The 60948-nt window shown below is 45.3% G+C and overlaps 2 protein-coding genes across 11 annotated transcripts in view; both read right to left on the bottom strand.

The window, feature by feature from the left end:
* Positions 1-9464: 9464 nt before the first annotated feature.
* Positions 9465-47912, bottom strand: LOC134358823 (lactosylceramide alpha-2,3-sialyltransferase-like). 9 transcript variants are annotated; one of them, XM_063071359.1, is made up of 9 exons: positions 47642-47876; positions 44058-44128; positions 42626-42687; positions 37206-37329; positions 34447-34796; positions 33210-33396; positions 29785-29943; positions 14674-14746; positions 9625-9717 (listed from the first exon to the last, which is right to left on the bottom strand). In XM_063071359.1, exons 3-8 carry the CDS (start codon positions 42661-42663, stop codon positions 14723-14725), a joined length of 882 nt encoding a protein of 293 aa, XP_062927429.1. In that variant the 5' UTR covers positions 42664-42687; positions 44058-44128; positions 47642-47876; the 3' UTR covers positions 9625-9717; positions 14674-14722. The 9 variants fall into 9 exon arrangements, with proteins under 9 accessions (XP_062927424.1, XP_062927423.1, XP_062927421.1 ...); XM_063071354.1 differs by lacking the exon at positions 14674-14746 and having other exon boundaries at positions 9465-9717; positions 47854-47880; XM_063071353.1 differs by lacking the exon at positions 14674-14746 and having other exon boundaries at positions 9465-9717; positions 47586-47876.
* A 6667-nt stretch (positions 47913-54579) lies between these two features.
* Positions 54580-60948, bottom strand: part of LOC134358822 (cytochrome c oxidase assembly protein COX15 homolog) — a 25497-nt gene continuing 19128 nt past the window's right edge. Inside the window, exons 8-9 of one of the 2 annotated variants that reach the window (XM_063071349.1) lie at positions 59506-59619; positions 54581-56876 (exon numbers count right to left, since the gene is read on the bottom strand). In XM_063071349.1, the coding sequence (XP_062927419.1) occupies positions 56745-56876; positions 59506-59619 (246 nt within the window). In that variant the 3' untranslated portion in view covers positions 54581-56744. Of the gene's footprint in view, positions 56877-59505; positions 59620-60948 lie in introns of both variants that reach the window. The other variant, XM_063071350.1, reaches the window with a different exon arrangement.

Raw genomic sequence — 60948 nt, 5'->3', positions numbered from 1 at the left:
CTTTGTGGGGCTCCCTCAATACTGTCCATCCAGTAGTATAACGCTGCCTCAATACTGCCCTTCCGATAAGGAGGTTTCCCCAAAATATGGCCTCTCTGATGCTGACGTCCAATAGACCGTGCGGGGCTCCCTTAATAATTGTTCCTCCAATAGTAGGGTGATCCCTCAGTACCAACCACCCAATGGTATATGCTGCCTCAGTAATGACCTTCCAATAGAGCAGCCTTCCCTCAATACTGTCCCTCTGGTGAGGCTCAATAATTCAACTCCGATAGTGCAAGCCTCACTTAATATTATTCTGCCTATAGTCTGTGGTGAATCACCACTGCCTCCAATAGGGCTGTGTTTCCTCAGTACTGCCTTTCCAGTAGTGTAGTGCTCTCTCAAATCTGCCCTTCTGGAGCTCCCTGAATATAGTCCCTGCTGGTGCTACCCACCCTCAGCATGGCCCCTCCCATAGGGCAGTGTTCCTTCATCTACCCCCCCACCCCCAACACTGTAACACTCCTTTAGTGCAGGGTAGTTTGGGGATGGACGAAGTGGGGTGCTTGAGTTCATTGAGATGAGCGTGAGTGAAGAATGTATTGGAGAAAGAAAAATGGGGGGGTAGTGGGTGGGGAAAGGCACACAAAATGTAGATGCTGAAATCAGCATCAATAAGACTGCTGGAAGTACTCAGAGGATCAAGCAGTATTTGTGGAGACAAAGGCTTTTTAAATTTCAAAATTAAGCTTTATTCATAAAAATGATATACAATAGATATAAAAACAGTGTATGACTCTTTGACGAGATTCTGTAGATGCTGGAATTCCAGAGCAATGGGCCAGATTGAAAAAGTTAGGATGTTGGGGCCCGGGGCAATGGACCGTCTGCCACAGCGTGCTGCTCTGTGTAGTTTACCTGGCTCTACACTGAACTGTGGACTTCAGTTCAGAGTGCCATTTGCTTGCATTTATTGTCTGCATCATTTGTTTTTTCTCTCAGCATATGGTGTTGTCGGTCCTTTATGGGTTCTATCTGGTTTCTTTGTTTTGTGGCTCAGATTAGGAGACATGTCTCTAGGTTATATAATGTATATGTACTTTAATAATAAATGTATTTTGAACACACACAAAATGCTGGAGGAATTCAGCGACTCGGGTAGCATCTATGGAGAGGAATAAATAGTTCCAGCTAAAATTAGAAAATGCTGGATATGCTCGGCAGGTCGGGCAGCATCTGTGGGAAGAGAAACAGCATCAATGTTCCAGGCTGAAAACCCCTTGTCAGAGCCGGGACAGAGACAAAAGCAGCTTGTTGAGCTGCAGGGAAGTCGATGTTCAGAATCGGGTTTATTATCACCGGCATGTGTCCGGTTTTGGATCCCATCACTGACTGATCGAGATGATCAGTGCTTGCTGGGGCTGCTATGACCTGATTCCAGGATATCCATGCAGCACACGATAGAGATTTCATGTGATTCATTGGCCTTCCAAGTTGTCGTTAGAACCTAGTCCTGATGAAGGGTCTCAACCTGAATTATTGACTATCCATTTTCCTTCATAGATGGCCATGGGAATGGAAGGGCTATGTATGAGGAGGGTTTATACTTGCTGGAGTTTAGAAGATTGAGGGGGATCTCATTGAAAATGTCTACCTCGGCCTTTCAATATTAGATATGTTACCTATAGTGAAGGAGTTTAGGGTCAGAGGATGCAGCCTCAGAGTCCCTCTAGAACAGAGATGAGCAGGGATTTCTTTAACCAGAGTATGGTGGATCTGTGGAATTCATTGCTGCAGATGGCTGTGGAGGCCAAGCCATTGGGTATATTTAAAGTGTTGGTTGATAGATTCTTGATTAGTAAGGGCATCAAAGTTTATGGGGAGAAAGCAGGCGAATGGAATTGAGAGAGATAATAAATTAGCCATGACGGAATGGTGGAGCAGACTCGATGGGCTGAATGGCCTAATTTGCTGCTATGTCTCACCACTTTATGCTGCGTGACCTGCTGAGTTCCTCTGGCCTCTTTGTGTGCAAAGATGGTGTCTTCATAACAAGTTTAATTGGGCAAGGTAACTCAATTGTAGCACATAGGTGGGTCATCAGCTGGAATTTGTCTGCAAGAGATTTGCCTTTTATAATGTAAGAAAATTGCCCCTCTGAATCTTCAGGTTGTGTAATGTTAGAGCAGCTTCATAAACTTGCAACAGCCTTGACCTGCTCCATCCATCTGTCCAGTTTAATGCCGTCCAAAAGCATCAAATGTTAAAACAGTAAGTTGAAAGGGAAGTGATATGATGGATAGATTAATCCACGGCTTGCTATGAAAGCAGTAATGCCCCTGAATGGAAACTCCTTCAAAAATAGTGGATACAGCACAGTCTATCACGGGTAAAACAAACCCCACCATTGAGCACCTTTACACGGAGCGCTGTCACAGGAAAGCACCATCCATCAAGTACAGTCTGCCATCCTGGCCATGCTTTCTTCTCACTGCTATAATGAGGAAGAACCCCAATCAGGTTTCAGGAATTATTATTATCCCTCAGCCATCAGACTCTTCACTTGCCCCAACACTGCACTGTTCCCACAACCTGTGGACTCAGTTTCGAAGACTCTTCACAAACAAGAGAAAATCTGCAGATGCTGGAAATCCGAGCAACACACACAAATGCTGGAGGAACTCAGCAGGCCAGGCAGCATCTATGGAAAAGAGTACAGTTGACGTTTCGGGCCATGACCCTTCATCAAGACTGGGAAAAAAGACAATATTATGTTTTGATATTTATTGCTTACTTATGATGAGTATGTTTGTTTCTTTATACTTTATAAGATGAGGAGAGGCATTGATCGTGTGGATAGAGGCTTTTTCCTGGGGCTGAAATGGCTGGCACGAGAGGGCACAGTTTTAAGGTGCTTGGAAGTAGGTACAGAGGAGATGTCAGGGCTAAGTTTTTTTTAACGCAGAGAGTGGTGAGTGCGTGGAATGGGCTGCCGGCAACAGTGGTGGAGGCAGAGTCTCTTTTAAGAGACTCCTGGACAGGTACGTGGAGCTCAGAAAAATAAGAGGGCTATGGGTAACCCTAGGTAATTTCTAAGGTAAGGACATGTTCGGCACAGCATTGTGGGCAGAAGGGTCTGTACTGTGCTGTAGGTTGTCTATGTTTCTATACTTACTGTGAATACAAGGAAATGAATCTCAGGGCTGTGTATGGTGACATGTGCTTTGATAATAAATTTACTTTTTACTTTTCAGCTTTGAAAGATCAGTAGGAAAATTGCATGCTGCCAGCCAGATTATCGTTCTGCAGTAATGGTCAGCCTTCCATACAAAACTATCCAAAAACAGTGAGTTCTCAAATAAAAAAAAAATCACTAAACCTGACAGAGGTGACTAAGTATTAGCTAATAAATTTGTAAAGTTAGGCTAGAGAAGGAAAAGATGTGGCATTTCAGAGCCAGCTTTCTGAGTCTAATCAAGTGTGACGTACACAAGAGATTCTGTAAATGCTAGAAAGCCAGAGTCCCTCACGCACAAAATGCTGGAGGAATTCAGCAGGCCAGACAACATCTATGGAGAGGAATGAACAGTCAATGTTTGGGCCAAGCCCATTAGAAATGAAAAGATCCTTCTACTGGTAACTTCCACTGTAAATGCTATGACTGTGTGCATCTTGGTAAACCATAGCTCTATGCACGAGTGAAACTGGCTGGTAGGATATCTAAATGAAAACGTGCCTCAGTAATTCAATGCTGTGCCCTCCACACCTTTCCTCAGTTTTGCTGTTGCTCCTTTACAAAGGGGTGACGTGATAGCATAGCAAATAGGATAACACTGCTAATTGTCCATGACCCAGGGTCAATTCTGCTGCTGTCTGTGAGGAATTTGTCCCTACTCCCCATCACTACGTGGGTCTCTGCCTGGTGCTCAGCCACATTCCAAAGCCAACAAACAGTGCAAAGCAAACAATGGGTTACAGTTAGTAAGCTGGTGCCGGCAGCATAGCAAGACTTGGAATCCAGCACCCCTTTGGACTGGTTATTGACTTAAATAAAGACAATCTAGATCTGTTGGAATGAGATTTGACAAGAAGGCAAGTGTGTTAAAATAGAATATCCTTGACATCGAGGCAGCACTTGAATCAGTGCGGAAATATTGAGTAGGTAAATAATCCACTCCTAGTTGAATGGATGTATCTAGTTATGCCATTCTGGAGCCCTTTGCTTTAAGGAATGTTTAAGACCTGGCTTTTATCAAAACTGGTAGTTAATAGAGTTGACAGGCTAATTGCAACAAGTTAGCTGAAGTTTTATTGTCATTCAACCACACACAAGAATGCAGCCAAACCAAACTGCATTCTTTCGGAGCCAACATGCAAAGTAGAACTAACAGTGACCTACAGCACAAGGCACGTGCGAGACATGTAAGACAGTAATAAAACATAAAAATAATAATATAGCCCAAGTTCTTGAGTGTCATGTAAAATGTAATATTTAATTTAGAAAAGAATTTACAAGTCCTTTCAATCCAGCATATTTTCAGTCATTGTGACTAAGCAACTGATAATAACCTGGCAACACACATCAAAGTTGCTGGTGAACGCAGCAGGCCAGGCAGCATCTGTAGGAAGAGGTGCAGTCGACGTTTCAGGCCGAGACCCTTCGTCAGGACTAACTGAAGGAAGAGTGAGTAAGGGATTTGAAAGTTGGAGGGGGAGGGGGAGATCCAAAATGATAGGAGAAGACAGGAGGGGGAGGGATAGAGCCAAGAGCTGGACAGGTGATAGGCAAAAGGGGATACGAGAGGATCATGGGACAGGAGGTCCGGGAAGAAAGACAGGGGGGGGGAACCCAGAGGATGGGCAAGGGGTATATTCAGAGGGACAGAGGGAGAAAAAGGAGAGAGAGAGAAAGAATGTGTGTATAAAAATAAGTAACAGATGGGGTACGAGGGGGAGGTGGGGCCTAGCGGAAGTTAGAGAAGTCAATGTTCATGCCATCGGGTTGGAGGCTACCCAGACGGAATATAAGGTGTTGTTCCTCCAACCTGAGTGTGGCTTCATCTTTACAGTAGAGGAGGCCGTGGATAGACATGTCAGAATGGGAATGGGATGTGGAATTAAAATGTGTGGCCACTGGGAGATCACACATTTTAATTCCACATCCCATTCCCATTCTGACATGTCTATCCACGGCCTCCTCTACTGTAAAGATGAAGCCACACTCAGGTTGGAGGAACAACACCTTATATTCCATCTGGGTAGCCTCCAACCCGATGGCATGAACATCGACTGCTCTAACTTCCGCTAATGCCCAACCTCCCCCTCGTACCCCATCTGTTACTTATTTTTATACACACATTCTTTCTCTCTCTCTCCTTTTTCTCCCTCTGTCCCTCTGAATATACCCCTTGCCCATCCTCTGGGTCCCCCCCCCTTGTCTTTCTTCCCGGACCTCCTGTCCCATGATCCTCTCATATCCCCTTTTGCCTATCACCTGTCCAGCTCTTGGCTCTATCCCTCCCCCTCCTGTCTTCTCCTATCATTTTGGATCTCCCCTCCCCCTCCAACTTTCAAATCCCTTACTCACTCTTCCTTCAGTTAGTCCTGACGAAGGGTCTCGGCCTGAAACGTCGACTGCACCTCTTCCTACAGATGCTGCCTGGCCTGCTGCGTTCACCAGCAACTTTGATGTGTGTTGCTTGAATTTCCAGCATCTGCAGAATTCCTGTTGTTTGCGTGATAATAACCTGGGCTGCCCCAAGCTGTATATTCCCATTAATGGCCCTCAATGAAAAAGTCATCTGATAAACGCTGGTGGGAGTTGTGTACAGGCCACCTAACGGTACTAGTGAGGTCGGAGATGGTATTAAACAGGAAATTAGAAATGTGTGCAATAAAGGAACAGCAGTTATAATGGGTGACTTCAATCTACATGTAGATTGGGTGAACCAAATTGGTAAAGGTGCTGAGGAAGAGGATTTCTTGGAATGTATGCGGGATGGTTTTTTGAACCAACATGTCGAGGAACCAACTAGAGAGCAGGCTATTCTAGACTGGGTTTTGAGCAATGAGGAAGGGTTCATTAGCAATCTTGTCGTGAGAGGCCCCTTGGGGTAAGAGTGACCATAATATGGTGGAATTCTTCATTAAGATGGAGAGTGACATAGTTAATTCAGAAACAAAGGTTCTGAACTTAAAGAGGGGTAACTTTGAAGGTATGAGACGTGAATTAGCTAAGATAGACTGGCAAATGACACTTAAAGGATTGACAGTGGATATGCAATGGCAAGCATTTAAGGGTTGCACGGATGAACTACAACAATTGTTCATCCCAGTTTGGCAAAAGAATAAATCAAGGAAGGTAGTGCACCCGTGGCTGACAAGAGAAATTAGGGATAGTATCAATTCCAAAGAAGAAGCATACAAATTAGCCAGAGAAAGTGGCTCACCTGAGGACTGGGAGAAATTCAGAGTTCAGCGGAGGAGGGCAAAGGGCTTAATTAGGAAGGGGAAAAAAGATTATGGGGGAAAAAAGATTATGAGAGAAAACTGGCAGGGAACATAAAAACTGACTGTAAAAGCTTTTATAGATATGTAAAAAGGAAAAGACTGGTAAAGACAAATGTAGGTCCCCTACAGACAGAAACAGGTGAATTGATTATGGGGAGCAAGGACATGGCAGACCAATTGAATAATTACTTTGGTTCTGTCTTCACTGAGGAAGACATAAATAATCTTCCAGAAATAGTAGGGGACAGAGGGTCCAGTGAGATGGAGGAACTGAGCGAAATACATGTTAGTAGGGAAGTGGTGTTGGGTAAATTGAAGGGATTAAAGGCAGATAAGTCCCCAGGGCCAGATGGTCTGCATCCCAGAGTGCTTAAGGAAGTAGCCCAAGAAATAGTGGATGCATTAGTGATAATTTTTCAAAACTCGTTAGATTCTGGACTAGTTCCTGAGGATTGGAGGGTGGCTAATGTAACCCCACTTTTTAAAAAAGGAGGGAGAGAGAAACCGGGGAATTATAGACCGGTTAGCCTAACGTCGGTGGTGGGGAAACTGCTGGAGTCAGTTATCAAAGATGTGATAACAGCGCATTTGGAAAGCAGTGAAATCATCGGACAAAGTCAGCATGGATTTGTGAAAGGAAAATTATGTCTGACGAATCTTATAGAATTTTTTGAGAACGTAACTAGTCGAGTGGATAGGGGAGAAGCAGTGGATGTGGTATATTTGGATTTTCAAAAGGCTTTTGACAAGGTCCCACACAGGAGATTAGTGTGCAAACTTAAAGCACACGGTATTGGGTGTAAGGTATTGATGTGGATAGAGAATTGGTTAGCAGACAGGAAGCAAAGAGTGGGAATAAACAGGACCTTTTCAGAATGGCAGGCAGTGACTAGTGGGGTACCGCAAGGCTCAGTGCTGGGACCCCAGTTGTTTACAATATATATTAATGACTTGGATGAGGGAATTAAATGCAGCATCTCCAAGTTTGCGGATGACACGAAGCTGGGCGGCAGTGTTAGCTGTGAGGAGGATGTTAAGAGGATGCAGGGTGACTTGGATAGGTTGGGTGAGTGGGCAAATTCATGGCAGATGCAATTTAATGTGGAAAAATGTGAAGTTATCCACTTTGGTGGCAAAAATAGGAAAACAAATTATTATCTGAATGGTGGCCGATTAGGAAAAGGGGAGGTGCAACGAGACCTGGGTGTCATTATACACCAGTCATTGAAAGTGGGCATGCAGGTACAGCAGGCGGTGAGAAAGGCGAATGGTATGCTGGCATTTATAGCGAGAGGATTCGAGTACAGGAGCAGGGAGGTACTACTGCAGTTGTACAAGGCCTTGGTGAGACCACACCTGGAGTATTGTGTGCAGTTTTGGTCCCCTAATCTGAGGAAAGACATCCTTGCCATAGAGGGAGTACAAAGAAGGTTCACCAGATTGATTCCTGGGATGGCAGGACTTTCATATGAAGAAAGACTGGATGAACTGGGCTTGTACTCGTTGGAATTTAGAAGATTGAGGGGGGATCTGATTGAAACGTATAAAATCCTAAAGGGATTGGACAGGCTAGATGCAGGAAGATTGCTCCTGATGTTGGGGAAGTCCAGAACGAGGGGTCACAGTTTGAGGATAAAGGGCAAGCCTTTTAGGACCGAGATTAGGAAAAACTTCTTCACACAGAGAGTGGTGAATCTGTGGAATTCTCTGCCACAGGAAACAGTTGAGGCCAGTTCATTGGCTATATTTAAGAGGGAGTTAGATATGGCCCTTGTGGCTACGGGGATCAGGGGGTATGGAGGGAAGGCTGGTGCAGGGTTCTGAGTTGGATGATCAGCCATGATCATAATAAATGGCGGTGCAGGCTCGAAGGGCTGAATGGCCTACTCCTGCACCTATTTTCTATGTTTCTATGTTTCTAAACTCAACTCTTAATCCTCCTAAAGTTGCATATTGACCCTATGCTTATCTGTGCACAAGGTCACATTCCTTGGATGAGCTAGCAGAATACATTTCTTCACCTCTGCAGCCATGAATTTTAAATTAACTACATATTTCTTCTGCACAATCCAAACCATACATATTAAAGTCATAATACATGGTCTCTTGCAAAGGTCAGTTCTAATTAAAGTTGCTGCTTCATTTCCGAATTGTTGTTTGATCATACTCCCTTTACTTTCAGTGTTGTTGGCCCTAATGTACTGTATAACAGCACTCACTGTTGATCAATTCAAGTTATGTAGCTGTTTTCTCCTTAAATCTGAGTTATAATCTGAAAATGTGCAAAAATGACACATCCAACTCCACTATGGATGATCCCAAGCCCAGCTGCAAAAGGAGAAGAGTTGGGTGTTAGGGGGAGCAACCCTATTTCGTAAAACCCAGAGCTATAGAAACACTAACAGAAGATTTGAGGACCTCATCCTTGAGAGAGGAAGGATCGTCACCTAGAAGACACAAAATGGGTTACACCTGGGGACAATTTGAAAGATTGGCCTAGGACGGAGGGATCTAGTGAGCTGTTTTCGGCAGCCTATGCCCCAGTAGGGGTGACGGGCTTAAGAAGAAGAACTCGCCTATTGCGATTTCTCTTCAGTTGATGCTTTGATACAATTCTGAGATGTTGATTTTGTGATGTTAAATACATTTTCAATTCTTTCCCCAACAAGCAAATATAAAACTGCAGATGCTGGAACTCTGAAATAAAAACAGTGAATAGCGGAGGTGCTCAGCAAATCAGAAAATATCTGCAGAGAGAAAAAAAACAACTATCGCTTTAGATCAATGAACTTGAGTTAAGATACTGACTTGAGTTTATAACCAGGGTAAATAGAGAGGAGAGGGGTTCAAGGTCAATCTTGCTCTCTCCTACACTCACTTCTCTTTATCTACTACACTCCCTCTCTCTCTCTCTATCTTCTGCACTGTCCTCTCACTACCCCACACTCTCCCCCTCTGTCCTCCGAATTTGAAGAGGCCTTCCTACCAGCTGATCCCACCTGTGAGATCATTGACAACATTTCCTTTCACTAAAGAGGCCAAGAAGAGCTTCTCCCTGTTCACGTTGTGCACAGCCTGGGAATTCATTGCATCCATCCCAATGGCTTCATAGTAGTGCAAGGGAAGATTGGGTTGGTGCATATCGTAGCCAAATCCAGCGAGGTTAACCTCATCACATAGAAGCAAAGCAGTAATGACAGATGTCATTCCCAGTGTTGGAATCGCCTGAGCAAAAAAGAGGAAGTCAAGAAAATTACACAGCGATGAAATAATATTAATAAACACAGAATCTGCAGATTCTCCAGGATCAGCCATGTAATATCACGTGCCAAGCTGAGAAAATCTGCAGATGCTGGAAATCCAAGCAACGCACACAAAATGCTGGAGGATCTCAGCACGTCAGGTGCCATTTATGGCGGAGAAACAAGCAGTGGATGTTTTGGGTCTAGACCCTTCAGCAGGGCTGGAAAGGAAGGGAGCGGAAGCCAGGATAAGAACGTGGAGGAGGGGTAAGAGCACAAGCTGGCAGGTGAGGGGAAACGTTTGTGGGCGGGAAGGTGGGATGGGAAGCTGGAAGCTAACAGAAGAGATAAAGGGCTGAAGGAGGAGGAGGAATCTGATAAAGAGAGGATGGTGGGCAGGTGAGGGGAAGCGAAGGGGTGAGAAGGAAAGCAGAATGGGGAATAAGTCACTGAGGAAGCGGGAGAAATTACCAGAAGTTTTAGAAATCAGTATTCCTGCCGTCAGGTTGGAGGCTATACGGATGGAATACAAGGTGTTGCTCCTCCAACCTGACTGTGACCCACTGTGGCAGTGGAGGAGGCTGTGGACCCACACGTCAGAGTTGAAGTGAGTGGCGGCTGAGCAAAGTGTGCTCCCCTCCCCATCTACATCGGGTAAATGACAATGCATACCAATTAGACGAAGGGTTATCATTCAATACAGCTCTTTTGTAACTTGAGGAAATGTCGTCTACATTGACTGGAAAGGTTGGCTGGACTAATTAAAAGGCAGGGCAGTGGAACTAATTGAATAATTCAACTGATAAAGAGGTCAACACAGGTCAGTGACTGCATAGAACATAGAACAGTGCAGCACAGTACAAGCACCTCGGCTCACAATATTGTGCTGAGCTTTTTAATGTACTACAAGATCAATCTAACCCTTCATTTTTCTGTCACCCATGTGCCTATCTAGAGTCTCTTAAATGCCTCTAATGCCTATGCCTCTTCCACCACCCCTGGCAGGGTGTTCCAAGCATCTACTACCCTCTTGGGAAAAAAAAACTGACCACTGACATCTCATCCCCATTATCCTTTTCTCCAAACACCTCAAAGTTATGCCCTTTGTATGAGGCATTTTCAGCCCTGGGGGATAAAGTCTCTGACTTGATCTATGCCACTGTCTAGTCACCTCTCATCCTCCTTTGCTCCAGAGGGAAAAGCACCAGCTTGCTCAACCTCTCCTCATAAGAAATGCCCTCTAGTTCAGGCAGCATCGTGATAAATCTGGCGGAGCATTCTCGATGGGCCAAATGGCCAATTTCTGCTCCAAATCTTCTCTGCACCCCTCTCTAAAGGCTCTACATGCTTTTTGTAATGAGGCAACCAGAACTGAGCGTTTACATTTATTTTATATGTGTATACTGTATGGGCAAGTACTCCAAGTAGCAACCCCTCTCTGCAGTGGCTAAATAAATGGGCTGCTCATCCTGAGGCTTAACTCTGCCATGGACGATCCCAAGCCTGGCTGCAAAAGGACAAGGACAAGGGCAAGGTATGCATGGGGATAGCAACCCCATCACTTAACCCGGAGTTACAGAAACACCAACTGATGCTCCGAAGACCTGATCCCTGAGGGAGGAAGGACCTTCACCTGGAGGACATATGAAGTCATGTGGTGAAGGCAGAAGCCACAGGGCTGATCAACCTGCAACCCAGGACAGAGGACTCTGAGCTGCTGTCAGCAGACAATGCTCCAACACGGGTGATGGGCTTTAAGGAGAAGATGATCTTTATGTTTGCACTAACAACATTGCCTAACTCCATGATGTGGTACAGCACGATAGTGCTGGTGAAACACAGTGACATGTTGCAGGTTGCTTACAAAACCTGTAATTATGCTTCTGAATTACTCTCACTGCGTGTCAGGACATTGGATCAGGGATCCAATTGCAGACCCAGTACTGTGCACACAGGGATATTAATTAAGTAACAAATCCCAAGGTGCAAACAAATTCGGAATCAAAGTTCAGGCAGAGATCAAAATATCCAGAGAAATCCAAAAACCAGAATCAGGAAACAGGCTGAGTCAATATTCAGACGGACAGAGTACAGATACAAATACTGGAAAGGCTCAGGAAAACTCACTGGCACAATCTGGCAACAAACAGGTGAAAACACAGGACTGAAATACACTGAGCAGTAAACAGAGAGGCAGATGATAGGTGGAGCACAATGAGACACAGGTGGCAGCAACACAGGTAATAATGAGAAGCAGGTGAGAGACGGAGTACTCAGTAATACAGGGGCCGGAGTAGAGCAGGAGCAGGGACAGGAGCACATGGCAATACAAAACCACAGACTAACAGCCAGGGGGAAACACACACAAAAAGACAGAGTTCAACTGGAGGTACTGACACTGTGATCTGCAATCTGTAATTTTTCTTTAAGTAATGTACTTTTGAACCATCTTAATGAACTAACGATTTCACAATCTTGAATAACTCGGCAGACTTAACTCTCAAGAATGCAGGTACAGTATCTTTAAATAGTCAAAGGAACATTGCCATGGCCTAAAAAGAGGGAGGAGGGGAGGACTGAAATGAAAGGGTATCAAACTTCCTCTAGCCCGCATCTTGTTAGCAGATGCACAGTCGCTGGAGAACAAGATTGAGGACCTAAGGGCAAGACTGCTGTATCAGAGGGAAATGAGGAATTGCTGCGCTCTGTATTTCACAGAGACATGGCTCACTCTAAACATGACAGATGTGTCAGCAAAACCCAAGGGCCTGTCAACACAGGATGGACTGAACTGCAGATTCAGAGAAGGCTAAAGATGGGGAGAATCTATGTTTCATGACAAACTCCTTGTGGTACTCAGACACTGCGGTATTGATGCACTCTTGTTCCCCAATTAAGTGCTGACCATTTTACTTACCAAGCGAATTCCCCTCTGTGATCCTGACTGCAGCTTACATACCACCAAAGCCCATGTTAAACAGGCACTCAAGGTACTGAGTGCCACTATCAGCAAACAAGAAACAGCCTTCTCTAACACTTTTCAAATCATTATCGGGTTCTTCAGTCAGGACCATTTGAAGAAATACCTGCCCAGTTATCTTCAACATATAACCTGCAGCACCAGGGGTCCCAACGCACTTGACCACAGCTATACTATAATTAGGAATGGCACCCTAATTCCATGCCTGGACTACACTTTGGAAAATCTGATCACCTGGTTGTCTTCCTCCTACCTGCATACAGACAGGGGCTAAAAGACAAGACCCCAGAAGTGCAGACATTAAAGAGGTGGTCACAGAAGGCAGAGGAGCAACTATGGGGTTGCTTTGAGTTGTTGGTCTGGGCCGTGTTCAAAGACTCAGAGGATCTGAACAATTTGACGGTGTCATGAACTTTATAGAAACAGTCGGACACAAGTGTACCTTCACAAAATCGTTCAGAGTTTTCCCCAACCAGAAGTCCCCCATCAACCATGAGATCCCGCAGGCTGCCGAGGGCTAGATCAATGGCATTCAGGCCTAGCAACCATGTAAAAATACAGGAGATTCAGGTACAGTCTCCGGAAAGTCATCTCACAGGTGGTGCCAACTGCAGACCAAACTTGAATCATTGAAGGATGCTCAACAGCTGCGGCAGGGCTTGAACACGATCGCCTCCTACAAAGTGAAACCAAGCCACAAGGGTGACAATGACGTTTCACTCCCAGATGAGCTCAATGCCTTCTCTGCTCACTTTCACCATTAACACATGGAAGCACCTTCATGAACTCCCACAGCCTCTGATGACCCTGTGATTTCTGTCTCAGAGACCAGCGTGCAAGCTCCTTCAAGACGGTGAACCCACGGAAAGCGTCCAGTCCAGACGGGGTATCTGGCCGAGTATAAAAGACCGATGCTGATCAAGAGGCTGGAATGTTCACCTCTCTCTGCAACCTCTCACTTTGGCAGTCTGAAGGGACCCATCTGCTCCAAGCAGGCTTCAATTATGCCGGTGCTTAAGAAGGACGTGGAAACCTGCCTCAGTAACTATCAGCCAATGATATTTACATCTGCTGTGATGAAGTGCTTTAAGAGATTGCTGATGAAACATATCAATTCCTGCCCGAGAAGTGATTTGGATCTGCTCCAGTTTGCCTACCGTCACAACAGATCAACAGATGCTACTTAATCAGCCATGGAACATCTGGACAGTGAAGATGCATAGGTCAGGATGCTCTTCATTGTCTACAATTCAGTATTCAATGCTATCAGCCCCTCAAAGCTAATCAATAGGTTTCAAGACCTAGGCCACAATATCGCCTTGTGCAACTGGATCTTCAGTTTCCTCCGTTGCCGACCCCAGTCAGTTTGGATTGGCAATATCTTCTCCACAATCAACCACAAGTGCACCACAAGGCTGACTGACTAATCTCCGTTCTACTCACTTCCCTGATGACACCACTGTTGTTGGCCAAATCGAAGGAGGAGATGAGCCAGCATGTCGGCTGAGGGATGCCAGAACAACAACTCACTCAAAGTCAGCAAGACCAGGGAGCTGATTGTTGACTTCAAGAGGAGGAACCCAGAGTTCCTTGAATCAGTCCTCACTGGGGGAAATCAGAGGTGGAGAGGTTCAGCAACTTTAAATTCCTCAGTGTTATCACTTCAGCGGATCAGTCCTGGGTCCAGCAGGTAAGTGCCATTACCATAAACCCATAAGACAAAGGAGCAGAATTAGGCCATTCAGCCCATCGAGTCTGCTCCACCATTCCATCATGGTTGATTTCTTATTCTTCTCACCCCCATTTTCCTGCTTTCTCCCTGTGACCTTTGACACCCTGAGTACTCAAGAACCCATCAACATCTGCTTTAAATATACCCAATGACTTGGCCTGTACAGCTGACTGTGGCAAAGAATTCCGCAGATTTGCCACCTTCTGCTTAAAGAACTGTTTCCTCACCTTTGTTTTAAATGGATGTCCCTCAATTCCAAGGCTGTGTACTCTGGTCCTAGATGTTTTGTAACTCCAGAAACTAATTGAAAGGAAAAGCACAGAGCTGGGATGAACTTGTCTAATTAGCTTTCCTTATGTCATGGTGGTGTAATGTCGTATGACATTCCCAATCAGCACTTCCTACATTTAACCCATAATGAATTATATAAACAGAAAAGAATGCTTAATCAAATAATATATTTACAATATTACACAAATATTACTGAAATACTAAACACATGACACTTCTTGCTTAGCTACAGACTCAATACAGAATATATCTCAACTCAAATTTGTAACATATTGCTTTATAGTCACATTTTGGCCTAAAGATTTAATCTTCTGTGGAGTTTCTGTGGAGGATTTCTTACTCTTGTGGGAGAATGTTGCATCTGACAAGGGGGTCACTTTGCTTGGTAGGTGAAGCTTGTGGCTGAAACAAACTCAGGTTCGGGGCCTCCTCTGTGGTGGTTGTGGGAGTTGACTCAGGCACTGCAAAAATGGTTCTCACAGCTCTGGACATTTTTCTTCTTTAAGAATTGATCTGCTCTTCTCAACTAATCAATGTGGCGTCTCCAGGTGCTATCTGACACAATCTGAACTGTGTAGGACAGTGGTTCGCTTCCCAAGTATCACTTAATCTTCCCAATGTGACGAAAGAGGGTTACAAAAGTACACATAGACTAAGATGTTAACTGTCCTGTGCTAGCACCAGTGGGATCAACAGTTGATCTGCCACCTGTCTTCAGGAGAGAGAGATAAGTAAGACAATGGAGCAGCATTTGGAAATGTTAATGAAGAGACGAGAGAGTTTAACGGAAGGAGACACCGGTCTGAGTATTGTCAAGACCGGCTCCTTTTGAACCCTGAACTGTTTGAAGTGTGATGGACAGGCGATACCCCAGCAGGGGGATAAAAAGGGGCAGGTTCGCTGAGACACCACACACGACACCACGAGGTAACGAGACCCTGGAAGTAGTGTGCCCCCACAAGTCTACGAGTTTTTGGAGGCCTGGTCGCGGGACTGGCCATAGACGCACAGGGTGGAAAGATACGGTCGGCAGGAACCTGGTGTGTGTGTCCACCGTTGCCTGGGTGCCGGGTTCACCGCTGAAGAACGATCGTATCTGAAACGGAGGGGTCACAGTCGGTGACCTCAGAAGACATTACAAAGGGCTCGCCCGAAAGCTAACTGCGAGGAATATCAAAAGTCTGTTGAATCCGATTTGAATATCAGCATTCGCTCTCTCTCTCCCCAATGGCACGACGGCGATTACTGCGAACTGAACTAAACTGAACTCTGTCACTTGTGATTGAACATTTTACCCCCTAGACTGCGATAGAGCTTGATTGACCCTATTATCCTAGTTCTGTGTACATGTGTGTTTATTCATTGCTAACCTGTTGCATTTATATCCTTACTATTAGAGTACTGTGTTGCTTATTTCTTTAATAAAACTTTCTTAGTTCCAGTAATCCAGACTCCAACTGAGTGGTCCATTTCTGCTGGTTTGGCAACCCAGTTACGGGGTACGTAACATAAGTGGGGTTCTCGTCCACGATTTCGAACGCTAAATTTGGGACGGGGTAAATTGATTGGGTTAAAATTCCCGAAAGAAAGAAAAGGCAAACAGCAGAAATGGAGATTGAGAAATTTCTAAAGGCGCCGACCTTGGAGGCATTAGAGGATGCCAGGAAAGCGGAATTGGCAGCTGTGGCCAAACGGTTGAATCTTGTTAAGGGGAAGTCGACAATGAGGAGAGAGGAGATACACAGAGCTATCGTAGAGCACTATGTATTAAAGGTGTGTTTCCCCAAGGGGAGCTGGAGGTGATATCTATTGGAAAACCTGGTGGAGATGCAGTACAGGTGCAGATTGAAAAACTGAGACTTGAGCACGAGTTCTGGGTACGGCAGCTAGAACATGAAGAGAAACAGTTAGAACGGCGAGAGAGAGAGAGACGGTTAGAATGGCAAGAGAGAGACAGACAGTTAGAACGGCGAGAGAGAGAGGGACAAACAGTTGGAGTGAGAAGAGAAACAGAGGGAAAGGGAATTCGAGCTGGAGAGGTTAAAGATGATGGCAGAGCAGGGGCCCATGCCGAACCAAGGTGGAGGGTTCAGGGCGACCCATGAGGTTAGGCTGGTTCCCCCATTTGACGATACCGATGTGGATCGGTACTTTCTCCATTTCGAAAAAGTTGCTGCAAGTCAGGACTGGCCGAGGGATAAGTGGGCTGTTTTGCTTCAGAGTGTACTAAAAGGGAAAGCCCAACAAGCTTACTCGGCTTTGTCCGCGGAAGATGCCCAGAGGTATGAGGTGGTGAAAGAGGCCATCCTCAGGATTTATGAGTTGGTCCCGGAGGCATACCGGCAGAGGTTCCGGAATGCGAGGAAGCAGTGGGACCACACGTATTTAGAGTTTGCCCGTGAGATGCAGACAGATTGTGAGCATTGGTGCACCTCGAAAGGGGTAGATGGGGATTATGACAGACTGCTACAGCTGATCCTGATTGAGCAGTTTAAAGGTTGTGTCCCTGATGGTATGAGACCCTACCTCGATGAGAAAGAGGCAGCCACGTTATTCGCAACTGCTAAGTTAGTGGATGAGTACGCGTTGACGCATAAAATGAAGTTTGTCCCGAGTAAAGGCTACCAGAAGGGTAGTCAGGACGGCGGGGAGAGTCCGCCAGAAAACTCAGTAAATAAGCCAGGGACTAGCGAGAAGGATAAGGTAGACCAGGAGTAGTCTGGTAGGCAGTCTCCTGGGGTCATCTGTTATAATTGTGGGAAAGTCGGACACTTTGCATCCAGGTGCTTTGCCCCAAAGAAGGAGACGGGAAAAGGAAAAACGGCGATTTTGACTGGCTGTATCGAGCTGGTAAACGAACCGCTAGGAGAGGAAAGGTCTGCCAAAGTTCAGGAAGGGCGCGAGAGGTTTATCTCGGCCGGATTGGTGTCGGTGAAGGAAGGGTTAAACCCAGTTCCAGTGCGGATCTGGAGAGACACGGGAGCGTGTCAGTCATTGATATTGAAGAGTGTGTTAGACTTTAGTTCAGAGACCGAGACTGGGAAAGTCAGGGTCATAAAAGGCATTGGAAAAGGGACTGAGGCAAAACCCTTGCACCAGATACACCTACAAAGCAACTTGGTCTCTGGACTAGTCACGGTCGGGGTGAGGCCCGAATTACCGATGAAAGGCGTGGAAGTCTTGCTCGGTAATGACCTCACCGGGGGAATTGTGTTCTCGGCAATGAGATTGACAGGGCCGCCTGTCAGCATTGAGGCCCTGCCCATGGACTCACAGGTTCATCCTGTTTGCGCAGTGACTCGCTGTATGTCCAGAGAGACTGCTGGGACGTTTCTGCCAGCCTTGTACGAGGAGGGGGTAGAAAGTGAAAAGAAGCAGCGTAATGAATCGGGTGAAAGTGGGGAAATTAAGGTAGATTTATCATTAGAAAAGAAGGAACAGGAGCGAGATGAGGAAACAGCTCTCTGTGAAACAGAATTAGGAAGGGGGCCAGTGAATTATGGTGTGAAGGGGGAGGTGCTAAGGAAGGAAGGGAGACCAAGTACCGCAGATGAGGAATGGGGGGTAGTGCAAAAGAGTTATGGGGATGAGATTTTTAACCTGGCCCACAAGGTACCCCTCGGTGGACATTTTGAGGTGCTGAAGGAAACAGTCGGCGGAGTCATGAGAGAGTTTTTCTGGCTGCACAGGAGGAAGGATGTTATTGATTATTGCAGACGCGAACTGAGACGGTCACAGGCTTTTGATATGCTAACAAACCTAGTCCGTGTTAGCGCGGAAATCAAGGAAGCTAGGGTGCCACCTGATAAGGGGAAACCCCATTTTGAAAAGATGAGTATGGTACCGACCAGATGGGAGAAGGCTGTTGTTTTGGCCAGCTCTGCTGATAAGGTCTCTCCCTTAATCCCCGAACAAAGCGACCCTTTAGGAGAGCTAATTAAACGGCTCGCACACGTGTGTTTGATTGTCCCGAGGCAATGCAAAGAACTGGGACGTTGGGTGGTGTTTGTCACACTAGGTCAGCCTAGTGAACAACATCCCTATAGAATGAGTAATTCAGTGACGAAAGGGCTAAAGAACACAGAAGTGTATATTGGTGATGTAATACGGCTGTCTGAAGCCAGCTTGATAGTGAACCTTGAAAAAAATGAGTTCGGCCACACGAAGGTCACTTATCTGGGAATTGTGGTAACACAGGGGCAGCTGGCAGCGATGCAAGCTAAGGTGTGGGCTATCTCTGACATCCCAACCACGACAGACAAGAGGGCCCTCAGAAGGCTCTTGGAGATGGTGGGGTACTGTAGGAAGTTTTGCAATAACTTTGCGGGTACTACCCCTCCCCCTCCTACTAAGCCCTTGCGAAAGAAAACTAAATTGGTATGGGACGACCCTTGTTATCTGTGTCTGGGGCGAAGACCACTGAGAAATGACACTGATCACAATTCATTAGTGTTTACGGCCACTATGAAGTCTGCTAAGTTGGAGCCTGGTCTTAGAGGATTATTAAAATAATACATATAAAAGGAACAGAAAATGTGATTGCTGACTGTCTGTCAAGGTGTTGACAACTGAAAATTCTCTGTATTAGCCAAATAGCTGATGAAGATGTATATTTGTGTGTATCTAATAATGTATTCATGCTTATAATTTTTACCCCGGTAAAAATCCTTAAAGGGGAGGGGTGTGACGAACGAGGGTTACAAAAGTACACATAGACTAAGATGTTAACTGTCCTGTGCTAGCACCAGTGGGATCATCAGTTGATCTGCCACCTGTCTTCAGGAGAGAGAGATAAGTAAGACAATGGAGCAGCATTTGGAAATGTTAATGAAGAGACGGGAGAGTTTAACGGAAGGAGACACCGGTCTGAGTATTGTCAAGACCGGCTCCTTTTGAACCCTGAATTGTTTGAAGTGTGATGGACAGGCGATACCCCAGCAGGGGGATAAAAAGGGGCAGGTTTGCTGAGACACCACACACGACACCACGAGGTAACGAGACCCTGGAAGCGGTGTGCCCCCACAAGTGGGTGGGAGTTTTTGGAGGACTGATTGCGGGACCAGCCATAGACGCACAGGGTGGAAAGATATGGTTGGCGGGAACCTGGTGTGTGTGTCCACCCTTGCCTGGGTGCCGGGTTCACCGCTGAAGAACGATCGTATCTGAAACGGAGGGGTCACAGTCGGTGACCTCAGAAGACATTACAAAGGGCTCGCCCGAAAGCTAACTGCGAGGAATATCAAAGGTCTGTTGAATCCGATTTGAATATCAGCATTCGCCCTCTCTCTCCCCAACGGCACGACGGCGATTATTGCGAACTGAACTAAACTGAACTCTGTCACTTGTGATTGAACATCTTACGCCCTAGACTGCGATAGAGCTTGATTGACCCTATTATCCTAGTTCTGTGTACATGTGTGTTTATTCATTGCTAACCTGTTGCATTTATATCCTTACTATTAGAGTACTATGTTGCTTATTTCTTTAATAAAACTTTCTTAGTTCCAGTAATCCAGACTCCAACTGAGTGGTCCATTTCTGCTGGTTTGGCAACCCAGTTACGGGGTACGTAACACCAAGTATCCACTTTTGATCTTCTGGGTTGTATCTCACCAGGACTGCTTGTCCAGGAGTGAAACCAACCTCCTGGTGTGAGAAGCCCTCAGTCTGTCTCAGCTCTTGGTCCTGCATACTCCCTCTGAGATTGGGTTTGAGGAGATCCAGGTGTGAGTGCAAGTGATGACCCAGGACAGTGTAGCCGGTGACTTGTTGGTTATGGAGTGTGCCGCAATGCGGTAGGCAAGGAGGAAATTGACGAGCTTCTGATTCAGTGTTAGTGTGTTCTGCTGACATTACTCACAGTGTGTTCTTTACACTTTGGATGAATCTTTCCACCAAGCCATTTGTAGCCAGGTGGTACGGTGCAGATGTAATATGCCTTATTCCATTCTTTTTCAGGAATGACTGAAATATTTCGTAACCAACTGTGATCCATTGTTGCTGATCAAGTGTTTTGCAACGCTTAGTCAGGAGCACAATGTAAATATGTTGTTTGGTTAAGCATTCTTTGTCTGTTTACGCAATTCATTATATGTAAGAAGTACTGATCGTGAATGGCATCCATCACTACACCACCATGTCATATGGGAGCACCTCACTGAAGAAAAACTATGTAGGCAAGTTCATCCAGGCTCCAATGTTTTTCCATTGACTAGTTTCTGGAGTTACAAAACATCTAGGACCAAGGGCACTGCCTTAGAATTGAAGGACATTCATTCAGGTGAGGAAACATTTCTTTAACCAGAGGGTGAAGAATCTGTGGAATTCTTTGCCGTAGATAGTTGAGCAGGTCAAGTCTTCGGGTATATTTAAGGCGGAGGTTGATAGGTTCTTAGCCAGTCCTTGAAAAGAGGCTTCTCAACACATCAACAGTGTGTGAGGCTGTAGTGGGGGCTATTGGGAGCACTTCTGGCCACTTTGTACCTACATCCACTACAAACAAGAAATTTGTGCCCGTGAGTGGACCAGCAAAATCCACATAAATCCTCTGCTCGGGCAATGCAGGCCATTCCCAGGGATGGAGAGGTGCTGCTCTTGACATCTTCTGGACATGTTGGCATCCCAAACAGTGCACAGCAAGCTGCTCGATCTGCTGAACTATCCCAGGCCACCAGACAAAGCTACGAGCCAACACTTTCATTTTGACTGCGCCTAGATGACTGGCATGTAGCTCATCCAACACTTTAGCTCTCAGCTTGGATGGTACCACAGCTCTCAATCTTCACATAAGGCAAACCCCGTCAAGGGCAAGTTCGTCCCGGTGCTAGTAAAAATGGAGGAACTGGAATTTCTGCTGCACATTCCAACCATCATGAGTTGCCAAGTAGACCTGAGACAGTGTTGAGTCTTTTCTGATTTCCCTTTGGATCATCTCTGCTGTAATAAGCAGACTTTAAATTTGCATTAGGGAGAAAATGGTCGGCGGGAGATAGCAGTGCGCTGCGCGTTTGCGGCCCTCCGGTGAAAATGATATCGTATCCGTTAAATAGGGGCCGTGGACAATTCTGATTTGATGGAGACAGACGTGAAAGCACAGAGGAACATCTGGAGAAATTTCTGAAACGCAGGTTCGCTGCCGCTGTTACTGGGCGATCGAGAATCTTCGGAGGGAAGGCCTCAAAATCCCCAGCTTTGCCTGCTGCTGGCGACCAAGATTGAGGTCAAATCATTTGGATAGAGATGGTGCTCGTACTCAGTGTCGGAGGGCTGATCGGAGGCTCGAAGTTTTCGGATGACTCAGAGTCGGATTGTGTTTGGGCACGGCAGGGAGAGTTTTTTTCCTTCTCCCGTCTGTGTGAGATGTGGGACTTTCGAGAGACTTTGAACTTTTTACTGTGCTCAGGGACTTCTTCATCGAGTTATGGTATTGTTGCACTGTTGTAACAATATGCTATAATTATGTGGTTTTGTTAGATTTTTCAGTCTTGGTCTGTCCTGTGTTTTGTGATATCACACCGGAGGAAATATTATATCATTTCTTAATGCATGCATTACTAAGTGACAATAAAAGAGGACTGTGTGTCTTCATAATCTAAAAAAAAATGTCAAGAGGAGTTTCCTCTTTTGTAGATTATTAAGGTATTTCCATTTCCAAGGGTAGATGGGACAATCCATCATCGTTCCCATGAGTAGTTGTTCTCTTGAATTCGATCTTGAAATTGTGTTCTCCAAGAAACAGAGCCGACCTCCGCATTTGTGTAGAGTGCTGTTAGTGAAATGTCCTTCTGTGGATCGAAAATGGACACAGGTGGTTGATGATCAGTACTGTGGATAAACTCTCTCCCATTGGTTGAAACATTTGACATCCCAAACCGGACAAGGCCTCTCTGTCAACCTGTGCGTAATATTTCTCTGCAGCAGTAAGCGAACGTGATGCAAAGGCTATTGGGAGTTTACTTCCATCACTCATAACATGTGACTGCACCTATACCATAAGGCGAGGCATCACAGACAAACTTCATTGGGCGATGTGGATCATGATGTGTGATGTCACCATTTCTTTTGCCCTTTGGAAAACCATCTCACCGTATTTGTCCATTGTCATTTCTTCCCGATCTGTAGAAGTGAGTTAAAGGGGTCGAGCACAGATGCCAGGTTTGGCGGGAACTTATTATAGTAATTGACAAATACTAAAAAAGACCACAACTGTGACATGTATTTTGGCCTTAGGGCATCCACTACTGCTTGAATCTCTTCAGAACGCTGGCGTAATCTTTGTGTAATGCTTGTGCATTAATGATGTGACCGTTGTACGTGATGTTTGGATTAAAGAATTCACATTTGTTGCATTGTGCTCTGAGTCCATAATCTTCTAATCATTCAACAATGTCTTCAGATTTTGGGATGTTCCTCGTCATCCTCACCCGTAACAAGGGTGTCATCCAGGTACTACCTAGTACCTGGTCCATAGCTTTCTGCCTGAGTGCAGGTGCTGATGCTACTCCATAAATAAGCCTATTATAGCGATAAAGCCCTTTGTAAATGATTATGGTGAGAAACACTTTGGACTCTTCTTCCATCTCCATCTGTAGGTAGGCCTCAGCTATGGCCACTTTGCTGAAGTGCTTCCCTCCAGGAAGGTTTGCAAAATATCCTCTATCCTGAGCGGAGGGTGTTGATCAGATTTCAATTCTGGGTTGGTGGTGAGCCTAAAATCCCACAGATCCTGACGGACTTATCCTTCTTGGCTACTGGTACTCTAGGCATTGCCTATAGGCTCCACTCAATCTTGGAAAGAATTCCTTCAGCCTCCATGCGATCTACCACACTGGCAGCTTTATCAGAGATGGCATAAAGAACTGGACAGGCTTTGTTAAACTTGGATCTGGCACTTTTACTTAACCCTTGATACATTTGAGTTTTCCAATGCCATCCATCAACACTGCTGTAGCATCATCCAGTAACTTTCTTCATTCACTTTCAGTTGACTCTATTGCAGGGGATGTGGCATGCAAATGGTGGATGGATCGCCAATCAAGTTGTAGTTCTCTCAGCCAATCCCAACCCCTCAATACTGGCCCTCCTGTTTTTACCACATACAGTACAAGCCCCAAGTGGCTTGTTGGTTGTTGTATTTCACTGTTATAAATGTCATTCCCACAGGAGTTGACTTTTCTCTAGTATAATTTCTTATCTGGGTATCTGCAGGCTTCATCTTTGAAATGCTGTGCAAACTCATTTTGTGCAGTGATTGGAACAGCTAAGCCAGAGTCCAGCTCCATTTTAATTAATTTGCCATTCACTTCTGGTGTAAGCCATGTTGTTCGTCTCTTGTTAGTTTTCACATTGTAAATCTCAAGGCCTCTCTGTCCTGTGTCACTCTTACCATTATCAGATTTTTTTCATCAACAGTATGCAGATTAGTGCTCTTTTTAAAACTGCAACTTGACTTTTTAAATTCTTTTCTCTTCCCTGAGCAGTCCGTTTATTTTTGTCTGCCCAACATGCTCTTTTTTACATGTCCTAGTTTGCTGAATTTTTCTGCAAGTATTGCCTTTAAGTCTACATTGCTCTTGGTGCATGTAAGCCTCTGCCACAATGGTAACACAATTTGTTTGGCCATGCAGGTTTCTGTTTAGATGTTGCGATTTTGTTTATCTAACTTTCAATCCTGATTGAAACTCAATTGCATCTCTGGCTACTGTTTCCATCGATACAGACATTTCAACTGCTCTTTTAAATATGAGGTGAGCTTCGGTTACAAGTTGTTTTTGTATGCTTTCTTGTAAGAATCTTCAAGCTAAACAATCTCTCAGTGCATCATTAAGCCCATTGCTGATTTGACAATGCTCGGGCAATTTCTTCAATTCAGCCACATAAACTGAAAGGGACTTCCCTTTCTTTCGATTCTGATTATGAAACCTAAAACATCTACAATCATCTGTTTTGCTTCTAAATGTTTATGCATTACTTTCATGTTATCATCAAAGCTCAGTTTTGCTAGTTTGCTTGGAGCAGTCAAACTTTTAAGCAATCTGTATGCTTTTCCACCTACTGTGCTCAGCAAACCTGGCACTCCTTTCTAAATGGCTATTTAATTTGCTTTATAATACTGCTCAATTAATTCAGTATATCTCATCTAGTTACCTGTTATGTAATTGAATTTGTCTATCTTTCTAATGTAGCCAGCTATTTCTGCTCTTTATTTGTTTCTTATTGTTATTATTACTGGGTACTCACTGTTTATGAACCTGTGAATTTCATCTATTTTCTGCCTTGTTTTAGTAATCTGGAATGTGTCTCTCCCCACTGAAGAAAAAAAACTGCACCTTTTTTGTTATAACTCAAATGTCTCTCTTCCCTTCTGAAGAAAAAAGTTGCAGTGCTTTAAAAGGTAAATAGTAGTCCTGGGTTTGTTTTAAAACTTCTTCGTTGCCACTGTTCTGTTTTGTAACTCCAGAAACTAAGAGGGAAAATTACAGGAGCCAATGTGAACTTGTATACTATACTTAGTTTTCTTTAGTAAGCTGTCATATAGGACGTGATGGCAAGAATGATGTATGCAATTCGCATACTTATATATAACCCGGCACAGCCCTCCAATGAAAATGATATCGTATCCATTAAATAGAGACCCTGGACAATTCTGATTTGATGGAGACAGACGTGAAAGCACAGAGGAACATCTGGAGAAATTTCTGAAACGCAGGTTCGCTGCCGCTGTTACTGGGCGATCGAGAATCTTCTGAGGGAAGGCCCCAAAATCCCCAGATTTGCCTGCTGCTGGTGATCGAGATTGAGGTCGAATCGTTTGGATAGAGATGGTGCTCGGTACTCAGTGTCGGAGAGCTGATCGGAGGCTCGAAGTTTTCGGATGACTCAGATTTGGATTGTGGTCGGCATGGCAGGGAGAGTTTTCTTCCTTCTCCCGTCTGCGTGAGATGTGGGACATTTGAGAGACTTTGAAATTTTTACTGTGCTCATGGACTGTTCTTCATCAAGTAATGGTATTGTTGCACTGTTGTAACTATATGTTATAATTATGTGGTTTTGTTAGTTTTTCTTCAGTCTTGGTCTGTCCTGTGTTTTGTGATATCTCACCGGGGGAAATATTGTATCATTTCTTAATGCATGCATCACTAAATGACAATAAAAGAGGACTGCGTGTCTTCATAATCTAATGAATTTTGTAAACAAAGAATGCTTAATGAAACAACATTACTCAAATATTACTGAATCTTAAATACACTACACCAGACTCAGTCTTTGATAGGTTTCATTGAGATCCCCCCTCATTCTTCTAAACTCTGGTGATACAGGCCCAGAGCCATCAAACACTCCTCATATGTTAACCCTTCCATTCCTGGGATAATTCCCGTGCATCTCCTTTGGATTCTTTCCAATTGCAGCCCATTCAGGCACCCAGAACTGCTCAGTATGGTCTGGTCAACGCCTTATAAAGTATTACTTCATTGCATTTTGTATTCTAGTCCTCACAAAATGAATGCTAACATTACATTTGCCTTCCTCACTGACTCAATCTGCAAGTTAACCTTTAGGGAATCCTGCATGAGGACTCCCAAGTCCCTCTGCACCTCTGATTTTAGAATTTTATCTCCATTTAAAAAATATTCCACACCTTTATTCCTTCTGCCAAAGTGCATAACTATGCACTTCCTTACATTATATTCCATTTGCCACTTTTTTGCCCATTCCCTCAATCTGTCTAAGTCCTTCTGCAAACACCCTGCTTCCTCACACTACCTGCCCTTCCACTTATCTTCGTATTGTCTGCATACTTGGCCTCAAAGCCATCAATTCCTTCATCCAAATCACTGACACACACGTGAAAAGAAGCAGTCCCGACAACAACCCCCGCAGCACATGACTAGTCACTGGCAGCCAATCAGAAAAGGCCCGCTTTATTCTGACTCTTTGCTGCCTAACAGTCAGCCAATATTCTATCCATATTAGTATCTTTCCTGTATTACCATGGGCTCTTATCTTGTTAAGCAGTCTCACGTGTGGCACCTTGTCAAAGGCCTTCTGAAAATCCAAGTAAATAACATCCGCTGACTCCATCTATCCTGCCTGTTATTTCCTTAAAGAATTCCAACAGATTTGTTAGGCAAGATTTCCCCTCAAGGAAACCATGATAACTTCGACCTGTTTTATCATATGCTTCCATGTACTATCGAATCCCCCCCTATCGTTAACAACAGACTTCAACATCTTTCCAACCACTGACATCAGGCTAACTGGCCTATAATTTGTTTTCTTCTACCTCCTTCCCTTTTTAAAGAGTCAAGTGACATTTCCAATTTTCCAGTCCTTGGGAACCATTCCAGAATCTACTGATTTTTGAAAGATTATTACTAAAGCCTCCAAAGAAGGGAGAAAGCACAACAGTGCCTCTGCTTTCATAGATGTTTGTGAAGATTCAACATGCCATCTAAAACTTTGAGAAAACTCTATTGATGTGTGGTGGAGTATATTGACTGGTTGTATCTGTTACATACCTCGTGGGTATCTTGTGACTGTCTTATGACCGTGATATAATTGAGTATCTTCTGAGCATGATGTAATTGTCTTGTGATGGTGAGGTGATGTGATTTTCCCGCCAGTGTGAGGTCATGTGATGACATGTTCTCAACAAGTATATAACGGGGAAACCCTTGTCGTTACGCAGTTTGATTCATTATTTAATTCGTCAGTTACTCCGTTATGCTGCGCATTCGTCTCATGACACAGTTTCGTTTTAAAGTGGAGTTTTACTTTCTATTGTAAGTCTAGTATTGGAGAGTGAAGATCTTATTAAAGTATGGGAACCTGAAGGATTGAGTAAAGTTGGTGTTGTTCGGCGGTTTAATACAGGATCGACCTTATTGAATCTTCGATAAGAAATAGTGACCTGCATCTGAGGTAACCCCTGTAAGATCAGGAAGGTTTTTGCAGTGATCATTCGCCAGGAAAAGGTCAGTTCCTTTAAGCCATTTTATTTCCTTCATCGTGAATCCTTTGGAGCAGTAACGTCACGTCTTCGAAGAAATCCATTTCCAGAGAAGTCTCTCCTTATTGACTGTGTAAATCACTTGGACTTTCGAATTTACCATTTTAAGACTGTGTTTGAATTTGCCACTGTAAGGACTGAGTTCAAATTTACCAATTTAAGAACTGTTCTAGAGTTGCCACATAGCAGTTAACTTCCAGTTAAGTTAGTCATGTGAATACTTTTCGCTATCGTTGAGCAGAGCTTAATAAATAAATAAATAAATACATAAAAAGGATCTCCCAGTGGCCACACATTTTAATTCCACATCCCATTCCCATTCTGACATGTCTATCCACGGCCTCCTCTACTGTAAAGATGAAGCCACACTCAGGTTGGAGGAACAACACCTTATATTCCGTCTGGGTAGCCTCCAACCTGATGGCATGAACATTGACTTCTCTAACTTCTGCTAATGCCCCACCTCCCCCTCGTACCCCATCTATTACTTATTTTTATACACATATTCTTTCTCTCACTCTCCTTTTTCTCCCTCTGTCCCTCTGACTATACCCCTTGCCCATCCTCTGGTTCCCCCCCCCTCCACTTGTCTTTCTCCCTGGACCTCCTGTCCCATGATCCTCTCATATCCCTTTTGCCAGTCACCTGTCCAGCTCTTGGCTCCATCCCTCCCCCTCCTGTCTTCTCCTATCATTTTGTATCTCCCCCTCCCCCTCCCACTTTCAAATCCCTTACTCACTCTTCCTTCAGTTAGTCCTGACGAAGGATCTCAGCCTGAAACGTCGACTGTACCTCTTCCTAGAGATGCTGCCTGGCCTGCTGCGTTCACCAGCAACTTTGATATGTGTTGCTTTAATAAATATTTGTTTGTTTTTAAAACCTGACTCAATTTTATATTTGTTGTTGCTGGTCACGTGACACATCACACACTGATATGAAAGCACTAACGTCCTTGAATGGAACAGCTTTCAAAAAGGAAGAGATACAAGACAGTCCATCATGGGTAAAGTCCTCCCCCAGTGAGCACATCTACAGATCATAGAGTGCTGTCGCAGGAAAGCAGCATCCATCAGTTTGGACCCCCACCATCCAGGCCATGCTCTCTTCCCACTGCTACCATCAGGAACAAGGTGCAGGAGCCCCAGGATCCAAATCACCAGGTTCTGGAACAGCCATCAGGCTCTTGAACCAGAGGGGATATCTTCACTTGCTCATCACTGAACTGTTCCCACAACTTATGGACTTACTTTCAAGGACTCTTCACTTCATGTTCTTGATATTTATTACTTTATTATTATTATTTCTTTTTGTATTTGCATAGTTTGGCCTCTTTTGCAAATTACAGGAAGGATATTAATAAGGTTGAAAAGAGTGCAGAGAAGGTTTACAAGGTTGTTGCCGAGACTTGAGAAACTGAGTAACAGAGAAAGGTTGAATAGGTTAGGACTTTATTCCCTGGAGCGTAGAAGAATGAGGGGGGATTTGATAGAGGTATATAAAATTATGATGGGTATAGATAGAGTGAATGCAAGCAGGCTTTTTCCACTGAGGCTAGGGGAGAAAAAATCCAGAGGACATGGGTTAAGGGTTAAGGGTGAAGGAGGAAAAGTGTAAAGGGAATATTGGGGGGTGGGGGGCTTCTTCACACAGAGAGTGGTGGGAGTGTGGAATGAGCTGCCAGATGAAGTGGTAAACTTTTAACTTTAAAAAAACCTTGGACAGGTACATGGATGAGAGGGTTAGAGGGATATGGTCCAGGTGCAGGTCAGTGCAACGAGGCAGAAAAATGGTTCGGCACAGCCAAGAAGGGCCAAAAGGCCTGTTTCTGTGCTATAATGTTCTATGGTTCTATTAGTTGTTGGTCTGTCCTGTTGGGTGTGATCTATTGTGGTTTTTGTATGTTACTGTGAATGCCCACAAGAAAATGAATCTCAGGTTTGTATATGGTGACATATATGTACATTGATAATAAATTTACTCTGAACTTTTAACAGTACATTAAAAAAAACAGAGTGATGGTGAAGAGCAAAACCAGTACCTGATTCCATCTCCACCAGATATAGGTTGGTTCTGGAAAGCCCAGGTAGATTATCGCTGTTTCCTTAATGATATCCAGATTTAGGATCCGATAATTGTGCGGTTCCAAAGGGATCAGCTCGGGCACCGATTGCCAAAACCACAACTTCTGCCAAAGGCTCTGTAGAGAGAAAACAAGGCAAGATGGTGAAGTTTGTAAGTTTTCCTGCAAATCAGACCATCAGCCAATGTCACAGGGCCACCGATCAATCGGTCACAGGGACAACGTAGGAACTCCTTACAAACAGCGGCAGAATTGAACCCGGGTTGCTGGTGTGGTGAGGCATTATTCTTACCGCTAAGCTACCATGCTGTACCCTTGGACCCATAGTGCTCTAATCTATTTATAGCTGGGGACCTGTCTAAGTTGTGTTTAGACATCGTAATTGTACCCACCTCTACCTCCTCACCTAGCAGCTCACTCAGTGTGAAAACCCACCGCCCTCTCTGTGGACAGAGTTGCCCTCTGGATGCCTCCAAATCTTTTCCCTCTCACCTCAGACCAGTGTTATCTAATTTTAGATTCCACTATCACGGGGAAAAAAGAGCATGACCATTCACACTATCTACATCCCTCATGATATTACATACTTTGATAAATCACTCAGCCTTCTATACTATAGGGGAGAGTTCTTTGGTGTGCACATAATGGACGATCTTACCCAGACCCACAACACCTCCTCGCTAGTGAAGAAGGCTCAGCAGCGTCTACACTTTCCGAGGAGGTTGAAGGGATATAGCCTCAAGATTTGAGGGAGTAGCCCAATTCTCTGCCCAATGAAGCAGTGGAGGCTACCTCAGTAAATATGGCATGGTTGAGAGTGTGCTGACCTTTAGCATCACAACCTGGTAATCCAGCTGCAGTGCTGTCGACAAAAAAGCCTTGCAGAGGGTGGTTAGGGGAGCAGAGAAGGTTATTGGGGTCTCCCTACCTTCTGTACAAGACCTCTTTCAGAGCTGATGCCTCCAGAAGACACGATACATCATTAAAGACCCCTCACACCCTCTCCATGAACTGTTTGTTCTTCTGCCATCAGGCAAATGTTACAGGAGCATCAAAACTAAAACCACAAGGCTACTAAACAGCTTCCTCCCGCTGGCAGTCAGACTGCTAAATAGCTGCTCCACCTGACTCTGCTTTGGACATTTTTAACTTGCACTGGACACTTATAACTTGATTTTAACTGACATGCGGCTGTTGTGTTTTACCATTTATTGTTATGTTTATTATTTAGTGTTGCGTTTGTTATGTTATGATTGCACTGCTCCTGAGAAACGCTGTCTCATTCTGCCCTGCAGAGCTGATGTACGGTTAGAATGATAATAAAGTTTTTTGAATCTTGAATATTTAAGACAAGGTTGGATGGATTTTTGCACAGTAGGGGAATTAAGGGTTATGGGGAAAAGGCAGGTAGGTGGAGATGAGTCCATGGCCAGATCAGCCATGATCTTATTGAATGACGGAGCAGGTTCAATGAGCTAGATGGCCGACTCCTGCTCCTATTTCTTATAGACATGCAAGACTCCCTGCTCCCATTCTAACATCTTTCTACAGGAGTACCATCGAGAGTACTGCAAGGCCCTACAGAGGATAGTAATATCTGCCAAAAGGATCATCAGGGTCTCCCTCCCTACTAGTTGTGACATCACCCTTCACCCTCTGTATACAAAAGGTTGAATCCCACAATCTCTTTGACCCATGGCCATCGGGGAGGAGGTACAGGAGCATCAGGACTACGACTGCCAGTCTGGGCTACAGCTCCTTCCCTCAGGATGTGAGACGAAAGAATACCCTGCCACCATCAAAGTCTGATCACTAGGACAGCGAGCTGTTCACCTGTGCTATACACTACTTGCATTTTGAATAATACTTTATTAACTTATTAATAGCTTGGTTTATGTGGTGTGTGTGATATATGTTTTGTGGGTGCACCATGGTCGGGGGTTCGTTTGGTTCACATGTATGTATAGTCAGGTGACAATAAACTTGAACTTGAATTGAAAACAGGCCCAGTGTATCCAGTCTCTCCTTTAAGTATCTCCAGAGCCACTAATGTGCAGATGCCAGCAAGCAATACAGGCAGTAAATATTGGTCTTGGCAGTGATATTCACACCAGGACCAACAAACAAATTTTAAACATGTTGTTGCTAAGACTTTCCAACTCTGTCAGAACTAATTCAATTGATTATGTTAATCCCTTTTTCCATTTGGTAACATATCCAATGTTTGATTGATAAAAGAAGATGCAAAGTGCAGGGTTAGTGGCAGGATTCTTAGCATAGTAGAACAGAGGGATCTTGGATTGCTCAAAATAACCCAGCATGTTGATTGTGTGGTTAAGAAGGCGTATGATATGTTGGCCTTCATTAGTCAGGAGAATGAGTTCAAGCCATGAGATAATGTTGCCAGGAGACAGGGTCATAAAGAAAGCTTTTGACACATTGATCTTCAGTACGTTATGTTGAAGTTGTGTAAAACATTAGTGATGCCTAATTTGGAGTATTGTGTGCAATATGGTCACCTACCTACAGGAAAGATGTAAATAAGGTTGAAAGAGTACAGAGAACATTTACAAGGATGTTGCTGGGAAAGACTGAATAAGTTAGGACTTCATTCCTTAGAAAGTAGAGTAGATTTGATACAGTTATACAAAATTAAATAGAGTAAATGCAAGCAGGCTTTTTCCACTGAGGTTGGGTGCGTCTACAACCAGAGGTCATGGGTTAAAGGTGAAAGGTGAAACGGTTAAAGGGAACATGAAGGGAAACTTCTTCATTCAGAGAGTTGTGCAAATGTGGAATGAGGGGCCAGCACAAGTGATGCATAGGAGCTTGATTTCAATGGTTAACCAAAATTTGGATAAGTCCATGAATGGTAGGGGTATGGGAGGCTATGGTAATGGTGCAGGTCTCAACACTTTCATGAATCTCTGAAACTCACTGTTGTATCTGCTTGCAACACTCCTCCTATCAGCCTGTTCCAGGCCCCTGCCGGTCTCTGCACATCTCCTTTAAACTTTCCCCCTCTCTGCATATTCTCTGGTATTTGACCGTTGGAGAAAGATTTTGTCTACTCAATGCCTGTCATATTTTATAAACCTCTATCAGGTCTCCTCTCAGACTCCAGCACTCTGGGGGAAAGAACCCAAGTTTGTCTAATGTCTCCTTTTACTCAAACCCTCTAATCCAGCCAGCACCCTGGTGAAACTCGTCTGCACCCTCTCCAAAGCCTCCACCCCATTCCTGTAAATGGGGCAACCAGAAATTCACAAAATTCTCCTAGTGTGGCCCCCTTTTTATTTTTAAAACAGCAGCTTTACTCTTTACAAAGTTTCACGTTTGAAAGAAAAGGTACATTTCATCGGGGAACGGAAACACTTAGTCACCAGTGGCTCCTTTCGGACCATCGCCTTTAACCAAGTAAGGTCTGTGCATTTGAAGGGTGCCACAACCAACAACGAGTCTGGGTCGTACTCCTGAGGCAATTTGATAGCACCCTCTGGATACATAATGCGCAGAGTAGTCTTTGTGCCCACGTCTCGGGAATGATCTGACACTGGCCCGTTATTCAGCCTGATGGGGTAGAGACAGAGAATGGAACCTGTCATCACTAAAAACATTCCATAAGCTTGTACTAATCCAACGTTTTAACTTCACATTTAAACCCAAAACCCACATTTTGAAATCCCATAGAATAAATAACTTGATGCCAACATTTTGCATTGATGAACTATAAAGTGCTGATTTGTCATTAAAACAAAATGCACACAATTATTTTCCAGCAACTGCAATTTCCAGTGGACTAAAATATGGTTTGAAATTATATAAAGATAAGCAATTTCTAATAGCGTAAACAAATATTTCTCATAAAGCACAAAACATACGCTTAGAGAAAGAAAGGATTTCCCGATCCTGAATAACTGCACTCAGGCAATCAAGGGCCAAGGAGAAAGGGAGAAAGAATATGGCCCCTCGAGCCTGTTGACCTATTCAATGTGATCAAGTCCCAAGCCTCTGTCCCCTTTCTGTGTTTCTCCCCCCCACTCCCCAAGTGTGCTGGCAATCTAGCTGATTTCAGATTCAATTAATTACATCCAGTAAACCTCTGCTGTGACTGACAAGACAAGCGCTTCTGCAGATGCTGGAAATTCTGAGCAACAGACACAAAATGCTGGAGGAACGCGGCTGGTCAGGCAGCATCGGTGTTGGGGAATAAACAGTTGATGTTTCAAGCCGAGACCCTTCAGCAGGGTTTAGTGCAATTGCATTACACCGCCTGCGATCACTGATCAGGATTCAATTCGCAACGCTGTCTTTAAGGAGTTTGTATGTTCTCCCCGTGACTGTGTGGGTTTCCTCCGGGTGCTCTGGTTTCCTCCCACATTCCAAGAGACATAGAGAGTTGTGGGCATGGGTACCCTGGCGCCTGGAACGTGGGGACACTTGCACAATCCTCGCTGTTTCGATTTAATATAAACATTTCACTGTATGTTTCAATATTTTGACGTACATGTGATAAATAAAGTTCAGCTTTAGCTCTCTGAACTTGCCTGCCTCATGCCTAATGATACTGAGCTGTAATCGCGCTCTAGCGAGACACCGCCTTGGTGAAAGGCTGGTCACCTGATCACGATGCTGTGCCGGTCGATGAATGGGCCCAGTCTGCTGCCGGCCAGGATGCCTCCATTGCCCACCACGATGCACCTCTTGCAGCCCGACGGCACCAGTTCCTCCGGAATCCCCCCGGAAGATTGTGGCAGCAGCTCAGCTGCTTCCTGAAGCTGTTCCTCGCAGCCTCGGAACCCGAACGGAGGCCCGTAAGTTCGGCCGCCAAACAGCGCGCTCGAGCCTCGGCCCACAAACACTGGGATGCTGCCGAGCGGTTTCCCGGGATACAGCTTGGAGAGCTTGGACCGGCTGAAGTTTGACTTACACCGGCTGGAGACGATCCTCTGGCTTTTGTTGTGGAGCTGCTGCAGAGAGGGAGGGGCAAGAGCGAGGGAGGGAGGGGGTGGAGAGTGGGAGGGTGAGGGAGGGAGGGGAATGGAGGGGGAAGGGCAGAGGTGGAGTGGATACAGAGGGGGGAAGAGGGGGAGGGGAAAGAGAAGGAACAAAGGAAGAAGGACAGGGTGATGGAGAAGGAGGGGAGTGGAGGGGCAAGTTGATTGGGAGAGGATGTGTAGAGGGAGAATAGGGGAGGAAGTGGGAGAGGGGTGGGAGGAGAGGGGAGAGAAGGTAGAAGACTTTTAATTAGAAGATAGAAACGTACAACACGTGATTACACTCTTCAGCCATCAATGTCTATGCAGACTATGATGCCAACTTAAACTAATTCCATCTGCCTACACATCTCTGTCCATTCTGTGCAAGTGCCTGTCTAACTACCTGTGAAATGTCACTGCTGAATCCATTCCCACCACCTCAGGGACCCTGTGATGTACCGCTTCGTGAGATGTGCCGGTGTGTGTGCCCACAGCTCTGTCGTTCTTTGCGGCTACGTGCTGCACCGTTGGTAGAACAGGCCGTGATGTATCCAGATAGAATGCTGGAAGCTCACCCAAAGTGGCGAGAACTGCGCATGGAGTCAGTGGAGGGGAGGCTGATTTTCGTTGTCGACTGGGCTGTGTTCACAACCGTCTGTAGTTTGTTACAGTCCTGGGCAGAACAGCTGCCACACCAACGTGTGACATATCTAGGTAGGATGCGTCCTGCGGCGCGTCTGCAAAACTTGGTGACGTGCCAAATTTCCTTCGCCTTCCGAAGAAGTAGAGGTGCGCCGTGCTTTCTTGGCCTTGGCCTCGATCTCTGAGGAGGGAGGCTGTGAGCGGGAGTGTGCAAAGTGATGGAGTGAGGAGGCCAGCGCAGGGAGAAGGCTGCCCTACCTCACGGTGCGTACACCCACTTGCTCCTGGAACGCTGGAGAGAAGAACCAGAGCAGGGAGCAGGCCAAATGGTCCACGCGGATCTCCCAGTGAGGTTGGGGCTCTGCCTTCACCCACAACCCTTAACCAACTGCGTCCTGGGTGTTTCATTGCTGAGTAATGTGGAGGTACCACTACACGGGATGGGAAGAAGCTGCGGAGGTTTGTAACTCAGCCTTCTCCATCATGGGCAGAAGCCTTCCCGGTATCCCGTGCGATCAGATTTCTGAACAGTCCGAGAACCCATGCACAAGTTCTCAATATTTTTGCTCTCTTTTGCACTATTTATTTTTTAGATATTCTTACTGTGATTTATAATCATTTTTATGTCTTGTACTATGCTGCTGCCACAAAACAGCTTACTTCACAACACAAAATAATCTGCAGATGCTGTTGTCAAAGGAACACTCACGATGCGCTGGAGGAACTCAGCAGGTCAGTCAGCATCGGTTGAAAAGATCAGTCGACGTTTCGGGCCGAAACCCTTCGTCAGGACTGAAGGAAGAATTTTGGGGAGGGTTTAGAAGAATGCTGGTAGTTGAAAAAAAACAGTAATTGAAAGACAAAGGGGTGGGGGAGGGGAAGCAGGGAGGTGATTGGCAGGAGAACAATGTGCAGTAGTAGAAGGAGGCGGAACATGTGAACAGCCCCTTGGTAAATTCCTGCCAATCACCTCCCTGCTTCCCCTCCCCCACCCCTTTGTCTTTCAAATTACTGCTTTTTTTCAACTACCAGCATTCTTCAAACCCTTCCCAAACTTCTTCCTTCAGTCCTGACGAAGGGTTTCGGCCCGAAACATCGACTAATCTTTTCAACCGGTGCTGACTGACCTGCTGAGTTCCTCCAGCGCATTGTGAGTGTTACTTCACAATATATTTAGGGCATGAAGGGATACAGGAAGAAGGCAGGAGACTGGGGCTGAGAGGGAAATTGGATCAGCCTTGATGAAATGCTGGAGCAGACCTGATGGGCCAAATGGCCGAATTCTGCTCCTGTATGTTATGGTCTTATACTTCAGTGATGAATAACCTGAATAGTACACGGAATTCAGGAGGAATCTGGCAGGTCAGACAGCATCTATGGAGGGGGATAGACATTCGATGTTTTAAGCCAAGACCCTTCATTAGAACCCTTCTTCCTGAGTCCTGATGAAGGGGCTGGCCCCAAATGTTGATTGTTCATTCCTCTCCATAGGTGCTGCCTGACCTGCTGAGCTCCTCCAGCAATTTGTGTGTGTCACTCTGGATTTCCAGCATCTGCAGAAACTCTCATGCTGTTTATAATCAACCTGATTCTGATTCTTGTAGAGTGAAACTCTTGCACTAAATACCAATGCCACCAGGGTACGCCTCAGTGCCAACCCTTGGACTCATCTATCTTCATCGTCATGGTGCTCGCCCCTGCCCCTGCAACCTCCCTCTCCCCTGCGACGGCCAGACCGAGCCCGGGCTTCCTACGTACCGCGATGCTGCCGGTCCACATGCTGTAATCCCTCCGGACATCCCGCCGCTTCTGGTAGGCCGGGAATAGCAGGAGAAGGTAGCACACAGCCAGGAGCGATAGTGACGCCAACAGGGACCGTGACCTGGAGGGGCAAGGAGCAGCACCAGGGTGAGGGGAGTGTGGAGGCACTGGGATATTTACACTGAAAGCTGAATGAAGTCACCAAAGCCAAGCACTGCAAAATACATTTAAACTGGGAAGGCCTAGATAGCTACGGGACAGGTGCTGGTGAATGGGATAGATTTTAGTCTAGGTGGTTAGCATAGCATTATGGGCTGAAGGGCCTGCTTTTGTGCTGATTGAGTCAATGACCGTAGATAAAGACAACTACCAAACACGGATGCTCAGAGGAGAAGGACAAGATGGCAAGCAGCACAGTATAGGTCCCACGCACGAAATGCTGGTGGAACTCTGGTGGAATGCTGGAGCAGCGATGGGAGGGGTGGAGAAATGGACACTGCAGGCTGAGACTCTGCACCGAGACTGAGAGATAGCCAGTATAAAAAGTGGAGAGAAAGGGGAGAGGAGGAAAGAGCTGGGAGGGGATGGGTGGATCCAGGTGAGGAGGGATGATGGAAGAGGGGAGAGTGGGAACGGTGACAGAGGCTGGGAAGTGATGGGTGGATCCAGGTGAGGAGGGATTATGGGCAGATGGAGGAGGGGAGAGTGGGAACAGTGACAGAGGCTGGGAGGTGATGGGTGGATCCAGGTGAGGAGGGATGATGGGTAGATGGAGGAGGGGAGAGTGGGAACAGTGACAGAAGCTGGGAGGTGATCGGTGGATCCAGGTGATAATGGATAATGGGCAGATGGAAAAAGGGAGTGTGGGATTAGCCACAGAGGCTGAGAAGTGATGGGTGGAGGTGACAAAAGGCTGCAGATGGTGAAATGTGATGGGAAAGGAAGGTGGAGCATGGAATCAAGTGAGGGAGGTGGGGAGGGCAGATGGGAACGGGCGAGGGCAGTGTGTGCCTGATAGGACGATGGGGTGGGGGAGGGGAATGAAACAGGATGGTGGGGGCTGGGAAGGGTGTAGGAGGAACTAGGTAGATCAGGAGGAGAATGAAAAGTGTCAGACCTCCCCTAGTACCCCCCCCCCACCTGAAGCCTGTCACCTCTTGCTCCACCACATTCCTTTACGCTGGCTTTCTCCCTTCTACTCTTTCAGTCCTGATGAAGGGTCTCGACCCAAAACATCAACAGTCCAGTTCCTTCCACAGATGCTGCCCAACCTCGTGTCTCCACAACACATCTCCCCCCGCGGCTTACCATTCCTGAGAGCTTTAATGTCTGCTCTCCCTCACTGCTCCACCCTGTTCAGTTCTTTAATTCAGTCTAAAACGTGTTAAGACTTAGATGTTTTATTTCGATGAGGAAGCACAGTACAGGCGCTTCCAGCCCATCGAGCTCTCACTGCCCAGTTAACCGACTAACCTGCGCAACTTTGAAGTGCAGAAGAAACGTGGGGCGCTTGAAGGAAACCACACTGTTACAGGGAGAAACTACAAAAGATCTACTGATGAACTTTATCTGTCACAGGCATATCAAAACACTGAAGAATACAGTGAAATGCATTGTTTGGGTAGAAGATGTGCTGGGCACGGCCCACATAGTCGCCATGATTCCGCCACCGCAACTGACTAACCCTGACCGTACACCTTCAGCATGTGGGATGAAACTGGAGCACCTGTAGGAAAAGCTCGTGGTCATGGGGAAAACATAAACTCCTCACCGACAATGGCAGAATTGAAGTTCAATGTTCAAAATATATTATCAAACTCTGTATACATTATACAACCTTGAGATTCAGCTCTTTACAGGCTGCCACGAAGCAAGGAAACCCCCAAAAGAACCCATTAAAAAAACCGTCAAACACCCGACGCACAGAGCGAAATAAAAGACAAATCGTGCAAACAATGGAAGTAAGTAAACAGCATTTAGAATGATAGTGATTTCTCAGACATGAACCCGGAACAGTCCACGGCCTCTGATTTATACTTGTGCGTACTAGCCTACGCCGTAGCCTGCGCAAGTGGCCTACGCCGTTGTGAGCATTTATACTTGTGCGTTGGTGTGTCTGCATCGCTCTGCAATTCACTGCCAAAATGCTAGTTGGCGGTGGGGTTTCTATGCCACGGTGTTGAGTTTCTTCATGTTGAAACTCAACACGAAGAAACTCAAACTTCAAACAATGGCGACTGAAACTGAAGGAGGGTGAATTTTCTGTGTTTGTCCGGCCGCTGAGAGACATGGACGAGGAAATGCATTTCAAATATTTTTGGATGTCGGCAGGTAGATTTGAAGATTTGGTTCATCGTCTCCAACCATTTATTTCACATCAGTGTACGCACAGTATACTCAGAGACTGGCAATCACCATTCGAGTTTTAGCTTCAGGTGGAAGTCAACAGGCTGTAGCAGCTAGCTACAAACTGGCGTCAAGCACAGGGTCCTCCATAATTTCGGAGGTCTGTAAAGCTTTATGGAAAGCATTGCAGCCAGAGTTCCTTCCCTACCCTTCAGTCGCCCATTGGGAAGCTACTGCAGCGTACAAGAAAATGTGATGCTACCAAGCTGACCAATCATAGTTGTTTCGGTCTGCGTCGTCGCAACGCGTAGTTACATTTTAGGAGAGGTGCGCGTTAGGCTATGGCGTAGGGTTTGGCATAGAGTACAGCGTAGAGTACGTGGTTACACCGTACCTTACGGTGTACTTTTGATGCACAATTATAAATCAGCCTCTCAGTGTGTGGTGTTATATCATCAGCAACAATGAATATAGAACTGAGTCAGGGTTTATAAACAAACATAAACATTTATTAAACTCTGCTCAACACTAGTGGAAAAGTAAACAAACGACTAACTTAACTGGAAGTTAACTGCTATACGGCATTTAACAAACAGCCAAGCTCTGGAACAGATCTTAAAGTGGTAAATTCAAAAGTCCAAGTGATTTATACAGTCAATAAGGAAAGACTTCCCTGAAAACTGATTTCTTCGAAGACGTGATGTTACTGCTGATCCCAGCCGAGAGATGCCTTGTCCAAAGAATTCACGATGAAGGAAATAAAGCGGCTTAAAGGAACTGACCTTTTTCCTGGAGGGTGAACACTGACAAACCTTCCTGATCTTGCAGGGGTTATCTCAGATGCAGGCCACTATTCCCGAATGAAGATTCAATAAGGTCGATCCTTTATAAAACCACCGAACGACACCAACTTTACTCAATCCTTTGGGTTCCCGTACTTTAGTAAGGTCTTCACTCTCCAATACTAGACTGTAAAGGTAAACCAAACGTGCAACAAACAAAAACTGGCAGCGCCTGGTGAAACTGCTGGCACAACGTTTTTGTACCTTACAATAGAAAGTAAAAACTCCACTTTAAAACAAAACTGCGTCATGAGACGAATACGCAGTATAACGAAGTAACTAACGAATTAGCTGACGAATTAACTGTGTGACAACAGGGGTTTCCCCTATATATACCTGTTGAGAACATGCCACCACATGACCTCACACTGGCGGGAAAGTTACATCATGTGACCTCACACTGGCAGGAAAATTACATCACGGCACCATCACAAGACCATTACATCATGCTCACAAGATACTCAATTACATCATGGTCATAAGACAGTCACAGGGTACCCACGAGGTATGTAACAGTGGCAAAATTATCATGGCGGAACCCTGGAGCAGTCCACGGCCACAGCCTCAGTGCGGTGGACAGTGAGCAAACAGCGCAGGAGCAGTGAGCAGAACCGCTCCGACCCTTGCCTCTGGTCCCGACACCCCGCCATTTTAATCCCTCCAGCCCAGCGTTTAAATTGTTCAAATATCGGGTCGTTCCTCGCTCTAGGACCAGGTCCTGTCGCATTGATACACTCTGGGCCTGGACCCCTCCCGCATCTACCTGACCTTTCCAGATCGGCCTGGTGCTTAGGTCAATCAAACCTCGCTCTCGGTTTAGGTAGAAGGGCCTCGAGTCTGCCCCTCCTCTGCTCCGACTTTGCTCCCCTTGGCTTATGCCTTGGACCTGGTTTGCTGGTGCAGTAACCCGAAGAACCCAATTAGAAAAAGAAAGACCCACAACCACCGCGCAGAGAAAGAGGGAAATAAAACACCCATCATGCAAACAATGGAAACAAGCGACAGCAGTCCGAACCAAACTGAGTCCTTAGATCTGCTCCACCAAGCAGCCGGAGTAGGCGCAAGCCTCGATTTCAGTCCATCATATCAGTGGGACAAAAACACCGATATACGTAATTGATTTACTTGTTTATTTATTATGTATTATTTTATTTTCTCTCTCTCTCTGCTAGATTATGTATTGCATTGAACAACTGCTGCTAAGTTAACAAATTTCGCGCCATGCCGCTGATAGTAAACCGGATTCTGAAACTCGCAGAGGTGACAGTCGCCGGAGAGAGGAATTTATTGATTTTATTTTTTGTATTTGTAGAGTTTGTGGTCTTTTGCACAATGCTTGTTTGTTTGTCCTACCCAGCTGCAGCTTTTCATTGATACTGTTCCATTTCTCTGTATTTACTATGAATGCCCGCAGGAAAGTAAACCTCAGGGGTTGTTCATGGTGACGTATAGGTACTTTGATAATAAATTGGCTTTGAACATTCAGCTGTGGAGGCCAAGTCACTGGATACAGAGTGGGCCAGCCTGTGGCGTAGTGGTTTACGGTGTCAGTGATGGCGATTGGCGTTCGGGTTTCACTGCGGTCTGTAACGAGTCTGTATGCGCTGCCCGAGACCACATGGGCTTCCTCTGGTTTCCTTCCACATTCCAAAAGACATACGGGTCGGGGTTAGTAAGTTGTGGGCATGCTCTGTTAGTGCCGAACGCATGGCGACACTTGCCGGCCGCCCCCAGCATGTCCTCGAACTGTGCTGGTCGTTGACGCAAATGTCGCCTTTTTCACTCTCTCTCCCCAGCACCCACACAGTCTCTTATTCTCTATTTCGATACAGTATACGTGTGATGAATAAAGCTAATTCTTCCCCCCTAATCTTGTGTATTTAAAGTGGAGTTTGACAGGTTTGTGCTCAGTAAGGGAATAAAATGTTTCCATGAGAAGGCAGGAGAATGAGAGGGATTGAGGGGGAAAAAAAAAATCACCCATGATAGAATAGAACATACTTGGTGGGCTGAATGGCCTGACTCTGCTCCTATGTCTTATTGGGGGGGGGAGAAGAAAGTTAGAGGCAGAGGCTTCTAGATGATAGGTGGAACTGTTTAAGGAAGGGGTGACAGGCAGGTGGGGAAGGACATAGGAGGTGAGGGCTGTAGGCGAAATAATCCCGCAAGATCGGTAGGTGTGTGAGGGTCAGAGGTTTGGATTCTTCCTTTTGAGGTTACTTTGTTTACCTCCCACTGAAGCAGCTTCTGTACAGATCCATCCTCATGGGGTGCTCAACTGAGTCAGAAACCTGGAATAAACACGTAGAAAAAGACAAAGAGCTTTAAATAATCGGTCCCGCTCCGTGTGCTGAATTGTTCAGTCTGACCCCGCACTGATTAGCTACTTAAATTCATAATCCAGCACGGGCCAATGCACAGGCTGCGCCGGAGACCCGAGTTCGGTCCGCACTTCGGGTGTTGTCGGTGTGTTCACACCTTCTCCCTAGGCTTTCTCTAGGTCAGGGGTTCACAACCTTCTGTTATGCCATTAAGCCAGGGGGACCATGGACTCCAGGTCACAAACCCCTGCCCTAGGTGCTCTGGTAACTGCACACAACCCCAAGCTGTAATAGCGTCACACTAACCTTTACGCTACCACGGCTCCAGCACCTGTTAACATCTCATCCTATTACAATGGAGAATTAAAAAAATGAATTTTTACTACAAATCATAAGGGCCTGGGTGAGGTTACACACAGACATTTGTGTACATGTTTGTTTGTATTTAATCCTCATGAGGAGACTGAAGAGAGTGATTCTAGTTTGGAGTGGGTTACTTCACGAGGTGTTCCACAGGGATGTGTTCTGGTATCACTATCCTTTGGGAATCTTACAAATGACTTGGATGAGGAAGTGGATGGTTGGGCTAGCAAGTTTGCAGATGATACGATGATTAGTGGAGTTGTGGGTACAGTAGAAGGTTACCACAGGACTTAGACAGACCCAGGCGCAGAGCTGGGTGGGGAATTAGCAGATGGAGTTCACTCTGGAAAATTGTGAAGTGATACACTTTGGAAGGTTGAACTTGAAGGTTAATCACAGCATGGAAGAACAGAGGGATCTTTGTGTCCACGACCACAGATCTCTCAAAGTCCCTTCAGTATTAGCCTTACTACCTTTGTTGAACAGTAGAACAGCAATTGCCACCCTGTGGTGCTCTGGGACGAATCCTGTGGCCAGGATGGATGCAAACATCATCAAAGCCACAGCAATCTCTTCCCTTGCTTTCCATGGTAACTTGGGGTATTTCCCATCCAGCTCAGGTGACCAGTGTTTTTCTAAAGCTGCCTTTTTCCTAATCTTGCCATGCTCCAGCACAGTAGCCTGTTTAACACTGATCTCACATTTGTCATACTCCCTCTCTCTGCTGAACACTAAAACAAAGTATTCACTAAAGTTTTCCCCAACTCCTTATCTCCAGACAAATTTCCCCTTTTACCCCTGATTGTCCTACCCTCATTCTAGTCATCCTCTTGTTCTTCACTTGTAGAACACCTTGCCATTTTCCTTAATTCTACTTTCCAAGATCTTCCTTCTCACTCCCCTTCTAGCTCTCCTAAGTCCCTTCATACACTTCTTGACCTTATAACTCTCAAGAGTCTTGTCTGATCTGTGCTTACGTTTGCTTCTTTCTTCCTCTTGTCTCAATGTTACACATGTGACGACAAACCAAGTTATCAGAAGATCGATGCTGATGAGAGAGATAAGAGAGACAATGGAGAAACATTCAAAATGCTAATAAGAGAGAAGAGAGAGATTAACGAGAAAGAAACACATTTCAGAATATTGACAGACCAGTTGCTTTGAACCTGAACTGTTTGAAGTTTGATGGACAGGCGATACTCCAGCAGGGGGATAAAAAGAACAGGTTCGCTAAGGCACGACACACACCACGAGATCACGAGATAACGAGACTCTGGAAGAGCAGTGTGCCCCCACAAGTTGGTGCCAATTTAGAGGTCTGGTCGTGGGAACCGACCATAGATGCACAGGGTGAAAAGGTACGATCGGCAGGAACCTGGTGTGTGTGTCCACCCTTGCCTGGGTGCCGGGTTCACCGCGGAAGAACGGTCGTATCCGGAGCAGAGGGGTCACAGTTGGTGACCACAGAAGACATAAAAAAGGGTCCGCCCGAAAGCCAACTGCGAAGAACATCAAAGGTCTGCTGAATCAGATTTGAATATCTCTATCTCTCTCTCTCTAACGGCACAACAGCGATTACTGTGAACTGTACTCAGCTGAACTGAACTCTGCGTCACTTGAGACTGATCATTTTACCCCTAGACTGCGATAGAGCTTGGTTGATTCCTATTACCCTAGTTCTGTCTACATGTGTGTTTTATCATTGCTAATCTGTTGCATTTATATCCTTACGATTAGAGTACTGTGTTACTTATTTCTTTAATAAAACTTTATTAGTTTCTGTTAAACCAGACTCCAACTAAGTTGTCCATTTCTGCTGGTTTGGCAACCCAGTTACGGGGTACGTAACACACCACATCCCCTTCACCTTCCTTTTCAGTGGGACAAACCTATCCAGAGCCCCATGCAAGTGCTTCCTAAACAGTACCCACACCTCTGCTCTACATTTCCCAATACATCCTTCCCCCAATTTACGTTGCTAAGATAGATAGATAGATAGACAGACATACTTTATTGATCCCGAGGGAAATTGGGTTTCATTATAGTTGCACCAACCAAGGATAGAGTATAAACATAGCAATATAAACCCACAAATAATTAAATAATATGTAAATTATGCCAGATGGAAATAAGTCCAGGACCAGCCTGTTGGCTCCGGGTGTCTGACCCTCCAAGGGAGGAGTTGTAAAGTTTGATGGCCACAGGCAGGAATGACTTCCTATGATGCTCTGTGTTGCATCTCGGTGGAATGAGTCTCTGGCTGAATGTACTCCTGTGCCCAACCAGTGCATTATGTAGTGGATGGGAGACATTGTCCAAGATGGCATTCAACTTAGACAGCATCCTCTTTTCAGACACCACCGTCTGAGAGTCCAGTTCCATCCCCAGAACATCACTGGCTTTACGAATGAGTTTGTTGATTCTGTTGGTGTCAGCTGCCCTCAGCCAAATTCCTGCCAAATACCATTGTAAATAGCCCTCTCGCAATTAAGTACTTTCCTATACCATCTGCTCCTATCCCTGTCCAAGACCATGGTTAAGGTCGGGGAGTTGTGGTCACTGTCTTCAAAATGCTCACCCACCATAAGATCTGTCACCAGGTTCAGAAAGAACCACGGTCAGATCAACCACGACATTATTGAACGATACGGTTTCGCTCCTTTCTTCTACTCTGTCTTGAGAAGACCCCGTTTCATACGTGTTAATTTAAGACGCCGAACAAACAGATCTCCTAAGGAAAAGCTTATCGGCTGTGCCCTGCCCTGTCCTCAGAGATGCCACAGATTAAAGCATCCCATCCGAGAACATTGCATGCACCGATGGAATGCTAAGCAGACCGGTGCAGGTTTAAAGATAGGCTCCTCTAAGAGTGGACTTGAAGTTCCTCCAGCACTTGCATGTGTTGCTCGGGGTTTCCAGTATCTGCAGATTCTCTTGTGTTTACAAGAGTGGGCGATGCACTCATTATTCGCTAATTATTAGCGAATGACATGCGCAGTAGATATACATGAAATCATTGCGTTTGAACTCCTTTCTGAGAGTCATAGAAGCATGGCGGTTAGCGTAACGCTATCGTGGTGCCAAACGAACCGGGTTCTTCTCCTTCTTGTGTTGTTTTATGGCGGCTGGCAAACCAGTTTTAAGGTGCATTACCTGCTAGACTGGAATGTGGACCGTTGGATAAACAGGAGAAGGGAAAATAACTGCATTCCCTGTATTCTATACAATAAACCCGAGTCTTTCAGATACCCCATGATAATGAACCGGGTTTAATTCCATTGCTGTCTGTAAGGAGTTTTTACATTCACCCCGTGATGGTGGAATTTCCAGTCTCCACCCACATTCCCAAAACGTACGGATTAGTGGATTAATTGGTCACGTGGGCGTTATTGGGTGGTGTGGCCTCAGTAAGGTTTAGTTTGGTTTTTAATCATTCTCACGGGGAGTAGTGCGCCCGTGGCGGTACAGTGGTGTAGAGTGCGTCAGGATTATGTAACGGTTAGCAGAATGATTTACAGTACCAACAATCGGACTTCGATTCCAGCTTCTCCCTGTGACCGTGTGGGGTTTTTCGCGGGCGCTCCGGTTTTCCTCCCAGGTTCCGAAGCCATAGGAGTTAGGGTTATGAAGTTTTGTGCATGCGATGTCGGTGCCGGAAATGTGGCGCTAACTGCGGCTTCTCCCGGTGCATCCCCTGATTGTGTATGTTTCGACGTGAACGTGACAAATAAAGCCAATCTTTAAGTCAATGTCCCCATATTTTGAAGGTAGACAGGACTGCAGTGTTTCTGGGGGCGGGGGACTGTGCTCTGCTTTAAATAGTACATGGGTACTTAACATAAGTAACAAGTATCTGTGTCTCCTACTTGACCCAACTACTTGCCAAGCCTCGGAGAAGCATCTCAGGAAGGATTATCGTTCACCGAGGCGCAATGTGTAAACCGGCGTTATCTACACCTACAGCAGCGAGTTTCGTAACCCATTGAGCTAACTTGCAAAGGACCAATCTATAAAGGTGAATGTTCAAAGCAAAGACCCGTAATTCTGTGGCACAAGTGTAGTTGCCTGGCTGCAGAAGTTTGTCTGATGAAGTCATTAGAAGCTCAATAATACGGAATGCATTCACCATGACAACTGCATTGCCCGCGGTTAGCGCAGCAAAGAAGCACAACGGTGAGCAAAAAAAAACACGCTTTCCAGCGTTAGCTGTAAGATCCCCCGTGACTGAGTTACCGCCCCACATTCCAAAGATGTGCGGGTAGGGTGAGTGAGTTGGCGTGCTATGCTGGCTGCCCAGCACAAACTTCACCGATTTGATGCAAACAACTCAATTCAATTTTTTTCCCCCCATGCACCATGTTCCTAAACTAATCTTTATTCCGAGGACCTGCGTAAATAAAGCGATACAGCGTAAACGTTTCCACGGAGCACTCACCTCCTTAGAGACACGGTAAGGCGTTCACCGCACTCCCCAGGTATCCATTAGAAACAAAATCCACCCTTACCTGATATTGGTGTCCATCACAGCAATACTTATTCACGCAATATTGCACGAACAAACCTGGGTTCAATTGTAAGATGTCGTCCCAGTTGCTGGATAGCCCATCAAGTTGCCTCTTCAATCCCACTTGGAATAGATTTACCACAAAATATCTTCCCTGAGCGCTAGAGGCAGGTCTCAGTTCATAACATGAATAATATATGAACGTTGACAATTATAAACAATTTGGCAGCAGGCTAAACCTGTCAAGTTACAGCTGTTTGTCCACGTACCTACTACCTTCTAGGGGCGTGTGTCTGGAATGACTCCCGATCGAATCGAACTAGTAGGTTTTTCTCTCTAAATTCCCTTTAATGAATGATTAACGTCTGCCAAAACATTCGATTAGCTGTCAAATATTAAACCACAAGCTACCTCCGGCTCCTGGGATTTTGCCATCCAAGCAGCTGGTTTCTTTGTTATTGTCCCTAGGATCTATATGATAATATTATTTTTTGCCTAAAACTGTCCAGATTTAGAGGTAAATTTGCCTGGTCCGGCTCCAAACTTTTTTCTTATCTTGTGACAGGGTTCCAAATGTCTCGGAGGGGTTGAGAGCGAGGTAGAGAACGGACTGTGACTGATGACCGAGCGCGAACCCATGATTGGCTCAAATTATCGACCAACTTGTCGATTAAAGAGCCAAACAAGATTTAAATCAACGAGTGGGATGGAAGGCGTGCCTTCTAAACCCCCGTCTGACCAATATCCCGCTCCCTCTCATTCGCTGCTGCCGGAGTAAGGTGCAGGAGTCCTGGGTCTTGGGCAAGGTTTGATCAACGCAGCTTGTGGATTGGACTTGTTTTTAGAAGACTGCAGTTCATGTTACCGACTATGTGGAAAACATCACGTGTGGTCCCGGTACCTAGGAAGGGCCAACCGAAAGTCTTGAATGACTGCCGTCCAGTGCCCCTAGAAGACCCTAAAGAGTCTGGTCCTGCCTCACCTCCGACCCCTGGTCAGATCAGCCCTCAATTCCCTGTAGTTTGCCTACCAGGAGCACACTGGAGTTGACGATGTTGTCATCTACCTGCTGAACAGAGCCTTCTCCCATTTGGATAAGCAGGGAAGCACTGTGAGAATCATGTTTTTTTGATTTCTCGAGTGCCTTCAATACTATACAGCCCTCATTGCTGGGGGGAAAGCTCCATTCAGTGCAGGTTGGCACTTCCATTGTAACCGGATAATGACTACCTACTAGCAGACCAGTCTGTGTGGCTTCAGAGCTGTGTGTCAGACATGGCTATAAACAGCACTGGGGTCCCACAGGGGACTGTATTGGCTCCCTTCCTGTTTACCCTGTACACCTCGGACTTTAGATAAAACACTGAGTCATATCATCTGCAGAAATTCCCTGACAGCTCAACAATATTTGGCTGTATAAAGGGAGGACGGGAGGATGAATACAGAGCCACGGTGGAGGACTTGGTCAAATGGTGCAAACTGAATCATCTGCAGCTCAACATCAGTGAGACAAAGGAGATGTGATGGACTTCAGGAAGATTAAACCTGCACTGCTCCCTGTTACTATTGTTGGTGAGGACAAAGATGTGGTGAGGAACAACTGGGGGTACACTTGGATGACAGACTTGAGTGGAGCACCAACACAGAGGCTGCATACAAGAAGAGCCAGAGTCACCTCTACCTCCTGAGGAGACTGAGGTCCTTTGGAGTATGCAGGTCTCTCTTTCACATGTTCTACCAGTCTGTTGCCACCAATACCATCTCCTATGTGGTGGTGTGCTGGGGCAATGGCATCAACACGGGTGATGCCAACAGGCTCAATAAACTGATTGGAAAGGCTGGCTCTGATATAGGAGTCAAACTGGACACACTGGAGGCTGTGGTAGAACAAAGGACCCTACAGAAAATCTTGGTAATTTTGGACAATGTTTCTAACCTCTGCACATCACCTTGGCTGAACAGAGAGCACTTTTAGTAATAAAAGAGAGCGCTGCTCCAAAGAGCGTTATATGAGGTCATTGGCCATTAGGCTCTATAATGAGACAAGCTAGAGCTAGATAAATGATTTCCTCCTGTTAGACTGTTTGTGATAACTGATTTTTTTTTCTTCTCTTCTAATATTTGCATATCTATGCACTTGTAATGCTACTGTGACACTAATTTCCTTTGGGATCAATAAGGTATTTATTGGTATGCTATATCTGTTTCTGGTTTCTCATTAAATGTATGTGTGACAAAGAAAAACTAATCAGAAACAAGACAATGCACTACAGTGCCTATAAAACGTATTCACATCCCCTGGAAGTTTTCAGGCTTTATTATTTTACTGGATTTAATTCCCACTGGATTTAATTTGGCTTTTTTGACACTGATCAACAGAAAAAGACTCTTTCATGTCAAAGTGAAAACAACTTTCTACAAGTAATCTAAATTAATTATAAATATAAAACACAAAATAACTGATTGCATAAGTATTCACCCCCTTTAATATGACACACTAAATCATCACTGGTGCAGCCATTAGGTTTTAGAAGTCAATTAAATTGAGATTTTTTTTTGGAGACCTGTGTGCAGTCAAGATGCTTCAACTGACTGCAGTAACGTCAGCTTCAGTCAGCTTCAACTGAGGACAGGTGTAAAAATACACCTGTATCTGGGAGGTCCAACTGCTGGTGAGTCAGTATCCTGGTAAAAACTACACCATGAAGACAAAAGAACACTCCAAGCAACTCTGTGAAAAGGTTAATGAAAAGGACAAATTGGGAGATGGATACAAGAAAATTTCCAAGTCACTGAATGTTCCTTAGTTAAGTCAATCATCAAGAAATGGAAAGGATCGGGCACTGCTGTAAATCTGCCTAGAGCAGGCCGTCCTCAAAACCTAAGTGACCGTGAAAGAAATGGACTAGTGAGGGAGGTCACCAAGAGACCTATGACAACTTTGGAGGAGTTACAAGCTTCAGTAGCTGAGATGGGAGAGACTGCACGGACAACTGTTGCCCGGGTGCTTCACCAGTCGCAGCTTTATGGGAGAGTGGCAAACAAGAAGAAGACACTGTTGAAAAAAAGACCCACAAGAAATCTGAGCTGGGGTTTCTCAGAAGGCATGTGGGAGACTCTGAAGTCAACTGGAAGAAGGCTCTATGGTCTGATGAAACAAAAATTGAGCCTTTTGGCCATCAGAGTAAATAATATGTTTGCTGTAAGCCATTCCTACCATGAGGCATGGTGGTGACTGCATCATGCTGTGGGGATGCTTCACTGCAGCAGGCCCTGGAAGGCTTGTGAAGCTGGAGGGTAAAATGCATGCAGCAAAATACAGGGAAAACCTGATGCAGTCTGCAAGGGAACTGCGACCTAGGAGATTTGTTTTCCAGCAAGACAATGACCCCAAGCATAAAGCCAGATCTACACAGGCATGGCTTAAAAACAACTAAGTTAATGTCCTGGAATGACCAAGTCAGAATGCAGAGCTCAATCCAATTGAGAATTTGTGGGTAGACTTAAAGGGCTGTTCAGTCACATTCCCAATACAATCTGACAGAGCTTCACAAACAACAGGAATTCTGCAGATGCTGGAAATTCAAGCAACACACATAAAAGTTGCTGGTGAACACAGCAGGCCAGGCAGCATCTCTAGGAAGAGGTGCAGTCGACGTTTCAGGCCGAGACCCTTCGTCAGGACTAACTGAAGGAAGAGTGAGTAAGGGATTTGAAAGTTGGAGGGGGAGGGGGAGATCCAAAATGATAGGAGAAGACAGGAGGGGGAGGGATAGAGCCAAGAGCTGGACAGGTGATAGACAAAAGGGATACGAGAGGATCATGGGACAGGAGGTCCGGAAAGAAAGATGGGGGGGGGCACGGGGACCCAGAGGATGGGCAAGGGGTATATTCAGAGGGACAGAGGGAGAAAAAGGAGAGTGAGAGATAGAATGTGTGTATAAAAATAAGTAACAGATGGGGTATGAGGGGGAGGTTGGGCATTAGTGGAAGTTAGAAAAGTCGATGTTCATGCCATCAGGTTGGAGGCTACCCAGACGGAATATAAGGTGTTGTTCCTCCAACCTGAGTGTGGCTTCATCTTTACAGTAGAGGAGGCCGCGGATAGACATGTCAGAATGGGATTGGGATGTGGAATTAAAATGTGTGGCCACTGGGAGGTCCTGCTTTCTCTGGCGGACAGAGCGTAGGTGTTCAGCAAAGCGGTCTCGCCAATATATAAAAGGCCACATCGGGAGCACCGGACGCAGTATATCACCCCAGCTGACTCACAGGTGAAGTGTTGCCTCACCTGGAAGGACTGTTTGGGGCCCTGAATGGTGGTAAGGGAGGAAGTGTAAGGGCATGTGTAGCACTTGTTCTGCTTACACGGATAAGTGCCAGGAGGGAGATCAGTGGGGAGGGATGGGGGGGACGAATGGACAAGGGAGTCGCGTAGGGAGCGATCCCTGCGGAATGCAGAGAGAAGGGGGGAGGGAAAGATGTGCTTAGTGGTGGGATCCCGTTGGAGGTGGCGGAAGTTACGGAGAATAATATGTTGGACCCGGAGGCTGGTGGGGTGGTAGGTGAGGACCAGGAGAACCCTATTCCTAGTGGGGTGGCGGGAGGATGGAGTGAGAGCAGATGTACGTGAAATGGGGGAGATGCGTTTAAGAGCAGAGCTTCAGCAGTTTTGTAAGAAGAATGCAGAATAATTGCAGTGTCCAGATGTGTAAAGCTGATAGAGGCCTATCCACACAGACTCAAGGCTGTAATTGATGCCAAAGGTGTATCAATTAAGATCTGACTTGAACAGGGTGAATAATTATGTAATCAACTATTTTGTGTTTTATATTTGTAATTAATTTAGATCACTTGGTAGAGTTATTTTCAATTTGACACAAAAATTGCTTTTTCTGTTGATCAGTGTTTAAAAAAACTCAAATTAATTCTACTGCGATTCAATGTTGTAAAACAATAAAACATGAAAAATTCCAAGAGGTGAATACTTTTTATAGGCACTGTATTTTACACAATTTTGCTTTGGGCACACTGGCTTTGTGGACTGCAGTCAATGATTGAAATAGTGCTAAAGTGAACTGAACTGAACTAGACTTTCAAGGACGCGGTGGTTTGATGTTTAGTATTCTGTGTTATTTTCTCATTTTTTTTGCCATTTGTGCGATTTGTTCTCCCCCCTGCACACAGGGCATTTGATGTTTCCTTCGACTGTGTCCCATGGTGTTGCTTTTGTTTTGTGACTGTCTGTGGGAAGATGAATTTCAGGGTTGTATACTACATACATACTTTGATAATAAATGTACTTTGAATCCTTTGAAGTACATTTAATCAGGAACATTGTGACTTTGATAAGGTATCACTAAAATCACCAGGTTCATTTTATTGCACTGCTACTGAGAAACACTGTCTCATTCTGCCCTGCAGAGCTGATGTACGGTTAGAATGACAAAGTTTTTTTTTGAATCTTTGAATCTTATTAAACTGCAGGATAATACATTTCACAACGAACTCCAAGCTTAAAGGGAGCACAGAGTTATAAATCCCTAGTAAGTTTAAACAGGAATGTGGGAAGCACAACCAGGTTGATTTCCAGGGAGTGAACCTAACAGTTTAAAAAGAACAACACAGAAGTGTAGCAGTTAGCATAATGTATTACAGTACCAGCAATTATTGTAGGTTAGTTGGTTATAGGTAATCCAAATGTGTGTTGGGGGCAGCATGCAAGTGTTGCCTTGCTCCTGGCACCAACATAGCATGCTCCCAATTTACTAACCCTAACCCATACGTTTTTGAAACGTTGGAGGAAACTGGAGCACCTGGAGGAAACCCATGCAGCCACGGGGAGAATGCATGAACTTCCGACAGACATCAGTGGGCATTGAACCCTAATTGCTGAGTATTGGTGTTGTAATAGTGTTAAGCTGACCACTACTATGGAAAATTACTGGAATCTGTAAAAAAAAAGTCATAACATCTTGGAAAAGTAAAAGTTTTTTGACAGGATACAAAAGAAGAAAACGCACAGAGGTGTGGTGTAAGTCAGCGGTCCCCAACCAGGCATGTGCTTTCGGTCCGCGAGGAAACGATATGAGTCAGCTGCACCTTTTCCTCATTCCCTGTCACGCACTGTTGAACTTGAACATAGGGTTGCCAACTGTCCCGTATTTGCCGGGACATCCCGTATATTGGGCTAAATTGGTTTCTCCCATACGGGACCGCCCTAGTCCCGTATTTCCCCCGTTAAGGTACAGCGTTCCTATGAAACCTTTCGTGCCGAAATGGCGTAAAGCGAAGAAGCAATTACCATTAATTTATATGGGAAAAATTTTTGAACGTTCTCAGACCCAAAAAATAACCTACCAAATAACACATAAAACCTAAAATAACACTAACATATAGTAAAAACAGGAATATGATAAATACATAGCCTATATAAAGTAGAAATAATGTATGTACAGTGTAGTCAGGAAGATTGAGCCAAAACCAATTTGTGGAAAAAAAAATCCGCACGTACGTGCATACGCCTGGCACGCATGCACACACAGGTGCCTGTGCAAGGTTTCATGATCATGGTAGTCTTTCTCGGGGTAAACACAAGTCCCGTATTTGACTGCTACTTTTGTCCTTTATTTTGGAGTGAGAAAGTTGGCAGCCCTAATTGTAAGAGACATGTTGAGGTGAGTTTAACCCTACTTGAACAGCCCCCCCCCCACCCCGGGGTCAGCCGGTCCGTAAGTATATTGTCAATATTAAACCAGTCCGCGGTGCAAAAAAGGTTGGGGACCCCTGGTGTAAGTTACGGGAAGGTTGAGGGAAACAAGGGTGATTTGTGACAAGCACACGCAGAACAAACTCAGCAAGAACTAGTCATTAGCATCAACTTGCGTTTCTTTGCCGACACTGCCTGACCTGTTGAGCCTTTGTTGAAATTCTTTCAGTCCAGAAAAGTAAAAGAGACAATATTCTGAAAATATGATTTGCAAGATATTGTAAAATATTGATTTTTAATTACTCACAATATACAAGAATATTCAGTCTTATTGATTTCTGCTCACATTCCAGTTGATTTATCCTTGAATTATTACATTTCAGAAAAAAAAATGTAGAAACTTTTCCTCTTGAAATGTGTGTTACATCTGCATCGTCTGGGTATAGTTTCCATTAGCAAAATACTGCACAGGAACAGGTCCTTCCAGCTAAAAAAAACCCACACCACCCCACAACACCCATGTGACCAATTAACCTAACCTGTACATCTTTGGAACGCGGGAGGAAACCAGAGCATCTGGAGGAATTCTTTACCGACAGTGGCGGGAATTGAACTTGGGTCGCTGGTGCTGCAATAGCGTTAGGCTAACCCCTTCACCTTCTGGCCGAGAGCGAAGTACTAGCAGACAGTAATGTGAAGAACTTTAAGAGGTGGACCAAAGCTTAACAGTCAAAGCATAAAAGCATTGTGATTGCACAATACTGCCATCATCTGTTGCGATGAGGCCACACACAGGTTGGAAAACCACCACCTGATATTCCACCTGGGTAGCATCCAACCTGATGTCATGAACCCCCTTTACTTTCTTCTATGGCCTCCTGTCCTCTCCCACCAGATACCCGTTTCTCCAGCTCTGCATCTTTCACCAATCAACTACCCAGCTCTTTACTTCACCCTTTGCCCTCCCAGTTTCACATATCACCTTGTGTTTCTCCATTCCCTCCTCCCACTACGCAGCTTTCTTTCTCCAGTCCTGAAGGGTGTCATTCCAAAACTTTTAACTGTACTCTTTTCCATTGATGCTGCCTGGCTGCTGAGTTCCTCCAGTGTTTTGCGTACTACATGCGCAACAGCTTGCTCTCCCTACCGTACTGCCCAGGCTTGCATATCTAGACAGCTAGGATGCCATATCCATGGTCATCCCTCACTCATACTGGTGCCTAGATATGCAAGCCTGGGTCAGCCCAGTGTCAAACATCAAAGCAAAAGTAACAGCAGAGGCACAGAAGACTGTAGATGCTGGAACCTGGAGTAACAAGCAGGCTACTGGAGGGTCTTAGCAGGTCAAGCAGCAGTGGCGGGGTGGGGGGGGGGGTGTGGAACTGTTAATGATTTGGGTCCTCCAGATGCAGGTGAAAGTTCCTTTGCTCCCACAGATGCTGCATGACCCGAGTTCCTCTAGCAGATTGGTTGTTACAATTGTTGTGTTTCCTGCTATTAGGTTTGGTGTCTCTGGGCCTGTACTCGAGGGAGTTCAGAACGATGAGCGGAGGGATCTCACTGGAACCTACCGGATGCTGAGGGTCCTGGAGAGTGTACATGGAGAGGATGTTTCTGTTAGTAGGAGAGTTTGGGCCCTGAGGGCACAGTCTCAGAATAAAGGATTGCTCCTTTAAAACAGAGAAGGAATATCTTCAGCTAGAAGGTGATGAATCTGTGGAATTCAGACAGCTGTGGAGGCCATTATTGGATATATTTAAAGCAGGGGTCGGTAGGTTGATTGATAAGGGGTGAGGGTTACAAGGAAAAGGTGGGAGAATGAGGTTGAAAACAAAAATCAGTTACATTTGCCTGAGCAGACTCAATGGGCTGATTGTGCTCCTACGGTCTTTTAACTTACATCTCCGTACTTGTAGCCTCAACTGTAAGGTAGTAGTTAGCATCATGCTAATATGGTGCCAATATCAGGGTTCAAATCTGCCACTGTCTGTAAGGAATTCTCCCCGTGACCGCATGGCTTTCCTCCCCCATTCCAAAGACATACAGATTAGGGTTAACAAGTTCTGGGCATGCTGTGTTGGTCATTGACCCCAACAATGCATTTAGATTATGAGAACACTCAGTCCTCTTTTATTGTCATTTAGAAATGCATACATGCATTAAGAAATGATACAATGTTTCACTGTACATGTGACAAACAAAGCTAACCTTTGCATTTAAATATTTTCTCTGCCTCCACCAGCCATACTTGAAAGAATCCGGGAGAAATAAAGCTGACATCAGGAGAAGCCACTGGATGATAAGCAGTCTTCATGAGTACAATGTGCATAGCAATATCATACCGTGATGCCAGCTCCTCTTCCCAACGATCAGTCAGTGATCACCATCCATGTTGGAGCAAACTGCGGAGCTGAGCGGACCTGCCGTGCGCGGAGAGGGCATCCCCCGGCATCACTTGGGGACCCTGCGCAGTTCGTGGATCAGCCATAGTGCCAGGCTGAGCAGAGCCAGCGAGCCCGACTGGTGGGTGGCTGCCAGGGGAGTGGGGACGTAGAGCAGCAGGGTGCTGATTCCCAAAGCAGCCTGAAACAGGACCAAACAGAGTGTTTACACAATGCAGCACAACTCAACTCTATCGTTAAACTGGTTTGGTTTAGGATAGTCACGTATAGGGAGGTACAGTGAAAGACTTGTCCATACAGATTTCAGTACACAAGGGAAAACAACAGAATACAGAATAAAATGTCACAATTACAGATAAAGTATAGTGCAGGCAGACACTGCACTGATAGATTGCGAGATGAAGAATCCATCTTAGAACATACATTACAGCATAGGCCTTCGGCCCACAATGCAACTGCTGTCTCATCTTACAGGCAACATATTAATTGGTTGATTATTGTCACATGTACTGAGATACAGTGAAAGTTTTTTGTTTTCATGCCATCCATACAGATCATTTCAAAACAACAGGGCTTTGAGGCAACAGACGGGAAAACAGTAACAGATTGCAAAATAGAGTGTTTACAGTTACAGAGAAAAGAGCAGTGCAGGTGGACAATAAGGTGCAAGGTCATTACCAGGTAAGGTCCATTCCCTGCATGTTCATGACGAGACTACAACCTGAGGTCATGGATTAAGGGTGAAAGGTGAAGCAAGCTGCCAGTGGAAGTAGTGGATGCGAGACTGGTTTCAACATGCAAGACAAGTACACGGAAGGGAGGGGTATGGAGGGCTACAGTCCGGGTGCAGGCCGATGGGTCTAAGCAGAATAATAATTCGGCAGACTAGATGGGCTGAAGGGCGTTTTTGTGCTGTAGTGCTCTGTGACTGTTTCTGTCCCAACCTCTCTTAGATGTTGCTGTCATGTCTACTTCCAACACTTCCCACCCCAGTTGGTGTGGTCCAGGCACCTGTCACCCTCCACGTAGAAACCTGCTTCACAAATCTCCCTTAAACTGCCGTCTATCTCCTTACAGCCATACCCTCTAAATTAGCCACTTCCACCCTGGAAGATATGGTTACACAGACAGGGAGGGTTTGGAGGGACACAGGTAAGTGGGACTGGCTCAGGTAAGCAACATGGTTGGCATGCTCGAAATGGGCTGAGTGGCCTGTTTATCCAATCTTTAAACTCTCTAATCACTGTACATTTGCATTAACTGATATGGTACTGATATTGTAAATTTACAAACTAGCTCAGTCTCTTAATTTCTTTGTCCGTCCTCTGCCACCTTTTCTTCTGACTTCCATCACCCAACCGGTCTCAGTTTAGTCAGATTCTGAAATAAAGACCCTCTGATGTCCATAGAGAAGGAAACCTGCCCCTTGAAAGGAGTTATGGTGAGAGCATTTAAGGTGAGAATGGTTAAGTTTAAACGAGATGTGTTGGAATTATTTATTTTCTATTGTCTCACACACACACACACACACACACACACACACACACAGAGTGATGGGTACCGGAATGTGCTGCCAGAGCCGATGGTTGAGGGAGATATAATAGAGGTGTTTACGAAGTTCTTAGGTACATAAATGTGCAGAGAATAGGGATACGAAGCTCCGTATCGACAGAAGGGACAAATATAGTGAGGTGTTTAATTACTAGTTTAGTTTAGCTCGGCAAAGCATCGTGGGCTGAAGGGCCTGTTCCTGTGCCATGTTGTTCTATGCTCTGATTTTAAGAAGAAGAGGCATAGATAGAGTAGACAGCCAGAGTGTCTCTTTCCCCCGTCTGGAAATGTCAAATACACGAGGGCACAGAATTAAGGTGACAGGGATTGTGTGGGACAAGATCTTTCTTAACGTAGAAGGTGGTAGGTGCCTGTAACGTGCCTCCAGGAATGGTGGTGGAAGCAAATACGACATTCAAGAGGCTTTTAGACAGGCGGGAAATGTGGGAAATAGATCATAGAACGGTGCAGCACAAGTCAGGCCCTTTGGCTCATGTTGTGCCAACCAATATAACACTTCCTTCCTGCAGCATCTTCCATTTTAATTTAACTTTTTTAAATTTAGAAATACAGCATGGAATAGCCCCTTCCAACCTTTTGAGCCGCACCTAATCAAGAGACAATTTGCAATGATCAATTAACCTATCAGGTCTTTGGACTGTGGGAGGAAACCAGAGTACCCTATGAAAACCTGTGCTCTCTGATTAGGAAAAGGGTATTGGCTGTCCACTCTATTCATGCCTCTTGGCATCCTACACACTTCTATCAAGTGTCCTCTCATCCTCTTTCACTTCAAAGAGAAAAGCCCTAGCTCACTCAACCAATCCTCATAAGACACACTCTCTAATCAAGACAGCATCCTGACGAATCTCCTCTGCACTCTCTTCCTGCAATGAGCGATCAGAACCGAACATAATAACCCTTAGTGTGGTTGAACCAGAGTTCTATGGAGCTGCAACATTACCTCACAGCTCTTGGAATTCAATCCCCCAACTAATGAAAGCCAATATACCATACGCCTTCCTATACACCCTATTCAACTTGCAAGGCAAGTATCACAAGCAGGCAAAAGACACTACTCTAATTTAGAATCACGCTTGGCATAGTCTTTGTGAGATGAAGGGCCTGTTACTTCTGTACTGTTGCATGTTCTAGTTCTACTGGACTACTTGGGCTGATTTGGACGATGCCAAGGTCAGTCTTGCCAGCAATACACACTGCAGGAACGACGTGTTGGAAGAGTGAACCACGCTTAGTACCTGCAGGTAAACCATGGCAGTCAGCGATGAAAGGGCCACTCTAGTTCTCTTGGTTAATGGCATCCTGAGGGAAAGCGCGTAGAGGACAGTCACTGCAGTCACCGAGGCAATACCCTGGAAAATAACAGCAGCGAGTAAAGTATTGAAACCTGAGGGAGAGGAGTTTCCCCCCACAGCCCAGTGACAGATTCAACCAATCTGAACAATCACGCAGATGGAGACACTCCGAATCAGAGACCAGGCCAAAACATATCCTTCACTCTTACAAAAACAGACGATCTGTGGGAGCCTGCTGAGATCAAGTTCAAGTTTAACTGTCATTCAACCATACATGAACACCCATGAATACAGCCAAACGAAACAGCATTCCTCTCGGCCAAAGTGCAAAAAAAAAAGTGCCAACAGCCAATCACAACACAATATAATTACAATAGCAGTAAGCATAGTCACACACAATTATAGCCCAAGTCCCTGAGCGTCATGTCCTGTGACTGATGGTGTGTGGAACGTTGTCGGGAAGAACAAACCTGCAGCAGTGCCATCATCACGTGCTGGCACCGCCGCAGACAAACGCAATCCAACTCGTCTTTCACCAGGCAAACACCAGAGAGCAGCACCAATGGGAAGGGCCAGCTCCCCAATCCAGCACGGATGCTTGCTGCTTTATATCGCACTTAACAGTATTGACTGGGATTCAACAACATGTCGTTTCAAACAGAAGATGCTGAAAAGCACAGCAAGTCAAGCAGCATCCGGGCAAAGGGAAACAGAGTTTATGTTTCAACGTTTAGAACAATGACAGGCATAGAGAAGGTAGACAGTCAGAATGTCTTCCCCAGGGTAGACATGTCAAATACTACAGGACATGCATTTTAGGTGAGCAGAAAGTTTAAAGGAGATGTGCATGTTGTACAGGTCCACAATCCCTTATCCGAAATTCTGAAATCCGAAAACCGAAGTTTTTTTTTGTGGAGTGTGCAGCGTGTCGTAACAAGGCTTGTTTGGCGCGCCAACAGCTGATGTCACTCTGGTGTGACGTGGCAGCACTAGCAGAGGCTGCCAGACGTCAGTTGTGGCTCAGCGCTCGTACTGGTTACACGTGCATTTGCTGTTCGCTGATATTTTGTGTTCACTGTTGACTTTGTGTTTAATTTCACCGTGAAAATATCAAAAGCAGCTGCAGATACCCCTATGGGTAACAATGAGAAAAAGAGAAGGAAGCATCTATCATTATCAATAATGCAGAAAATATTCAGAGGGTTAGCTGCAGAAATTTAAGAAGCGTCATGGTGTAAAATATCTGAAACTTTGTGGTGAAAAAGCTTCTGCTGATCATGAAGCGGCTGAAAATTACATTGACGAATTTGCCAAGATAATATCTGATGAAAACCTTAGCCCTGAACAAATTTACAATGCTGATGACTGGCGCTATGTTCCTAGAAA

This window comes from Mobula hypostoma, chromosome 19 (assembly GCF_963921235.1).
Source record: "Mobula hypostoma chromosome 19, sMobHyp1.1, whole genome shotgun sequence".
NCBI classification, from domain to species: domain Eukaryota; kingdom Metazoa; phylum Chordata; class Chondrichthyes; order Myliobatiformes; family Myliobatidae; genus Mobula; species Mobula hypostoma.
The sequence above is the reverse complement of the archived record's forward strand: the minus strand, read 5'-3'. Positions and strand labels throughout refer to the sequence as shown.

Coding starts and splice junctions, on each gene's coding strand:
- LOC134358823 (XM_063071356.1), bottom strand. CDS start 42,663: ATGAGGATGGATCTGTACAGAAGCTGCTTCAGTGGGAG. Junction 33,397..34,446: donor CGGCACAGCATCGTGATCAG/GTGACCAGCCTT, acceptor CTACCCCATCAG/GCTGAATAACGGGCCAGTGT. Junction 9,718..29,784: donor TCTGGTGGAGATGGAATCAG/GTACTGGTTTTG, acceptor TTTTTTGCTCAG/GCGATTCCAACACTGGGAAT.